This window comes from Pollicipes pollicipes, unplaced genomic scaffold, assembly GCF_011947565.3.
Source record: "Pollicipes pollicipes isolate AB1234 unplaced genomic scaffold, Ppol_2.1 Scaffold_7228;HRSCAF=8575_pilon_pilon_pilon, whole genome shotgun sequence".
Lineage (NCBI taxonomy): Eukaryota > Metazoa > Arthropoda > Thecostraca > Pollicipedomorpha > Pollicipedidae > Pollicipes > Pollicipes pollicipes.
The window spans coordinates 368,882-440,579 of record NW_023597032.1 but is presented as its reverse complement, the minus strand read 5'-3'; the positions used below and the strand labels follow the sequence as shown (position 1 = coordinate 440,579).

At 52.9% G+C, this 71,698-nt stretch overlaps 3 protein-coding genes across 3 annotated transcripts in view; 1 reads left to right on the top strand and 2 right to left on the bottom strand.

The window, feature by feature from the left end:
- The window catches only part of LOC119109053 (afadin), a 35,190-nt gene extending 14,757 nt beyond the window's left edge, over positions 1 to 20,433 (bottom strand). Inside the window, exons 1-11 of the mRNA XM_037232592.1 lie at positions 20,305 to 20,433; positions 19,798 to 19,964; positions 19,044 to 19,153; positions 15,659 to 15,815; positions 14,755 to 14,894; positions 13,459 to 13,602; positions 12,317 to 12,443; positions 4,938 to 5,124; positions 3,999 to 4,209; positions 1,079 to 1,200; positions 422 to 562 (exon numbers count right to left, since the gene is read on the bottom strand). Coding sequence (XP_037088487.1) covers positions 422 to 562; positions 1,079 to 1,200; positions 3,999 to 4,209; positions 4,938 to 5,124; positions 12,317 to 12,443; positions 13,459 to 13,602; positions 14,755 to 14,894; positions 15,659 to 15,815; positions 19,044 to 19,153; positions 19,798 to 19,964; positions 20,305 to 20,432 — 1,634 coding nt within the window. The 5' untranslated portion in view covers position 20,433. The remainder of the gene's footprint in view (positions 1 to 421; positions 563 to 1,078; positions 1,201 to 3,998; positions 4,210 to 4,937; positions 5,125 to 12,316; positions 12,444 to 13,458; positions 13,603 to 14,754; positions 14,895 to 15,658; positions 15,816 to 19,043; positions 19,154 to 19,797; positions 19,965 to 20,304) is intronic.
- Positions 20,434 to 35,723: 15,290 nt separating this feature from the next.
- On the top strand, positions 35,724 to 46,049 carry LOC119109041 (uncharacterized). Its single transcript, XM_037232580.1, has 3 exons — positions 35,724 to 35,875; positions 42,999 to 43,270; positions 44,425 to 46,049. Exons 1-3 carry the CDS (start codon positions 35,858 to 35,860, stop codon positions 45,290 to 45,292), a joined length of 1,158 nt encoding a protein of 385 aa, XP_037088475.1. The 5' UTR covers positions 35,724 to 35,857; the 3' UTR covers positions 45,293 to 46,049.
- LOC119109052 (methyl farnesoate epoxidase) lies at positions 45,365 to 66,481 on the bottom strand. The gene is made up of 3 exons (XM_037232591.1): positions 65,298 to 66,481; positions 64,948 to 65,144; positions 45,365 to 45,437 (listed from the first exon to the last, which is right to left on the bottom strand). The coding sequence occupies exons 1-3, from the start codon at positions 66,360 to 66,362 to the stop codon at positions 45,365 to 45,367; spliced, it is 1,335 nt and encodes a 444-aa protein (XP_037088486.1). The 5' UTR covers positions 66,363 to 66,481.
- Between the last annotated feature and the right edge of the window lie 5,217 nt (positions 66,482 to 71,698).

The following is a 71,698-nucleotide window of genomic DNA, read 5'->3' as shown; positions in this document are numbered from 1 at the left end:
GCGCTACACGGCGCCGGCATGGCAGCTCGACAGCGCCAGCAAGCGCGCGCAACGGCCAGACATGCTACCAGCGGCCGTGCTCGGTGCCCGACATGCTGCCAGCGGCCGTGCTCGGTGGCCAGCGCCGCTCAAATTTGAAGACAGCGACTGGCCATTGGGGCTAAGCGTGGATAGATTGGCAGTCGCGTGACGTGTGTGTCCCAAACGGCCTGGGAGCCACCGTACGCAGCATCGCATGCAGCCGACCAACCACTACCAGCGTGTGGAGGTCGACTCCCCGAGACAACCACGTAATCCCACCGGCACAGCGGACTCGGCCACACCAGGAGCGAGTCCGCTCACAGCTCGGCCTGAAGTCCGCCTCGCCGTGCAGCCTGCCCGCCGGGAGTTCCGCCCCTAGCCCGGCGCTGCGGCGCCGTACCTGCCGTCCGAGCGCTGGCTGGCCGTCTCGTCGCGGTCGCGGTCACGGTCGCGGTGCCGCTGGCTGGCCGTGGAGCGCGTCTCCACGTTACCGGCCACATCGAACGTCGTCTCCATGCTGTCGCGGCGGCTCGGGCCGTGGCTACGGCGGCAGGCGCGGCGGCGTCACACGGGCGCGGCCCCGGCGCCGGACAGGCGGCGAGCGAGCGGGACAGGGCGGCGCGCGGGTCCCGCTGCCGGCGGCTGGGGTCGGGGCGGCGCGGCACTGCCACCGCAGCACAGCCACAACACACAGAGCACGAGATGCAACGTGAAATGTGACAGCAGGGGAACGCGGAGCTACCACGACGTACCGCAACAATCACGCGAGCAGCAAGCAGCAAGCACAGTCACTAAGCGGGTCAGTGACCGTCGTGTACACATCAGTCATTGCGCTGAAACAATCACTGAAGTACACCTTACCAGTTAGTAGAGCCTACACGAACGCGCTGAGTACTAAACAATCAGCTCAAGCCGGTCGAGAAGCAACTCACACACACCCGAATACAAACTTTACGTTGATACAACTACGAGTTGGCACACAGACTAAGTATGACTTAGTACAGCCCACAAAAGCCACACCGAAAGCGCCGCCACGCGGGCGGCAGCGGTGGCTCACCTCTCCATGTAGGGCTCGTGGCTGCGCGCCGCGTCGCGACGACCGCGCATCCGTTGCTCCTCATGCGCCGGGTCCACGAACCGGAACCGGTAGAAGCGGCCGAACTGGACGACACAGCCGTGCTGCGGCAGGAGAGGACGGCCGAGCGGTCTCGTCAGCTGTGACGGGCGAGGGTGAGCAGCAGCAGGATAGGACGGCCGAGCAGTCTCGTCAGCTGTGACGGGCGAGGATGGGCAGCGGCAGGAGAGGACGGCCGAGCGGTCTCGTCAGCTGTGACTGGAGAGGGTGAGCAGTGGCCGCTGGATGGCCATCACCGTCCTGCGTGGATCTGTACATATTGAAACAGTGGGTACTGGGTCGACTTGGAGCACTGGTCTGAGAGAAATGCCACTGACGAGTATTCGTCAAAGTGGCCATAATGTTCAGCACAATTACACGTTAGCCTATGGCCCAAATCGCCTGGCTCAGTTAAGCAGCAACGGGCCTAACCCACGCCCAGTCGTCGCACCAGAGCCGACGACGAGGCGCGGTAACGGCCAAACCCCACTGCAACATATCGCCGTGTGACAGCTGGCGACAGACACGGAGAGCGGCGAGAGCTGACGGGCACGTCCAGCCCTCACGTGCCCTGCTGGGTGACAGGCGCGCACCACGCAGTGCGGCATACCAGCACGGTCAGACACCAGTCACCGGTCGTACCATTTCCATGGTGCTCCGCACTGAGGCGCCGTGGATGTACCGCAGCGCCCCGGAACCAGCGGCGGCGATCGGCGAGCGCGGAATGCCACGGGGCGAGGCGGGCACAGGTCCCAACTGGAGCACCCGCGCACGAGCGGATCACCCCGGCCGATCGGAGGGGAGGCCGTCACGTGTCCCACCGAGCGCGCCTCCCGCCTCAGGCCGGACCGCCAGCTCGCTGTACCCGCTTTCTCCGTGCACGCGGCGCCAGCAGCGGCGACGGTGACCGGCCGGCGGCGCGCCGCCGTCTGCCGGGCAGCGGCGGCGCACGCGATCGAGCAGATCACAGCTGTGGCGCGGTGAGTCACGCGCAGCTGATCCTTTCGACGATAGGTCAGGGGCCGGCGGTCAGTACGGCCCGGCCGTCCACAGCCCCGAGCCCGAACCCGACCCCGGACCCGGACCCGAACCCGGCCCCGGCCCCGGCCCCGGCCCCGGCCCCGGCCCCGGCCCCGGCCCCGGCCCCGGCCCAGCTCGGCTCGGCCATCGACGGGAGGCGATGCTGTCGGACCCAAGGTACATCCGGGCCGGGCCAGCCGTACCGACAGCGATATTGGACACCATGCTCGGCGGATTCAGCCAGCGGTGGCCGTTCCGCCGGCCGCCTAATCATGCCCTGATAGCACGCCCACATGAGCTCACACACGAGTCACGGAGACGCGCCGATACCAACTCGGCTTTGGGGCGCCTTCATTACTGGGCTACGAAATGCCGAGTCGTATCGCACTACACATGTGCGGGAGCGAGTCACAGTATCAGCCGCCGCCACAACAGCTGGCTCTGGTTACGTGTCCGGTGCAAAAACACAACATCCAGCACGAGATGAGGCCCACGTAGAGCCGCAAAACCGACGCTCGTGCCAGCGCACCTGGGGCGCGAGGGTGTCCGGTGAATACCGCACTGAAACCAATCCAATGCGGTGGCAAAAGGAACCGGCTCGAATGCCACCATCCGCTGTCCAGCCACCAGGGGATTCGTTCACCGCAAGGTATGCAGGGATGTCCCACCGACCTAGGACAGGAGAACTCACGGTGCCGGACAGCTGACAAACGACAGCACCGAATTTCAGCACAAGTCAAAGTGAATGAGCTATCAGTGTAGGCAGAGGGGCTAAACGGATATAGCAGAGACGTCAATGTCTCGGCCGTTGTTCAGGGTCTGCGCGGCCTGGACCTATGACTCTGCGTAGTGTGAAAAGGATCAAAGCCGACAGGTGAGCGCCCGTCGCTGGCCAACAGCCTGAAGCTCAATGTCAAGCCATGACCTTGACCGGATCGCGGACATTGGAGGCATCCCATGAAAGAGAAGCCAACAATCCTATGATGACAACGACTTGTGCTTTACGGCGCACCGGCTACTCTGGTGCCATGGCTACCGACATCAGGCACGCCGCCACTCGATGTATCGAGCTTGTAACCTCGCCTGGCCCTGCTGGAACGAATCCATAAGCGTGCGGCCACCGGCCCGCCACGGCCCGAGAAAGATCAGGGCTGATCCACAGGGTCACGGCCCGAGAAAGGTCAGGGGTGATCCACAGGTGTGGGCCGCCCTCCAGCCAGTAACCAAAGACTGCCCGTGCTGCGCCAGTGACGCCGACTGCGCACGAGCGGCCCAGACCGGCACCAGCTGGCCTCTCCGCCGTTGCGAGCACGGCCGCCCGCACCGCGGGCCCCGGCGCCACGCCGGGAGTCTTTACCCGCCCGCCGCAGTGCCTCCGCCCACACCGCGCCGGCGACGCCGCCCGGCCAGCCAGAATTACCGAGCTTGGCTTCGCAGAAGCGCCGCTGATTTAAAGGGCGGCCAGCGGCGGCGGCGGCGGCGGCGGCGGCGGCGGTGGCGGGGTCCCACCAGACCAGTCCCGGAGCGCCCACCAGGCTCGGCTGGGCAGCGACGGCCGTCGCACGGCCACACCGCCGACGGCGGCGGCTCGCTAGCGCGACTCCGAAGCGCCGAGCACCGCTGCACGCTCCTCAGCGGACAGCCGCGGTCCGATGGCGACGGAGCGGTGATGTCATGCTATGCGCCAGACCACGGCATGCCGTGACGAACACGGAGAGCAATCGCCGCCCCACACGCGCACAGCAAAGCCGTCCGATCGCCAATGTCCCTCACATTCCACGGCGCACAATCGGCCGCGTGCATCCGGCAGTGCCGGCGCCGCCCGCCGCCGCCGTCCTCTCACCTGCAGGATGGTGGTCTCGTAGCCGCGCTGTCCGTTGACGTAGATCTCGGCCTCGCGTCCGCACGGCGTCACCGTCACGATGCCCTCCGTGTGCGCGATGACGCAGTGGCGCGGGTGCACGTTGTGGCCGACCAGCTGCAGGCACTGGCCGCCCGCTTGCGGCGACCGCTCGCTCCCCACCTCGGTCACGTTCAGACGCAGGCTGTAGCGCCTGCGGCCCAGCGAGGACGAAGGTCACACGCCAGGAACATCTCAGGCGCTGCGACGGAGACGAGCTGTTTGCCGTGTCGTGTCGGCGTCGGCTGTTTGTGGCTGGCGCTGGGCGACAGGCCGTTTGTGAACGCGCGTGAAACTGTGCCGCCCGGCACACACAACAGACGTGCTGTAAGTCTGAACAGGACCGCACCACTGTAACGATGGGGTTCGAGCGACGGGCACTCCGCATCGGGACACCGAGTACCGGGGCATGGCGCATCGACACGTTCAGATGAACGTCTGGTCAGACCGCCTCCTGTTTTGGAGACGCGGTGTGCGTCACATGCCAGTGATTACCCGCGCGCCGTCTGCCGGTATCTGTGGTTGACAGGACGCTGGACCTGAGCGAACCTCTGGCCGCCGTGGGTCAGATGTCAGTGACTACCCGCGCGCCGTCTGCCCGGTATCTACCGTTGACAGGACGCTGAAGCTGAGCGGATCTCTGACCGCCCATGCCACCTGGGCGCATGTGCCGGGTGTCTGTCGTTACCAGCGTGGCGGACTGTCTGGTTAACTGCATGTCTCAACTCGGCTCATCCCCGCATTCTGTGTCGTATGTCGGCGCCTACTGCACCCCGGCAATTACCTGGGCGCTGTGTGCCGCATGTCGGCGCCTACTGCATCCCGGCGGTTACCTGGGCGCCGTGTGTCGGATGTCGGCGCCTGCTGCACCCCGGCGGTTACCTGGGCGCCGCGTGTCGGATGTCGGTGCCGTCGGCGTTCAGCTCTTCCAGGAAGGGCAGGCTGGCCTCGTCGTGGCCGCGGTAGCTGTGGTCCACGTCGGACGCGACGGCCGGCTGGCTCGGGATCTTCTTCCGTTTGCGCGGCTGGTAGTCGCTCGGCCGACGGCGCACGTGGAACATAATCGAGCCTGGAAACCGACACCCGGGTGTGACGACAGGCGGCGGCGAGCACTCCACACCGGCAGCCGGGCGTGACGACAGGCGGCGGCGAGCACTCCACACCGGCACCCGGGCGTGACGGCAGCGAGCACTCCACACCGGCACCCGGGTGTGACGACAGGCGGCGGCGAGCACTCCACACCGGCAGCCGGGCGTGACGACAGGCGGCGGCGAGCACTCCACACCGGCAGCCGGGCGTGACGACAGGCGGCGGCGAGCACTCCACACCGGCATCCGGGCGTGACGACAGGCAGCGGCGAGCACTCCACTCCGCGGACTCAACCAGGCAGCCTCGACCCAGCGCTGATAGTTGCACTGAAGGACACGACGGCAACCACGCGGGCGCTATTCCAACGGTCGTCACCTGAGCAACCAAGAGACCCTGACTAAAAGAGCTTTGGGTAGCTTACAGCAAGTTCGCTACTACACGAGCAATTAAAGAAGAGTGCTTCGGGCGACTGCAATGGGACACTTACTCATCAAGCCGTGTGCTATTAAATCGCGGCTCTATCGTGCAACGGGTTGCTGATAAACGCCCACGCCGCACGCCGCCAACTTCGGTAGGACTTATTCCGGCCTGACGTATGCCAGGGACGGGCGCACGACCCGCTTTGCATGTGGCGCCCTTATTGCGCTTCCATTAGCATTTCCAGCTGTACTACGCTGCCAGCCATGCGATTGGGAGACGCGTTGGCTGCGCCGGCCAGCTGGCTAATCCATAATGCCGCGCACAACACAGCCACCTCTCCATGGATTCACGCCAGCATGTGACGGGCGAGGCGGTCTGGTGAAAAACTTCACGTGCTGCCAGCCGACAGCCGGAAATACCCGTCGGATACGATCGCGCACCAGACGGTGGCGGGCGTCCACAGAACAGGTGGGAAGCTCCGACAGACTCGGTCCCGACCTGGGCGAGCCTGGGCAAAACCGGCCGGGCTCAGTGCGGGTTCAGTCGCTGCTCAGTCTAAATTCAGCCGGGGCTACGTCTGGGCCCAGTTGCTGCTAGGTCTGGATTCAGTTGCGGCTCTTCCGGGTTCAGTCGCTGCCAGGTCTGGATTCAGTCACGGCTATGTCCGGGTTCAGTCGCTGTTAGGTTTGGATTCAGTTGCGGCTCTTCCCGGTTCAGTAGGTGTTAGGTTGGTCGGGCGCAGCTTTATCAGCGCTGGTTGGTCAGGGCCGGCAAGTCCTCTGCAGGTCCTTGGCCGGGCCCTGCACCCTAACACTGCAAGCAGTAGCCAGCTTCGAGACACTCCCGGGGCCTTTTACCATAGCCGAGAACTAAAGAGATTTCTGACCGGATCGACCAGCACCGAATTACTGAAGGTGGCGACTAGATCTGCCACAGCCGGCCTGTTGCCTTCGCCGGGTATTTGTGGAGCGGAGTCCAGTCTGGGAGCGTGACGGGGCGACAGCCGGGACCTGCGAGCCGTGCCAGAGGCAGCACCAGCGACGATGACCGACCGTCGCATGGACAGCACTGGCAATGGCTGGGAGACGCCCCAGCCACGCCACACTCCCAGCCGAGCGGAACCGAGCCGAACCGAGCCGAACCGAGCCGAGCCGAGCCGAGCCGAGCCGAGCCGAGCCGAGCCGAGCCGAGCCGAGCCAAGCCGAGCCGAGCGGAGCCGAGCGGAGCCGAGCCGAGCCGAGCCGAGCAAAGCCGAGCAAAGCCGAGCGGAGCCGAGCGGAACGGAGCCGAGCGGAACGGAGCCGAGCGGATCGGACCATGTGACATCGCCGCCGTATCCGCCGGCGGCAGGCCCTGCACTCGACCCTGGGGACGGGCGACAGCTGTCCGCGGAATGAGGCATTGCGCAGGATCACACCAGCGGCCTGACATCCCGGACAGGAACACTTAAACCAAGTGATAGATGCTACCTCGCCAGAAACTCGCCAACATGATGGTATAAACGGTGCGAAACTGGACGACACTGCAACAGCATGAAAACCTGATCGAACACGATCTGCTCAAAACTATCAGAGAACATTATCTGGGAAGACGCCACCACCGACAAAAGCGCCCAACAACACACCAACACGATGGGAGTCTCAATGGTAGCGACCGACACAGAGACCACGCACAAGCCGCTGGCTTGAGACGTTGGACATCCAACACCAACCCTGCAGCGGTCCGACCAAAGCGACCGTGTGCTCAGGGGGCCCCGTCCGCGGGCCTCATACTGTTCCACCCACCGCGCCGGCGCCCAGACGCGTTCCACACCGGCTCGACACGGGTCGGGCCCACAGCGCCGCTCCGTGAAAAGTCGTCGGCCGCGACCATTGTGCGCCACATCCGGCCGACCGATGCGGGCGGCGCGGACGGGGCGGGGCGGCGGCCGGCGCAGCCCATAAAGGAGCGTGAGCTGCCGCACACACAGCTCCCGAATCGATGGTCCGATGCCGGCCGGCCCGGAGCTCTCGGCCGCTCTAGCATTCAACCGCTCCCGATAACGGACTCAAAGGGTGGGGTTTCCTGAATGGCCTCCACACCGCGCCGGTGTCATGGTCACTTTTCAGCAGCCGGATTCATGACGCTTTGATACGTCCGGCGAGAGCTGGAAGCCCTGAGTCCAAGCTTATGGAGCGTAGCATGCTCCGGAGAGCTGACCTGTCCCGAGTCATGTCCAGCTGGATTCTGCACTCAACGACGTTCGCTTTTTGTAGAGTGTCAACTGCAAATGGTTTTGCATCAATTGAGATAATTTTCTTTCGCTGCATGATGATTCAATTCCAAAAACACGACTCGCACCTCCGAATGTTAAGCCCAGCTAGGTTTAATGCGGGAAATCAATGAATTATTTACGAATATCCATCGACCGTTGTGGCGTGATCCCACGCTCCTGTTACACCAACACATATCTGATGGCGTGACGTACGCTATTCAAAATTGCTATCCCCCATATCGATCACACTTAAGACTGTGTTCGGAGGGAACCTGTCGGGCCAAGCTAGGCTCATGGGCTACACCAAACTGACAGGGGGACGCGAGAACAAACTCCCAAAACAAGTTTTCCAGCTTTTGCGGAATTTAGCATTTCGACCACGTCGTTGCATGGGGGAAAAGCCTTGAACACCGTTTGTCCGTTCTCAGTTTCTGACCCGTAGCGCGGCTACAGGCCAGGCACACAAAGCCGGACCCGACCCTCAGCAGAGACCGACTAACCGTTTAGAGCGGACCGATGCATTCGCATGTGGCCAGGCAAGGGCGATCGATCTGATAAAGCACGAGACGGTGCGGGGCGACCAAGACGAATGTCAAGCACGAGAATCCGGGGTCAGTTTCGCGTGTTTACGCATGCAGTCGGATAACCGTGCCTGATCGCGGCACACTTCCCCCTCTGGTGCGGCCCGCCGGGGGCGCCAGTGATAAACAACGCCAAACGATGACGATATTAATGGGGCCGGTTAGTCCGTAAAGTCGCAACGCCAAGGCAAACGGCGCGACGATTTACAAAGGAGGCGCTAATGCCGGCTATTCACAGAGCGCTGGTATCTCAATTACTCATTTTAGGTGCGGTCCCTTCTCGTGCATTTTTCCGTTGCAAATCTGCTAACTGACTTTGTTCCCGAACCCCTGTCGACACCACCCTCCTCCTGCACGCCCAGCGGACCTCCAAAGCCCGCCAGCCGCCGCCGCGGCCGGTTCCACGGCTAGCCAGCGGGGCAGGGGAGGGGGGGGGGGGCACTCACCGAACGCCATGGCGCCGCCGGCGTGTTCGGCGCCGTCGCCGGACAGAGGACCGCAGAGGCGAGCCGGCCGCGCCAGACACCGCTCGCCGGCTGCGTGTCCGGCCGGCGGTGCCGCCGGCGCACCACTGCCGCCGGCCGCCGGCGCCGCGCCCAGCCGGCCGACGCGCAGTCTGGGGGGCAAGGGCGCGGCGGGCTCTGAGGCACCGCCGTCCGGCTCGACGGACCCCGGCGACGGCCCGCTCCCAGAGGACCGTGGCTGAGAGGTCCGCTCAGCTCGGCGAGAAGACCTCACTCGTGCGAAAAGTCAGCAGCAGCAGCTCAACAGAGGAAGACCGGACCGCAGGCGTTCGAGCAGACGTCACACAAGTCCGGCCGGCGTCTGACGGAGCCGCGGGGGTCGCAGGGGTGAGCGCCGACGACGACTTTAGCGTACCAACTCGGCGCGCCACTGCGGACCGCCTCTCTGGGTGCCACCGCGCGGCTGCACGGTGGCCACCGTCGACGATTTTAGCGTACCAACCCGGCGCGCCACTGCGGACCGCCTCTCTGGGTGCCACTGCGCGACTGCGCGGTGGCCGCCGTCACCAGACTGCAGTCTGAGGGAACCGGAATTCCATTCTGAGCATGCTACACTCAAAAAAAGCACCAGTAGTCTGATGGAATGAGTCGGCATGCCTGACATAGGACATGGATCCAACCGTCGATGTTACCATGAACAGGGCCGGCCCTAAATTATTTTGCAGGAATGGAATCATATGACCACGGACCATGCTACCCTTTCGCTTGCGATCCGGTTCCGGACGCCGCGGCCGGCCGGCGTTCTGCACCGCCGCCTTAATTCGGAGAGCGACTGCCACCCGCGCCCAGACCCGCGGCACGGGTCGCGTTTGGCTCCCAACAGCATGTCGGCCACCCCACGCCGGCCGACGGCTGCAGGCCCGTGCCTTTGTTAGCACGGCCGCCGGCGCAGTCGACGCTATCCGCTTTGTTCTTCAGGACGGCTCTGTTGTGTCCACCCTGTCAGCGCGACGGTCGATACCCCGGCTGATCACCGAGCGGGCCTGAGACGACCCCCGCCCCGATGCCGTCCACGAGCCTGTTACAGCCGCCCCGGCCGGTCGCAATCAGGTCACGCACGGACGGGGCACGCCAGCGCCGCGGCCGGAGACGGCCGAGCTGATCCCCGGGTCGATCCCGGAATCAGCTCGTCTCTCCCGCGGACCGCCCGGGCTCGGAGACGCGTGACGGCCGGCCGCCAGCACCAGCCGCGCCGCGGCGACGCACCACGCCAGCCCGGCCGCGCCTGGAAAGACGGACTAAGGGCGGGTCTGCCAGAGCGGCGGCGGGCGGCCCACGAGGCGGCTGCGAGTCCCAGAGGCGCAGCCAGACGGTCGGGAGACGACGCTTTGACCGTGGACGTCGGTCGCAGGGCCCACGCGACCGGCGCCAGCTGAATCTGTCCGGCAGGCCGCAGTCCCGTGGCCTACATGCCCGGTGTCACCACCGCTCGAAGTCCGAGACGCGCAGCGACCGACGCCGATTCAGTGTGCGAGCGTCCCTCACCGATAACGCGAGAGGCGTCGGCCGTGTCCAGAGAGCAGCCACGCCCATTGGGGTCGGGCGGCCGCGACCTTTCGCCCGGCCGGCAACAGCTGCGAACGCGCCGTCGGTGGCAGCCGGCGCGCTGGCCGAGGGCAGCGGTGCGGAATTGGACAGGGTTCGCCGACAGACATCCCCAGCGTCGGCGAATCTTGGCGGACGTACGCGGCGGAGCAGCCTGGGCGACCCCACTCCACCGCCGGGCCGTCAGCGACCCAGCGGCTTTCCGTTCGACGGGACAGTGATTGCGCCCGCCTCCGAGCGCCGCTGACTGGAGGTGGACAGTTAAATGGAAACGCTGTCAGCGGCTGCCAGACGCGGCCGGGGCTGCCAGAACCGCCGTGGGCCAGTCGTGGACAGGCCTCTGCTGACCCGGCGTGACCTCAGGTGACCAGGGGTGAGCGGCACGAGGTCAGGGGTCGGCGCCCGCGGCGGGCGGGCGGCGCCGCATCGCTGGGGTCACCACAGCCCAGCGCGCCCAGACGGCTCGACTCCAGTCGATCACAGGCGAGTTTTAAACACCTCGCAGGGAGCAGACGACACAACGGTTCACGTGGGTTCGGCCGATAACGCTGGCGGTGACGACACACGGCCGTTCTCCGACTCTAACGGCATATTAGGCGTGCCAACATACTGAAGCTTGAGGCGGCGATTCGCCGACGGCTGATCGAACCTCCGCACCCCACAAGTCAAGAGACCTCTCAGCCTGAGACGACACCGTGATTAAATCCGACGATCTCATCAGAGCGGCCTGCCAGCGGACGCGATCGAGCGATGCTGATCAGTCCCGCCAATGCACGCGCCAAACCACGTGCAGTATTGGCAGCAGCACCGCTGCTTTTCAGTCCCACGAGACACGGCCTGCTACCACAAACCCCCGGCCAATCTCACAGAGAACGCCGTCCATGAAGTCGCCATCGCGGAACCCCCGTACCCGGTCCAGAAGGTCCCCTAGGACGACTTCCCACCGAGCTGACTCGGCTTACTTCACCGTTCAGAAACCAACGGGCCGATTCGCCTAACAATGCTGCAGACATTGGCGGATCTCTGTATTGGATTTCCCCATCAAAGTCAGCAGATTATATCTCGCAACAGGATGTACTGGGTTGTTGAGTCCCTGGAACACAAACCCAGCTACCGGATAATGTGCGTGCTTGCATCAACCGAGAGCAATCAGCAGAGCTTCAGCGGCACGAAAAGAAAATGTCATCTGTCCTAAGCGCAAAATAGGGCTCAAGTTTGACTGATGACTGAAAAACATGGATAATGCCCGCCTCGGGTGGAATAACTGGAAGGCACCTTGGGCTTTACCCACCTAGTGCGCATCTCGAAAACACCTTACCTGCCACGTCATACCCGGTGAACAATGTTTGACTGAGCTATAACCCTTAACTTGAAATGCGAACGATTCCGCACACTTATTTCATGCGGTAATAACGGGGCGTCGCTAGCACCCCGCAAGACATCGCATGTCACAGGAACACAACCGACAATCAGCTGACGACGAAAGGTAGTTTGCAGGCAAAAATAAGTCATTATTTGTAAACGTCCTCAATCAAATCATACTGAATCTGCGGTATGTCAAGCCGACTGTACAAACACCCATGGACAGGGAAGTCTCCATCCTATACGTGACAAATACAATACTAATGCCATAAACAGACATCCATTTAGCAAACATTGACTACGCCAATATAGTTCTCCCCTTCTATCAGCACATACGCCACCCAGCCCTGTCCCGCCTACGACTACGCCAATATAGTTCTCCCCTTCTATCAGCACATACGCCACCCAGCCCTGTCCCGCCCCGCAGGCGTAGGAGGGGCGCTGGTCGGACCGGCGCGACGGAAAGGCCGGCGCACCGTCACTGACCGGGCGTCGGCGGGTGACTGATGAGGATGGCCAGTGGACACTCGTCGTCCTCCAGGATGTACTCGTTGAAGGGGCCGGTGGGCGCCCGGTACTCGCGGCTCTCCTGCTGCGGCTCCTGCGTCACCACCTGCCGCCCGAACACGCTGCTCATACACTCGGATGATAACACATGGCTGAGACTCGCAGCTGATAACACGTGGCTGATAAGATCAGGTGATAACACAGTTGGTATGGACAGGTAATAATATACCGCTGACATCCTCGGGCGATAACACACGACTCATATCCTCAGGTGATCTTGTGATCTCGGTGATCTGACATCGTCAGGTTGACGAGATCAGGTGACAACACATGACTCATATGATCAGGTGATAACATACGGCTGATATCCTCAGGCGATAGCACGCAACTGATATAATCAGGTGATAACGCATAGCTGATATGATCCGATGATAATCCACAGCTGACATCTTCGGGTGATAACACAAGGCTAGGATCAGGTGATAAAACACCGCTGATATCCTCGGTGATAATATATGGCTGATACCCTCAGGTGATAAAACATGGCTGACAAGATCAAGTGACGCACCCAAGAAATTTTGAGTTTGTTTTCAATACAAGCATTTCATAAATGAAATTCGGTCTCAATGCATGCCTGCGTGCTTTAAATATACTTGATAAGTCACGATGAGTAATCTCAACTTCTCGAATTGTTCGCGCCAAACTAGGAGTTCTGCGGTGCTGGGGGGGGGGGGGGGGGGGGGGGGATGAGGGGCAATACCCGCCGCGTACACACCGTCACGCTTACAAACAGGACGCCACAGTACCGCCCGACGACCAAGTTCAGCATGTTTACACAAAGGTGTCGTAAATCTAACACACCAATCACACATCCAAAAACCAGCAACGATTTGTTCGGCGTGTCCAGTGTGACAACAGCGATACCTTGCCGTCACCCCGCAAAAGACATACCCACGCGACGCAAGTCGCGACTGGCTGCGGGCCATACACGGCTGGACACAGACCAGCCGGGCGCGGACCGGTGCTCCACTGCCGTCTCCGGGAGCAGCGCTCGCGGTCGGCGGCGCCGACAGGCCGCCAGCCGCCGCCGCTGCGCGGCCGGAGGCGGACGGCCGACCCACCTGCACGAGGCAGTAGTCAGCGGGGTCCTCGCGGTACTTGCCGTACTTCTGCAGCATCTCGACCACCACCGAGGCGGCGCTGTCGTTGATCGACAGCAGCAGCGTCTTGTACGGCACGTCGCTGCACAGACTCTCGCCGTATATCTGCCGGGGGTGTGACGGTGAGGGAGCGAGGCGTGCGTTCACACTCTGAACCGCCGCGGCGTGGCACCGCACACGCCCCCCGTCTGGTGTATCACGCCGGCCATACTGTGGTGGTTGAATCGGCAGCCCAGCCTCTCGCCGTACATGTGCCGGACGGCCCACACATCTGTACAGGGACGCGTCATCAGGGCGGTATATATATATATATATATATATATATATATATATATATATACATTTTTTGTCGTCAAACCAACTAGTTCAACATTGTCAGCGCCAAGACTCCTCTGAACGTCATTGTTAGCGCCTGACTGGTGCTAGCAATAGGCAACTAGCCGTTGCGCGCGTCAGGGGGAAGACATCGACTGTCTTCCAACTAGATCTGACGAGCCCGCCAGCATGCCCTCTACAGGTAAAGTCACAACTTCCCCACAGCAAGCTGCCACACAAAAAGGCCGATCACGTGGTAACTTGTGCTGCCCGAAACATTGCTGTTCACGAATAAAGCCGGCGCAGGGTCGAATATATCGGTGAACTACACAAAGCAAACTCGGTGGCTGTTGTTGACAAGGCTTAAATTCCGTGGTTCGGCACCAAGGAGTCAGAGAATCTATAGAGTGTTTTCTCTGTCACTGCCAGAAACATTATATCAACAACAGTAAAAGCCGGTGAAATGCCTTCAGAGAGATCATTAAATGGCGGACTGAACACCTCACTTCCGCAACTGACAAACACAGCCGACAAAAAGCACGGCATCTCCACTTGGCCGACAACGCCAGTCCCGCCCAGCACTCTCCATCAACTACAGCCAATCCGCGAGACACAGCGCAGGCGTAGCTATCTCCAGAGAACGGCGAACGCCGCAGAGCCCACCGTGCGGACGCCCCGGAGCCGAGCGGCCGGAGACGCGCGCACCGCCCCCGGTCGGCGCCAGCCCGCCCAGCGTGAGGACGCCCGGGAGCCGGGCGGCCGGAGACGCGCGCACCGCCCCCGGTCGGCGCCAGCCCGCCCAGCGTGAGGACGCCCGGGAGCCGGGCGGCCAGAGACGCGCGCACCGCCCCCGGTCGGCGCCAGCCCGCCCAGCGTGAGGACGCCCGGGAGCCGGGCGGCCGGAGACGCGCCCGCCGCCCCCGGCCGCGCCAGCCCGCTCACCTTGAGCGTGCCGCCCGTGTCGGGGCCGCCGTCGCGGCTGCGGAACTGCTGCAGCTTCTTCTCCAGCTTCTGCTGCCGGCGGCGCCGCATCACCGCCTCCGGGTTACTGATGGAGCGCGTGAAGCTCGTCTCCGGCAGCTCTGCGGTGGCAGGGCGCGGCGTGAGCGGCGGCGTGAGACCGCGGCCGGCGCGAGCGCGAGTCCGACACGGCACCCACATGATGCAGTGACCGTCGGCGACGGAAGGGTGACGTGGGTGCCCGCTGGTCCCGCAGCCGCGCCCGACACGGCACCCACATGATGCAGTGACCGTCGGCGACGGAAGGGTGACGTGGGCGCCGACGGCAGAACACATGCGCCGGGCGCAGTGCATGTCGGGCACGGGGATGCGATACGACACCAGCAGCGAGCCAACCGAGCACCGCCCCTCGGCAACAGTCGCAGGACGGGGAGAAAAACTGAACAGCTCGGGATCGGTCACGCCATTCAGCCGGATACAACAGGCCCTGAACACGATGTGAATATACATGGTGAGCTGGCGAGAGAGAAAATAACTACGCAGGATGGAAAAGGAATGGTGGATACATGCTAGTTCATCCAAAAAACTTGGATTATGCTTACCAAAGCCAAGACACAACACAAGCAGTCTGCATGATAAAGCATCACACAGTGGCTACATTTGACAAGCATACTTGTAACAAACATGCATAGCCTGGTCCAATGCGTCATGATCATTATCTGGGCACAGTGCCACTCACGCCAGATACACCCCCTCGTCATCTGCAAGAAAAACGTGATTTAGAACTACATGGAACAAAACAGGTGTAAACTGTAATTCAGAACGCAATTGAGAGGTTGCAAATCATATTTCTGTTGTGGAAAAACGCTCGATAACCCAGACGTACCTGTGTACAGTTTTTCAGCGACGCTGGAATCATTTTCATTACTGCTCTTCATCTTATGTAGTTTCCCTTTCTTCTTCATTTCTTTCTTTTCCCGCTTACTAAGTTTCCGCTTAAAATTGCCTTCATCTAGTGTTGATTCACCGGGTGGTCTCAGGGACTAAAGCAAGGAAAATAATATTGGACACATGCAGCTACCATACATTCAGTTCCTTAATGCATGCTCGCATTCACACATCACAAATGGGATGCAACATCATCACAACTTCATATCTGATATATATATATATATATATATATATATATATATATATATATATATAATGTCCGACTATGTGGCCAAACAACAATACGCATAAAAGCATACGCACATCACTTTTTCATCCAGGTGGACACCATGGAAAGTAATTACCCTGCTACCATTGGGTGACTGAATAGGTCCAGTGATGCATGACCTAAGCTGTTTGCTTAAATGCTGCATTCTTTCCTTGATGAGGATAGTTTCGGGAACTTGTAGAGGGCGCTTGTTTGGACCTGATTTTCTAACAAGTGTTTTCAGTCAGGTCAGAGCATGGAAGTTATTGATTGTGGGTTTGGCGCAAATGTCGGCCTGGCGCTCGCTCCTGCAGGCGCACTCACGCGTCGTGACAGGAATGTTTTGGCCATTCCAATATAGGACTGGTTGCGGTACCGGCAGTCCCCGTGTGGACATTTAAATTCATACACTACAGGGCGCCCCGAAATTGATGCGCGGTCGGTGCTGCCTATTATTTCCCCTCTCCAGAACGCTGGGTGGGTGAAATTGTACCGCGCTCGGCCCCAGGGCATCCCACCGTGTCAGGCGATCACATGACCCTAGCGGCTGACCTGACCTCAGCCGGTAGCGGGCGGGAGAGGTCGCTCCCTTCGAGATAGCCAACGCGTCGAGTCCACGTGTCGCCAGTGGTGAAAGAGCACAGCCATCGATCCCCTACCGCGAGGTTGGGATAGTCAAGGGCGGCATGACCCAGGTTCAGGCCGCCAGGGACTTGGGCGTCAACGTAGCGCCGATTAGGCGCTGGCTGGCCCACGACTGCTCAGGAGACGCTCGAAAGTCGCACAGGTTGAGCCGAATGGCGAAGATCGTCACTGCAAAGTCGGCCTTCAAAAGGCGCCACTTAACGAGAACCCTGGCGAGAGAAGTGACGGCAGAGAAGCACCCAGCCTCCCAGTCGGCCGTACACCGGTATCTGAAGACCAGTCTGCAAATGAAGCCGCTCAAGCTCAGGTTGCAGCCAAGGCTTACCGTGGACCAGAAGCGCAAGTGGCTGGAATTCACAAAGGCCCGCAAGAACTGGTCCGTTCAGGACCGGAGACGCGTCCTGTTCAGTGACAAGTCGCCATTCGAGCTCTTCCAAGCCCCGAACAGCCAGAACGACCGGGTCTGAGCCAACAACAGCTCGGAGGTGCCGATCGCCGAGACGGTAAAGCAGCCGCTAAAGATTTTTGTCTGGGGCATGATGAGCTACGGAGGCCTCTCTGAGCTGCACTAGGTCCCGCACGAGAAGACGGTCACCGCCGACGACTACGTCAGAGAGGTGCTGGAGAAGACTGCAGCCTCGGCGGTGCAGCACAGGAAGGAGAATGACCCGCCAACCAAGGCTAAATTCCTGCCAGACATGTCCCGGGCGATGTTCCAGCAGGACGGTGCTGCAGCTCATCACGCCAGGAAAACCCAGCACTGGTGCCGCACCAACTTCCCGAGCTTCTGGGAGAAAAGTACGTGGCCAGGCAACAGCCCCGACATGTCGCCGATCGATTATCTCTGGGCGATTGTCAAGGAGGAACTCAGCAAGATGTCGCCGGCCACTTCACAGAAGATCCTGCTCCAAAACGTGCAAGCGGCGTGGCGGAGGGTCAAAGCAGAGACTCTCGACAACCTCATGTGCGGCATGCCGGAGCGCATGCGGCAGTGTATACGACTGCGTGGGGGATTACAATGACGATACATAATAAACCGGTCTCAATTATTTTCTCTGTTAGTGAGAACGATACAACCGCGCATGAATTTCGGGACGCCCTGTATATTGGTGAGCTTTAGTTGGTTTTGGTCATGTCAGACTGTTTTTCATTGCAAGGCTAGTAGTTATTCTGCTCTTGTAATAGATGGTTAGTCTTATTTTAGTGTCTTCGTCAGTCGGCGCAATATTTGTCCTAATGATGCCCTGCGAAACTTTTTCGTCCACCTTGACGGAGATGGCGGAGACATTTGATTTCGATAAGAAGTTGACGGGCCGGTTTCTTGTCGAGTGGTTTCTGGTTTCGTCGATTTAATGTGAACTCAATCTCCCCGTCAGTTACGCTGTTCGAAGTCATTAACAACGACAAATTGCTTGCATCCCTCAGGGTGATGGACGTGCTGGGCCACCTGGAGCAATATTTCAGGGCACGCCGTACGATTGAACGAGTGCCGGTTGCGCGGTGACGCTCTGGGCGTTCGCTAGTCGTGTTCATGCATTTGCCAGCATCAATAAATTTATGGTGCACTCACGTGACAAAAGCAATCGAATGGCTTCTGTTGATAACATGTCAGTAAATACACATTTGCCATTGAATGACAAAAATTAAATATATTATCTACAACTTTAAGTTCTATACATAAGTTGAACTTGTGCATACATACACATACACATACACACACATACACACACACACATATATATATATATATATATATATATATATATATATATATATATATATATATATATATATATATATATATATAGTGGCCAGGCAGTGATATCCGGCCAGTGCAAATATGAGGCCAGGCACCCTCTACGAACCCTCGAACCCCACGTCTCCTGGACGTTAGGTGAGTCTGTCTCAACGAAGCACTGCTGTAGTGCCCAGACCTATCCACACAGCCCGTCCCGGTCCGTTCCGGTTCGAACGCCACGCCAGCCGCGCCTCGGCCAACTCTTACCCACACAACCGCCGGACCGACGCTACCCGATCCCGGTACAGACCCGGCACCTCTCCACGCCAGCCGCGCCTCGGCCAACTCTTACCGACACGTGCCGCCGGACCGACGCTACCCGATCCCGGTGCCGACCCGGCCCCTCTTCACGGCAGCCGCGCCCCGGCCAACTCTTACCCACACAACCGCCGGACCGACGCTACCCGATCCCGGTACAGACCCGGCACCTCTCCACGCCAGCCGCGCCTCGGCCAACTCTTACCCACACAACCGCCGGACCGACGCTACCCGATCCCGGTGCCGACCCGGCCCCTCTTCACGGCAGCCGCGCCCCGGCCAACTCTTACCCACACAACCGCCGGACCGACGCTACCCGATCCCGGTGCCGACCCGGCCCCTCTCCACGCCCGCCCAGCCGTCGGCACTCACCCAGGGCTTGTCGTTGAGGTTGCGCAGCAGGAAGCGGCCCTCGCGGTCGTCCTGGTGCCAGTTGAGCTGCACGTGCAGCGGCCGCTCGTTCATGGCCAGTTCGCGCTCCTCTGCGGGACGACCGGCACCCGCTCAGTCCCGGCTCGCCACCCGCTCAGTCCCGGCTCGCCACCCGCTCAGTCCCGGCTCGCCACCCTCACCAGCCACGGCCGGCACCCGCTCAGTCCCGGCTCGCCACCCGCTCAGTCCCGGCTCGCACCCGCCCGCTCAGTCCCGGCTCGCCACCCGCTCAGTCCCGGCTCGCCACCCGCTCAGTCCCGGCTCGCCACCCGCTCAGTCCCGGCTCGCCACCCGCTCAGTCCCGGCTCGCCACCCCCACCCTCACCAGCCACGGCCGGCACCCGCTCAGTCCCGGCTCGCCACCCCCACCCTCACCAGCCACGGCCGGCACAACGGTGGGTTGGCGGTTGTCGAAAGTGGGAAAGTGAGAGGAATTCAAAGGAAAGCAAGGGGGCCCCTGTGGACCAGGTGGCTCAGGGGACATTGACACATTAGCGGGCGTGTCCACTTCTGATAGGCCAATATTTACTGAGCTTACTTGAACGCACTAACGACAAGAGGCATGTCAAGTGCCACAATCAGACAAAGAGAGGCTCCATAGATGATGCCTATCAAATATCAACAAACCCGACCCCGCAATGTCCCGATACCCAGCGCCGGCACTGATGACGTCACAGACGTGCGCTCCTCCTACCGCCGCTCTCGTGGATCTCGTAGAGGGCGAAGCGCGGGGTGGAGAGCATGCGCATGTCGGGCCGGAACTTCTCGATCAGGGTGTCGATGACGTCCACCGACGTGGCGTCCGAAGACACGCGGATGCACTTGGTGGACACCTTCTGTCCGGAGTCCTGGTAGTAAAACCTGCAGCCAAGACGAAACTCGTCTCCAAACAGCCACACTGCTCTCGCAAGACCGGCAAAATGGACAAGACGACTCAAAGCGAAGAAGCCTTCCAGCAACACAGTCGGTATAATGAGTTTAACTTGGCCCCTGCATATGCGCGAGGCATCAAGGACACCCTGACTGACTGACGGGAAGACGGGTTCGTGCGCCGGAGAGCGTCGCCGCATTCACCACAGGCCGCAATACCTCGGGAGGCCAAGAAGGGGCCGGCGTTGGCCGCACTCCCTGTCACGAGGCCTACACGACACCCCTCAGCCGTGCTCAGCCATCCGGCCCGGTCGGTCGGCCCTCAGCTCACCGCATGACGCCATGGAAGTTGAGATGCTCGTCGGGCTCGGAGAGCTCGAACAGGTCAAGCCGGTTGTCGTTCCACTGGGCGATGGTGCTGCGGAGCTTCTCCCACTCCTGTGCGCGCGCCCGGTCCATGGCGGGCGGCGGCCGGCTCGTCTGTGTGCGCACGCCGCCGTCCGGTCAGACGCTCCACGGTCAGATCCGTCCCCGCAGCCGCCGCGTGACCACACCTCTACCGGACCGGCTCGGCCAGCACGCATACAGGGCCAACGTCTTCACATGCGGCTCACACCAGTGTTGGAAAGCTTGACGTCTCCTGGTATAATGCAAACCAGGAGATTTTGTACTCCTGGCTTATGACTCAGTAAAATGAAATATTTTGTACTCCATCATGACGTGACAAAACAGCTTCTGGATAAACTCATTGCATCTCTCTGTTTCAGGACAAAATTAAACCAGAAGGTGTCACAGCTTGAGACTTGCTGCTTCCATCATGAGCCATGTATTGCTATCTGTAATAGCACAAATCTTGCACCTACCAGACCAAGATGCCCAATAGCAAGCAGCCTGTGTTGCCCCCTAGGTATATAATAAATCATGCATGGAAATGTGAAAAATAAAGTGTGTGAATGTTGAATGGAATTGCCTTTGAACAATACCGGGAAATGAGAAACGGGTAGCAGAATACCCATCTGAAGATAAGCGAAGCTCTCACTATCACCCCCTACGCAGACAAACTCAAACTTGAACATGACTTAACCTACCATTGACGATGAACCGCATTAATTGCCAAGGATGCAATGAACGGTAACAGAAAACCACACAACAAAGCACCTACCACAGATGGCCGCCTACTCACACGCCACCACTGTGTCATGGCCATGCAAATAAGAGAATCACTCGCAATTCAGCGTCGGAAACGTCTCTATTTTGCGGCTTGCGCACGCCCCCCAGCTCAGGTTGGAGGTTGACCATGGCAAAACTCTCCAATTGGTTTTAATGATTCGCCTCCTCCTGACTGAATTGTCAAGAGCATAGATATTCTGCTCGTGCTCGTGCCTTGAACAGATTGGTAAACATTTGGAGGAAAGCTGTCTGAAGATGGGCATCACGATTATGACAAAGGACTTATTAGTACTCATCCAGAACCACCCCATAGTTGGATTTTTGGCCACTTCCTGGTATCTGGAATACAAAAATGTTATGGCAGCTGAGGATTTCAATCAAATCAAATTTGTCACTTAAGGGTGTGAAATTAAAGATGGTCACCCAGGCTTCACAAAAATTTCCTTTAAAGTCAAAACACATTAATTTAAATAGCCACAAAACTGCTCGGAGACAGCCATCTCGCTCAAGCAGACATCAGGACACCAGAGTAACATGAACCCATGACTTTGGCCTGGCAAATTAAGTGGAAGGGTTTATTAGGAAAAAAACATCAGTGAACTGCAACATTAACTTTCATATTTCTCAATGATATGGGTTAAAGCACATCAAAATCCATAAATATAATACACTATTTGCCAAAGTCAGCAGGGTGACTAACTCTGCTCACTTATGGCCGGCTTACAGGGGTCTGTCAGGCACTGTACTTGCACTGGTTCGGTTCGGTTGAGAGTGCTGCCTGTCTCTTTTATTTGGCTGGGGCGTGCGGGCTTTGTGCGTTGTCCGGGACATAGAGGGCATGAGTGTTTAGCCATTTTTAAAACTAGTTAGCAGGTGGGGCGTGAGTAGCGTGATAGTGGCGGAGCACAAGTAGGTAGCCATCTGTGGCACATTCATTAATATTTTTTGTGTATCATTTTTCCCTGGCTGTGCGTATCGCAGCCACCTTCCATGTTGGAAGGCGCGTAGGCCTGGCGCATAGCCACCTTCCATCTTGGAGTGTGTATAAGCCTGGTGCATAACCAGCCACCATTTTGGAGGGTGAATACACAGTCTTTCATAAACTCAAACCCATATATGTGCACCCGTGCTCTGTAGTACAGAGACTGAGACCGTGTTGTTTCAGTGTGTCATGTTCAATACTGATGTTTCCTTTCACTTTAAGTGTTTTTACATGAATTGCTGTATATGAAAAGTGGCGTTTTTGTTGGGTACCACCCATTGTACTGTATCTCTCAAATATAGCCCAAAAAATCCTAATGACCCACAGCACTTGGATATTTTGTACTCCACTATAGAAAATCTGTACTCCATTACCAAGACATTTTTAGAATTTCCAACGCTGGTCCACACTGCTATCAATAACTGATAATCTTAAAGTAATTATGCCGACCAAAACTCCTCCTGAATTAGTATTTTTCTCAGAAACTAAGTAATATGCCAACTCAAATAGCAGCCTTTCATCTTCAACAAATCTTGAATGATCTTAATAATGGAACTTTTACAATGTGACTTCAGCCCTAGCAGCACTTAAATCATGCAAGCATCAATAATGCATACTTAACTCCTGTAAAGCCTACATTTCGGCTAACACATCACAAAAATGCTTGAGTACACACACAAAATCTGACCAGTTTGACAAGATCATACAATTTTTGTTCAAACTCTTAAGCCCCAGGGTGCCACAAGACATCCCATTTACTTCCTCAGCTCAGTCACTGTACAGGGCCTGTGCCTAATATGATGAGATATTCCAAGAGATGTACCATCACTGAAGCAACATTCTGGCACAAAATGTCTCTGGTCAAGAAAGTGGTATGAGCAAATTCCAGGGAAAAGTTAAACTAACCCACAGGAAAAACTAAATATATGGTCAGATAATATGCATGGCAAATGCAGCACAAAAGAAATGCAATGCAGTTTCTGCACATGTGATGACAGTGCTGGAGTGACCAAATATGTTGCTTGCATCTAAATGGTTAAGTCTGCTGACAAATCAAAATATACCATTAAGGCTTGGCCCCAAAGACAAGACCAGAAATATTACACTCCCAGCAAATCATGCATCAGATCTACATTCACAGTGTGTGCATGTGTGGTGTATTCTGGTGCATTCCTCCAGCCAGTTTGGAATGTTTTATACACTGAACAAGAGCATTCACATTCTGCAGATGTAGGCATATGGGAGTGTTTTATTAGCTCACATTGTATTACAACCTTGCCATGTGTCTCATTTTACCATGGAATGGAATTCTGATGGGAAAGATTTTATGTGACATGAAAGTCTATGCACAACATGCATGACAGTTCTTGTTCCACTCAGTCACTCTAGAGGAAGCTATGGTGGAATATTTTGACATTGTCCCAGTAAAAGATGAATACAGAATTGGTTCAAAATACTGTAAAACACATCACATACTTTAATACTCTCATAATTCTACACATACTTCTATACTAAACACACACAATAAAATAAATGATACCATTCTGCCATTACTTATGCACAGTTCCACCTTATTCAAATTCACCTTGCATTGTATGTCCAGTATCACTGTATCATAACCAATGGCTTTCCAACATATTAATCAAAACATCTCAGACAGTTAGACAAAGGTAATAGTTCTGATACTAATACCCAATGGCCTTTCACAAAATGGTAGATTTTAAGGGAATCTGGTCAACTAAGAGTACTATTTTTTCCACAGTATGCCAAAAATTCTGCTTTGGAAAGCAGATTTTTGATACCAGGAAATCTTGAGACCGGTCACATAGCCACTAGAACTCTGTGTTTTGCTATAACACAATGAATATTACCAGTTACCACCACCATAAGACAGCTTCCATGACCATGTGCTGATTGTAACACACATTAATACTGTATAGTACAAAGACCTACACCAATGAAGAATTTTACAGGGATTTTGAGTGTTTAGTGATAGCTTCTGGCAAAAAAAGATGAAGCCAAACAAATCAGGAGAGCATGCTGCAATGCTCTTTGCACTTCACCACAAGAATTGTTTTTGAAGTCAATCACTTAGCAACAGCAAGGAAAAAGAATGTGGCATGCTGAAAAGAAAAATGTGTAACTGGGAACACACTGAGCACATGTTGTAAATAAAGAACAATGAAACACCAAAGGTGACAGTGGTATGTGACACATGCAGCACTTCACACATCCATCTGTGGCACATGTGGTAGTTAGTGGTAACCTTTTGGAGGCAAGCCCAACACTCACACACAACTAACTGGCACGCACATGCCTTGAGCCTAGGTTGTATGCTCCTAAGAGTTCAGCTAGAGACCTTGCTGATCATCTATATGTTGGGAATAGGCATACTAGTAATATTTGTACTCACAACTCTGCTTTTCCTCAGGGAGAAAATATCATATGGTATCATATTGGAACACTTGGCATCAGCTATCAATGACAAAAGAGATGAGGTCCTATTAGTCAAGTATGCATTAGTATTAATAAGTAAAGAAATCCTAATATTTTTGCCAGGAATAAGCAGTTGCTTGGCAGTGGTGTGAGGAGTTAGTAAAGCTTAGGCTGTTAGGTAATTTAAGAACAGGATTACCAAGAGCAAAGGAGTCAGGAACATAAGCAGGATTAGAAGCATATTTGAACAGGCTATGTGTGATGCAATAGGTAGGCAGGGAAAGCATTGTGGTTTTCCAAGATGTGCTCTCTTGTAATGCTATCAGCAGAGATTATGACAGATAGAAGGCTAATGCTGACAATCAGAGATATAGTTATGTGAAATGAGATTGGGGTGCTGGGCATGGTTATAAAAAATGACAAAACCCATCCTACAATAAGCAGGCACAATGATATCTACCCAGATAGCACCACATCCTTCTGAAATTTGGGAGCTGCAGACCAAGTGTGAGGCACAGGAGGAAAGAATGGAGCACTGAACAGAATGGAAAACTACATCACTGCTGACATTAGATGATGGTTCTCCACAGCCCAACCATAGTAACAGCACCAACATGGTTTTCTTCCAAAATACTGATTCATATGATTGCAAGTAACTTGTCTTGGTATTCCCACAGTCAAACAATAGATAAGCTCACAGGACTGCTTATATGTAAATGTGTATTCAGTTCAAGTTCATATCTGGCTACCTGATCAGTGATACACACTTTCTGCTAGAAGAGCAAGTGACATTGAGACACTAATTTTCAGCTGGATGCATTACAAGACACTAGGGTATGATGCCTATTCAATAATGCACCTCGAATGCCCAACCCTCACCTCTCACATGAACTATTAGTCATATCCCTGAATCATAACATCTGTTAAATATCACCCCAGTTTGGTGAAATCAACAGCACAAGCTGGAATCATTTCAAAACATATGCAGGCTGCAATGCTGTTGGGGTGAATCAAGTGGCATTAAAATATTCCGTGCAACTACTGCCAACACTTCTCAAAAACTTCCCCACACACCTACCTTATAAAATCCGGAAATCGCAAGTTAACAGAAGCTTCATCTGTAAATGTTCCCACAGATCCGCTCAAATAACCTGACTTCGGTTACTAAACAATTCAGCCATAAAAACAAGACCCCGCATAGATACGTGAAAGCTGACACAAGCAAAACGTTATCAACATACGTCACTACCTCCAGAATAACCTAAACAAAAACCTGTTGTACAAAACGAACGACTCCGCCAGCCCCCACTTGTTACTCCAAACAAATAATGGCGCAACAACGCTCATATTTTGACGTAAGTGACGCAGTTTGGACGCGCCCAGTGAGGGACGAGAGTACCAAATTATAAATAGTAGAGGCTAACTGTGAACACCGCCGTTGTGAGTCACCCCTAGAGTGTCCATGATTGGCCCTTGACATCCAGAATTCCGGAAATCCCGTGACGCAGCCAGGGTGAGGTACCCTGGGCAACGACATGTAGATCCCGTTACCCTTAGTTTATTAACAATACCAGGGATGGAACTTTTCATTTTTCGTTTGGGAGGTGGGGCAACCCATATATCTCGTCCATCCTAGTTCTGAGATGCATTTCTTCACGCATTTTGTCCACTTACGTTTGCGGCCAGGGTTCAGATTTAATATAAGGAGGAATGTCCTTCAGCTCCAGTTTTTCGGTATTATAAGCTCAAAAATCTTACTTTAAGTGAACGACCTTCAACATTTTCAGAAGTCCTGGTTAAACGACATTGTAGTGCTTAATAACAAATGATACTCAACATAATGATCTGTGATCATCCTTAAGGGCTCATCTCTTGAGGATGAGCACGGAACAACAGACAGACGTTTGCATTTTAGTAATGTTTCTGCATAGGTGTCTTTTAGCTTCTAAACTGAAAATACCAATTCCACACCCAGTTTTGATAAAACAGGTGTCTAACCTGCTGGAGAACAATCAGAAATCATTTGGCCACAGCGCCTGCCTGTCATAGTAGACACCGCACGTGCCCACAAACGGTGCCGTTTTGTGACCGCTCCAGGAGCGTGCGTGAAGGCAACGAATAAGTGGCTTTTGGGCTCATCCCGAAAGTATCAGTCACTGAGGCTAAAGAGCGTTCAATGACGTGATGACATCGCTCCAGGACTGTCTCAATTTTATGGTCTCATTCTGCTTGTAATCGAACAGTGGAGACGGGCGTATCCTGAGGGTGGGAGGGAGAAGGCATGGATGGGGCCATGCCATACCCCCCGCCCCTTTTGGGCCACTCATGAGCCCCGCTGAGTCGCACCAAAGCTTTGCTTCAAACCCCCCCCCCCCCCCCCATAGCCTTCATTTCCAAGAAGTATCAAATTCCAGGTACACCGTAAAGGGTCACAAATTTTCATGTTCGGGAGGCACCAAATTCCAGACGCACTACAATATGTGTCCGTTCTCTGTTTCACAAAATCCTGGATCGACCCATTCGGCAAAGGAGCACCCAAAGAGTTATTTCTGACATCATTACCATGGAGTTATCATTACCATGCAACTCTATCACTCATAAACGTATTCAAAACATTTTTCATCACACGCCATGTGCATGTACGAAACTTTAAAGCATACGTGAACTGCATCTAAATTATTACAATCACGGCGCTTGTTGCTTTTATGTGGGCTGGCCTGCGGGAATCTCGTGATTGCCATTGTGTGTCCGTGAGGAACCTGCCTGGCGATCATGATCATATTGCGGAAAAATGAGGAGCCAGTGCTCCAAGTTCCCAGACGGCCAGCATGAGGGATGTCGCCACGATTTGAAGTCAAAGCAAGAGCGTATAAGAAAGCACAGAAACAAACGAAGCGGGCGAAACGTTCTTGAAAGAGTGAAATCTCACATATTATAATGGTGGTTGGCATGGTGATGTCGCCCGGGAGTTAAACAAAGCAACAGACGAAAACGAACTAAATACAAGAGCCGTCTTGAAATGGTGAAGTCCCGTTTGCCATATGCATGCTAGAGAGTTACACAATAAAATCAGTCCAGTACAACTAAGCAGATTGAAGGCATGCGATGCTGTTTTACGCTAAGCAAGGAAGCACCCGCGCCTGGCGCGCCAACTTTGGCTTACGGTGAAAGTTTTACAGTAAAACCGGCCCAGCCCGCCCCCAGTGGGCAACCCGCGCACATCTATGAGGAAAAAAATATTGGGAGAGTAAGAGAAACGAATAAACAGAACGTTACAGCCAAGGCGGAAGAACATTCCAGGACGTGGGTTGCCGGAAACAATTTGCGGTCGATTTTTTCAAAGCGTCGCCATAGTCAATGCTCAGTATTCACGGAAAGTGAGGATGTCATGGCACCCAAGGATCTCGTTCCTTCACCTATGGCTGCCACATACCTGTGAAGTGAATGATGATGCTGTCCCCTCCCCCCCCCCCCCCCCCCACCACCAGTTTCAAGGCCTTAAATTTACCCGTCAATCCGCCTCATAGTTCGTTGCCGGCTGCCAACAAAGGTCTTGTTGGCGAGCGAGATCTCTGCCAGCGAGACCTGGGACTTCAACGAGTCCTGTTGAAATCTCCTGCAGTGGACACAGGTGCGCCCGCGTGGAGACGTGCGCGGAGGCGGAGCGCCGCGGTGGCGTGTGGTGGCGGAGGTGGCACCCGGTGGCGGAGGTGGCGCCCCCTCCGCCTCGGACGGCGGCGGCAGCGCTGGTATGACGATGAGCCGATCGTGGTCACGTGCACTAGTACAAAGACAGCTGTCGATTCGAGACCCTCGACACCCTCAACACGCAGCCGATGTTGTTTATTAAACAGCCGACTCGGGACCCTTGACACCATCAACAAGCTGCCGATGTTGTTGATTAAGCAGCCGATTCGAGACCCCCGACACCCTCAACACGCAGCCGATGTTGTTTATTAAGCAGCCGATTCGAGACCCCCGACACCCTCAACACGCTGCCAATGTTGTTTATCAAGCAGCCGACTCGAGACCCTCGACACCCTCAATACGCTGCCGATGTTGTTTATTAAGCGGCCGACTCGAGAGCCTCGACACCCTCAACACGCTGCCGACGTTGTTTAAGCAGCCGATTCGAGACTAGTTACCAGCCGATTTGAGATATTCGACTAATTCCATACATTGGCCACCCACAGTTAACAGCCGATTCGAGAAACTCCAATCAATCGTCACTTTCGGAAATTTGTGCTTGAAATAAGCACGAAAGGTCTTAATCTCTCGGCTTTGTCACCATGAGCTAAGAGTTCATGTGATGATAGTCATCGCTCTTCAATGCGCCGGAACGTACCGACTGAACGACGTTCTCAAACACAATTATATGCGTCCTAGCCGGCGGCTAAGCCGGAACCATGCGATGACCCATACCCGGTACGATACCAGAAAATGACTCATACTGTTGTAAACTGAGATATATAAATTATGCTACCAGAATTGCAAACATATGGCACCACGAGCATGGCGCGTCAGTCACGAATGCTGCGCTTTGTTTGGCCTAGATACAAAATTCCAGGGCCAAGGTCACGAGAGATCTTATGTGCTACATTTTTCCACGTGGATGTTCGCTTCAGCTCGATACCACATGTGTGGCGAATCCCATAAGCTAAAAAAGGCTAAAGGCTAAAACCTTTAGGTTTACGCGGTGGCATGGACCTTTCTGCCCAGCCTGTGATAAAAAACAGAAGCTTCACATACGCACAACTTGCCTGCCTTATCTTTCTACAATTTCCTTGCAAACCTGAAGCAGTGTTAAATCGAGAACGCACGGTACAACCGACAGGCCCGACTTGATGTTTTTGGTTTCATTTTCACGGAAAAGACGAAACACTTTAATTAGACTGCAGCCCACAGAAACAGATCATAAAGTACATAAACCGCTCTCCACAATAGTGATATAAGTATCACTTCCTTAGAAGCGCCATGTGCACGTATACGTGCTCGCTAGCTATCACCCACTCTTCACTGCGGTCATCAGGAGCACTCTGGCCGCCGTGCGTGTTCAGCCAGGCGTTAATGGTCTGACCATCGACGTCCAGGCTGGCGCTGATGGCCTGACCATCGACGTCCAGGCAGGCGCTGATTGTCTGACCATCGACGTCCAGGGTCGCGCTGATGGCCTGGCCATCGACGTCCAGGCTGGCGCTGATGGCCTGGCCATCGACGTCCAGGCAGGCGCTGATTGTCTGACCATCCACGTGGTGGCTTCTGCAACGGCTTCGACAATCAGACCCGGGGCGGACTCGAGGAAGCGTGTCAATGAGGACGCGCTGAAGGACAGGGACCTCTATCTGCTCATCCGGCTCACCCGGTCTGGTTGATCCCAAGATCTCGTCGTGGCTCACCGGATACACTACAAACGCTCTGTCAGGTACGCTTGCAGTGTCTGCTCAAACAACGACGGGTTGTGAGCGGTCGGGTGCTTGTGCCGCCAACGCTGCCGTGTGAGGTGCTTCGCGTGCCCCACATTGTGCCAGGGCACGGGCCGGATATCAAGCTCTGGCCCGGCATCCCCGAGCACATCGAGGACGTGCGCTAAGAACGCGATGCACGTCGGAGGATATCTCGGTCGCAGGTAACCAATCCTCGGGGCAGCCAAGTGGGCCAGCCGGACCCTTCCTTCCAGCCCATTGCGACTGGCATCTGCGTGGCGTGCGGCGCCGAGTTCCTGGTCAGGGTTGCCAAGTCCTGCGGCCGGGCGCACCACCTTGTCTCGTCATCGCCGTGTCTTTGTCAAGCGCGAGAGGACACCGCCAAGCCCCCTTCGGCTTCTTTGCGATCTTCGGCGCATCTGAAAAGCTGAGCATGGACGGTGAACCAGAGCTCACGGTGAAGGGGACTGCGGGCCTTTGTCCGTGTTTGGTGTGAATTATCGACTCTCATCCGCATGCCATCCGCAGTCGAACGGCAGGGCAGCAGCAGCCGTCAGTACAAGGTACTCTTCGGACCAAAGACGTAAGTACATCACCAGCCTTCAGTCCAGCCCAGCCCTGCGGCGCCTTCCTGGGGCGCCTGAGTCCAAAACGCGCCGATGGCGGCTTAGCGGCCCCGGTCCAATACCCGGTCTGGAGGCGGCGGCGCGTGTTGGAGCTCTGTGCCTAAAAGGGACTGGTGGCAGCTTTGGGGGCCTGGGTAGGAGCTTGGCCGATGGCAACGGTGACGTGGGTCCTAGCTGGACCAGTGGAGGTGTCCTGCTGTTAAGAGATGTTTGTGTGCATTGCGTCTCAGTCTAGTTTCAAGCGGTGTCGGAAGAGCAACACTGGGGACCGGCCTCAAAAATTGACCGGGCGTGTACGGACGCATCCAGGAAGACATTTGATGTTCTGAATGCAATGCCGGCTGAGACCATCCGGCATAAAGATTGTTGCAATTTCTAGAGGAATTCCGACAGAAATTCCAGTGGTATAGAGAGGTCGGTCAGTCGGGACCCACTGGACCTCGTCGGAGGCGTTGCAGGCGGCGGTAAGAGCGATGCCAACGTCGTGGTAGTGTAAATCACGGGAAGCCACCCCGCACCTGCATCGCCATGCAGGCTGAAAGCACACTGTCTCTCCGCCCACCAGGCAGAACGGAGCCTAGTCAGCATGCAACATGGTCGGAATGTTATCGCAAATGATGTGGATTCATTGCTGGATATGCCACGATTATCCCAGTTGATATCTGTCCATTAGCTGCGGATTTTTCGGTCCCATTATGAGCTGCTTTCTTCAGGAGTATTGGATGCTATCGCAGCCATCGCCTGGTGACCACTGATGCCATCATTGAGCCCCCCGACTGTTGACCAGATCATCGTCCCCGGCAGGCCGACGGTGATGTGGTCGGTTGTGCTTGTTGATGGCCATACGCGCAGGGGTGTGTCAACTGGTTGGTAAAGCTGCAGTTTGCGAAGGACTTCCTTGACTCCATGCACGTCATGACCAGCAACGTTCATAGCTGCATCATCATGCACGATGACAGCTTTTCCCGGCGATTTCACTTCACGAAGCGCCCGTCTAGATATCCAGAGTGGGTCAGGCGGCCGGTAGATGGCCCCCACGGCCGCCGGCCGCCGAGCCTCGGTAGGCCCTTGACTCAGACAGGCTTCCGACGGCGAGTCACTGTTCGGCAAGAGGCCCGGATCGGCGCTCTGTGTCCTCTTGAGCGTTATATCGGCTCCGCTTCCGCACAACAGCGCACTTACCGCGCTTCTTCTGTGCTAGTTCGACTGGAGAACTAATGCACTGCAGCAGTGCTAGTGATGCCGCTACTGAACTGCCAGCACTGCGTCTCGCGGGGCAAAGCGGGCGAACTGCATAACAGGGCGCTGAAAACATAGGCAATCCCCTTGACAGGCGCTGATCCAGGAATTCGTCATGGGAGGGGCCACGCTTCACTGATGCTTGGAATTTGGTGCAATCGCAATGGTTCACGTGACACCGCACGACGCAGATATTGAAATAGATACAACAGTAGTACTAGCCTTAGTCCACGGAGAAAAAAACAGGGGAGTGGAGATATAGTTGGGATATAGAACCCAACTAAATCTCCATTCTCCTGCATTTTTCTCAGAGGAATAAGGCTTACACTACTGTCTTACCTATGGGAATAATGTTCCTCGCTAACGCACCGAACAAAAAATATTGAAATGCTTGTGAATGCTGTGACGAAGCCAGTGAAATTGGCGGCGGCGATAAAGTGGCGAAGCCAGTGAAATTCGCAGACTTTCGGCACGATTTTCGTTCTGGTGGTAAACAAATGGCCATTTCGGTGGAATGTGTAGCTTGTTTTGTGTCCCTACTATGCGGATCTTGTGCTGCATGCTTTGGACATCACGAAGGAGCACGGAAATTGCTCAAATTTGAACAGAAAAATGTGACCACGACGTTGCATAAGTAGTATGGGCTCCACAGATTGAAAAACCGAGGGTTGTAGGTGTACTGAACCGCTGGCTCGGATGCGAACATCCATCGGAATACACGGCTGCTGTTGTCTGCGGCCAGACTGCCAAGAGTCACCATCGCGTGCTAGCGGCACGAGACGATCTCTCAGACTTCTTGCATCCATGTTTATTTGGTTACGCCAGTAACCAACCAAACATGTCAAGGGAGGGGCACACACAGTTTTGTTGAAGTAATTACAAATTTTCACTGTTGCTGTTCTCAAAGATATTTAGGACGCACCACGTTTCGCACATCTCAAAAAGGTGGCTTAAATTACCGGCTATACATACACATGGGTTGCTTGTTCAGATATGTATCCGCCAGCTATTTAAGTATAAAACATAATTATCAGCCCGTTGAATAAGAATCAGCCCGTTGAATTTTCACCTAAGTGGTGAAAAGGCAGTATGGAATCCTATCCCCAAATGATCCCAAAAGTGTTTCGCTGGATACAGCCCACTTTATTTCGAGATCAGTTCTTTCCCTTTTTATGTTGATTTTCCCTGACTGAACAAAATGCCAGAAGCTATCAAAAGACAAAATTCTGCAAATATTTAGACGCAAATAAAGAAAATCAGCCAGGAAATAAATCACTTTACCGAGTGAAACGCGGGCGCTGTTAACTTTAGTGTTTTATTCGGCCCCATTTATAAAGCAGTCAAGGGCGTTCATGGTTTTCCTCGGCGTTTCACGCACGTTTTGGGGGCCGTGGGTTGAATGCCAGCGTGGATCGAAACAGGGTAAAACATTTGCATTGATATTTCCAACTCGCGTTCACCTAAGGAAGTTCGTTACCTCCTTAGAGCCCAGCAGCGAGAAATGACATGAAATAGTTTAAGCATGCACTCTTGTGTCTCAAATCCTATGCAGTCAAGGATGAATAGCCCGGATGCCCGGCGTTACAGTCTACATGAGCCACACGGCATCGGCCCCGCGGACAACCTGGTCGGGAGCAGAAGGCCCGGATGCCCGGCGTTACAGTCTACATGAGCCACACGGCATCGGCCCCGCGGACAACCTGGTCGGGAGCAGAAGGCCCGGATGCCCGGCGTTACAGTCTACATGAGCCACACGGCATCGGCCCCGCGGACAACCTGGTCGGGAGCAGAAGGCCCCCTCCATCTCAGCCCCGGGGTCCCTAGTGCCGTCATTCTGGCGATCCGGGGACCAGAGCCCCCTGGCCGATGCGGAGGCCCTCGAAGAGATGCATTATACACCTCGCCGGTCCCACTCCTGATGCGGCAGGCCCTCCGACCGAGGTATCTAACACCAGACCAGCGATGGACCCTCCCTGACGCAAAGGAATCTCTTACTGGCGCAAGGAGTCTAATAATGGACACAGAGACACCAATTTGGCTTAGCAGCCCCTGCCTGAAACGGCCCGGAGGGACCTCGTTCGGTACCGGGGCCTCTGAATGAAGTAGGACCTTTCACATCTCATGATGAAGACAACACTTGCATCGTCATTTCTCATATCTCCTTGAATTGTCCAGATAGCTTCCCAACGTAAGAGCCCCTTTGACATTCGTGTTCCCGTAGCTGTCTATGTTCAGGAAATGTGCCCTTGCCCGACTTAGGACCCACTGCAGATGCAGGGTCCCTGTGTGTGCCCCTTGGCAGCATATGAGCTCCTCACTGTTCCAGGGGGCCCGAACAATGCAAGGGGCCTTATGACTGACATTTGCGGGCGCCGGCCTTGCCCTTGCGTGGGAAAGGAGCCTCCAGGTCTCAGACCGACATGTAGACGAATGTTCGACATTGCTGGTCTAAGTCGGCTGGCTGACCGGGCCGGTCAGCCGGATAACGTGGGAACAAAGCCGTAAGCCTGCGAAAAGCGGTATGTAAAGATGGGGCGGGTCGTTCATCAAAATAGAGATCCTTTGATATCCTACTACCTGCAACTTTCCGTTTCCGTACCGTACGTAACAACTACCAACAACAGCGATTCCGTATTTCCAGGACACTAACTACTTTGTTGTTCAGTGATAGACACTTGATGCCATGTAAAAGAGCTATCCCATCCTAAATTGATGGCATCCCATGCTAAGCTCTCGACGTAGCGGAATGATGATTGGTAATGATTTGGCATGCAGTCCGACTGCCGTGATCCAAAGTCTTTAATTCCGATGTAGACACTAAGAGTCTTTTCGCCCTGCGTTTGCTTCTCAAAATAGCGTGACGAGCCTATGTGAGCCTGGCTTAACCCGTATAACCTCATCGCAGGCGTCATCCGCCGATGAAGGGTCAACATGTGGATGACCTGGGAGGCGAAGTGCCAGCGGCTTCCTAACATGGTAAATTGCTTTCTAGTGACGTCATAGTAATGTGGTTTTTTAAATAAACATAGTGTAAAACACCACCTTAAATCCGATGACACGGTTTGACGACTATGTAACATCCGCAACCATGCCCAATTCCTTGCATCCTGTTCGGATTATCGAGGACCATTTCACGCCGCTTTCAGCCCAGCTCCACATAATGTTGTCATTCTGTTTATACCTTAGGTGGCTGGTGAAGTTTAGAGGGTCACGCGTACAATGGATGTGGAAAACGCCGACGATCCCGGCGCCTGATTAGCCAACGTAGACAACACGCACCTCGGGTTCTTTAGGCGAACGCGCAACAGCACACTGCGATGTCATCTCGTCAAGCTATCGAAGTTATAATTTTTCACGCAAAACGTAGAGCAAACTGCGTAGACTCGTAACGTAGACTCAAAATGTTCTTATTAACGAAAACAAGGCTGCATAACATGAAAAATTGTTATTGTGCCTTGGATTAAAACACTGCCACCGATGGAATACTGGCATGCGCTGCCCGCATCCCATGTAAACCCCATGTATGATAAGATGAAAACGGAAAACAGCTAACATGAACACTTTGGGAAATAACTGTAAAGAGAAGAAAGATACCAAATGAACAGGGGGAAGATGGAAAATTTTATGTTTTTTTTCTAAAGATTGAGTTTCTGATTATTTTGACAGTTTATTAAGTTTCTTATTATTAAGTTATTTTGACAATTCTACAACACCGTCGGCAAATGCGCTGGGCTCAGGATTGGGCGCTGAACTCCGTTAGTTGTCGGCTGGCTGGCTCGCCCTAGACCCTGATTTACCGGCACGAACGCTCCTCATGCGAGCGGGCGTTTCCAGGCCGTCTCCACTCGAAAGCGACGCCTGAGGAGTGCTGGGCGTGCCGCCGGACCGTTAGACGGGCCCACGAGCTGCCGGTCGACCGACCGGGACAGTGCGCGGCCGGCCGAGCGGGGGGACGGCGACGCGGAGACTCGCCGGCCTGAGTTGCGGTGCCGGCGGACGCCAGCCGCTATGGCCCTCGTGGCGTGGGTAAGTGCTGGACGCGCTGCGGGGTCCACTCCAAGCTCATTTCCGGATGCTCATTGAGCCCGTAGCCGTCACGACAGCATTTTGCGACAGTCAGAAATGGGATGTTCCACCCGTCTTGTCACATAAATATGTCATATATCCCGTTCGTTAGCGGAGGTTCGATGTCATATATCCCGACCATGCGACGTAAAGATGAGATTTCCTCAAACCATATCCAAAAGCATATACACTCACTGCTGTAGGAACTGCTATAGGTACTCACTGCTACTGCTATAGGAGAGCAGTTGCTCTGTCTAGAAGGTCTCCTGACTTCGCCCTACCAGCATGCCCCCAACCCCAAGTTTTATGTGGTATTTTTCCCCGACCGACCAGAAAATACTGCTTCCAGACAGGAGATATCCCATACAGGTCTAAAACTCCTTTAAAATATTCGGTCTTTCGAAGGTCTAACATGCATTGCTCATGCATTCGGCTACAACGCCCCGGACCAACTGTTGCGGGTATCGCCACCGCCCACCCACCTCTCACTCATGTCCATGTCCATGCTGTGGCCGGAGCTTTACACACCTGCAGGGTAAAAAACTACTAACAAAATGAAGGATGCTAAATCCATCACGAAGGGGAAGAGAGCAGCTTTCCAGGGCTCTCATTCAAACACTGATGCTCTCGCTGCACCCAATCTTTTATCAATCAATCGATCACTCGTTCTCAACATTACGTCTCGCATGAATGGATACGCCTCCTCAGTAATTATGAGGGAACCCAAATGTGTAAAATGAACGTAAGCAAGCTATTGGGACCACGCAGCATTTTAATACAATATCCGTACAATCTATTCAAAAGTTTCGTACCACCGTTTTTGCTCGTGTTAGCTGACACAAGCATTACAGCATTGCTATGTAGTGGTGCTAACTGTGGAGATCATGCAGGACAGCCACGTGCAATGCATTAAAACATTGCCCTGAAATAGTGCGAGTTGTGGAGATCATGTAGGACAGCCACACGCCAGGTCCTGACAGCCAGCACCTACATCACAGCCGTCAATTTACCACAAAAATCTAGCTGTGTGAAGGCAAAATGTTGGTGCGCGTACATTCCAAAGTCGTGTTTTCCATGGATCGACCAATGCAGGGAGCAGCGCCCATATCACATGTAGACATGATATCATATATGCGTCAGAAGTCCACGATGGCAAGAATAGGAAGATCATCATCGGCTTACACATAAATCACTGGCAATTATTTAAAGAAGATGGTACTAAAAATCCCAGCGATGAAGGAATGAGTTGCGATTTCTCGACCGCACGTTAATGGAACATTCATCAGTTAACAGTACCGGAGGTTGAGACCCTCAAGCCATGGGAGGCCATGCAGCTGCAGACAGATCCGCCAGGCGGAGCGATGACCAGCCTTCTGGCAGAGTCAGCACATGGTCAGAGCCGCGGCTGGAGTACACAACCGAGCCCGATCAAGTCACGTTGAGAGCCGCTGCTTCTTTGTCCGAGCGCAACGTGTTGTGCTTCATTGCTCACTGCCCTTACAAAAGCTCCCATTTCGCCCTCGGTCGTTGTGTGCCATCACGTGACCCGTTCCCGACTCAGCCTGCTACCATCCGTTAGGCCGGAATGGTGACCTAGATATGTCGATATTAACACGCGCTCGGATGTGGGTCAATTTACCACCCCGTAGGATTTTCCGCAATGGCTTCCGAACGACGCGGCGTAGCCGCCCCAGATATTGCACATCTGTAGATAATTGAATAGCAAATCGTTTAATGCATTTTTTTGGATGTAACTTATGAGGGCACTAACCTACATTAAGTCCAAGCCAGGCCATGGATTTAGCGAAGTCAATTTCAAGCAAATAGCTCAATCTGATGCAACAATGAAGAGTTAGACGGACCTACACATCTGTGAGATACTTTCTCAGGAAACACAACAATTGAATGAGCAAGTTCCATTGACCTAGCGTCAGGTATAAAAGTCCCACCAAGGCCAAAGTCAACCTGCTTACTTACTCTAGAGCTTGCTGTTTGGGATAGTTCCTGGTGCTCATTTCGAATTTTTTGACAACAGAAACCGCAGTATATGTCTACCAGACTTCTTAAAAGTCGTGATAAGTCACTAACCTAAAACGACCCAGGTCAACGTTTTGCTTCTAGGAGCATACTGCTTAGCGTTATTTTTGTTGGTTATTCAGACACAAAACTCAATGCAGTCCCGTATAATTTTGGTCACCATAACCTCCAGAAGGTCAAAAAAGGTCACTGACCTTGAACAGACATTTTACCTTTTACTTAGAACAGGTATCTAGGTCCTGCGGCACTAAGGAGACCAATCTGCAGTATAGCTTTGACCTTGTTTGACCCGAAGGAAACGATCTAAGGACCTTAAACTTTGTCCTAAGTGAGTTCACATATAGGCCCACGCACCCTGTGAATTTGGTGTTTCTAGCTTTCTTAGTTCCTGAAATCTAAGGAAAGGGGTTCAAATTGGCCCCCGCCCGAGCGAAGGGTGTCCGACCGGTCACCCGGGCCCGCGTTAATGCAACCACCGAATACTTAATCGACCGACCGGTTATAGTGCCGTTATATTGATATCGAGAAACCCAGGGTATGATTCCAACTAGGAGCCGAGAGTTATTAAGCAGCTTCCAACATTTTCCCCATGGTAAGACGACGCTGATTCAAGTGATAACACAGAAGTGATAGCCTTATTCCTCGCAAAAAAAAAAAAACAGGTGAATGGAGGCACAGATGCGTTGATATCTCGACAGCATGCCTTTATCGAAACGGAATAGGTTATAGACTGCGATATATGATTATGCCAAACAGATATATGACAATGACATGTAGATTCGTTTCGATAAAGACATGGTGCCGAAATTACAACACGTCTGCATCTCCATTCTCCTGGTTTTTCTACGAGGAATAAGCCCATTACTACTATGTTATGGGGGGATGTGACAAGGAGCAATTGCAAGCCATTACAACGACATAGTGCATATCTAATTAAGAATTAAAATGCGCAGGAAATACGTGCACATGTGCACGAATTCAAGATAGCAGGCATCACGCATCACGCACCATTCATACATGCAAGCGATTCAATGAAATAGGCATCGCACATCATGCATCACTTCTACATGCCTCAATAAGGCCGAGTATGCAAATGTGATTAGTGCCTCGATGTGCCAGCTCAAAATATTAAAACAGCGTATGGGTGATGCCTGACGCGTGATACGCGACGCATGCTTCATTGAAATCGTTTGCATGTTTAAGTCGCGCGGACATGGCGGATTACGCATCAGGCATCCCCCATACACGTGAGCGATCTTAGGCTGGCACGCATCACACATCGATGCACTTATCACATTCACATAATAGGCCATGACGAGCCCTGTACGTTAAGATCTGGTCGCCAACTGTGGATAAAAATTCACTATGTTCCTGTCTGGGTGGTTCTGTGCTCTGCGGATGGCTTGGAGCTCGAAAGGGGCATAGGGTCCGCACCCCCCTGATTTTCAGTCTGAGCGTGTGTCGTCAAAAAAGGTCGTCGAAAAGAGCATTCTCTGCTTCGTGTTTTGGCGTCTCGCACAAGTTAATCATTTCTCAAACGAATAGGCCTCATGGACTACACGACATAGACTACGCTCCCTGCATGTTTTTCACAAAGGTTACACAAATTTTCGTGAACCACGTTTTTGCATACAAATATATATAGATGAAAGCAATGCTCTTGGGCTATGAAAAGAGGATAGCTGTAGTCTCTTAAAACAGTGGCTCCTGGGTAATGTTTTGTCATTCGGACACGACTACTATCGACAAAAAATTGGACTTAGCAAAAGGGGAACCTATGCGCTCCTTCTGTGGCGACAATAATTTATAACCAATTTGAAACGAAGGCCCTGGCCGTCACCCCGTTACAACCGACTTTCTTAGCTAGATGCATCGGTGCTGGAAAATCGACGCACGGACAGCGTGCCCTTGAAGAAATCTTAGAGTTCATGAACAACCAGCATTGCAATGAAGTCTTTGCGATGGAATATGCGGGAAAGGAAGGGGTCCCATATTTACATACCCTAGTGAGAGGAGGAACAACCGCACAACGTTAGAAACGGAGCTTTTTATCAAGCCCACCAACTCCGGCATGATTCTGCACTGCCAGCTTGCGCATCCAACCTCCACTAAGCACAATGTAACTCGTAGCATGTTACATAAGGCTCTAAACAGCTCATCGATTGGTGGAAAAGGAAGAGAGAGCATAAACAAAATCTGGACTTTGTTGTTGGGCAGCGGCTGTTCTCCACGACTTAAGTTAAAATGCTGTTGGACGGTGAGTATTCTCTACGACTTTAAGGGAGGATATTGAAAGAAGCAAAACAATCTAGTGCGTTTAGGGAGGATGGGTCGTAGGAAAGTGGAACGCACCTTTTTGGACGACGAATTCCTAGCACTACCTTACATGAGCACTTGCTTGGAAAATTCAAACCTATCGTTAGAAAATCAAAACTGCGCGTACTCATAACTGGGAAGAATGAAAACAAGCTAAAAAATCACGTGGAAAAATCTTTTATCTTGTAGCCTAAGTGCCTAAGGGGTCAAATCGGGAAGCAGAATTGAACGACAAAAGGCTGACGGAGATAAAAGTCAACACGGTTAAAGGTCGAATTACAAAAAAATCAATGGACAAAAAGCCGACAAGAATAGTCAAAAGTAAAAGTCAAGATATTAAAGTCGTTAATAAAAGTAAAAAACCCAAAATAAATTCAAAATGACGCAAACTTAAGCGACAAAGATCCGAAATCGGCAAAAACCGCCAGGAATGCAATCCAAACCAAAACACGTCACAGGTAGTCCGGTCAAAAGATAATCGGCCGATGGGGAGCCCTGCTTCGAAGACTGCAGCATAATTGCGCGATTTGATGCCTCAGTGTGTTGCAAGCAATGTGTTGAAAGCAACTTTCCTGACCTTCGAAGCATACGCCCATAGAATACAAGTGATAGATATACATCGCATGGACCGATATACATCGTATGACGCATGATATTGAAACACATTTACTGACGTGGCTTAACCGTCACATGTCTGTCGCGCGAGCAGAAACTTGCCTGGCTCCTAAGATTTCTTCTCGGAAACCAGCTCCTGTTCCGGAACCAAGAAAAACCCAGGGACAAGTCTGAAATCAGTTAAACGATCCATCAAGATCCATGATTCAGCAACGAATTGTGATCATGAAACCAGCAAGAACCAGGTCCAGCATGACACTCAGCTACGGTATCCGGCAAGAACCAAGATCCAGCTTGGATCACGCACATGGATCCGGCAAGAACCAATACCGAGCATGGATTTAGCCGAGAGATTTCGCATAGATTAAGATCCAACCTAGAACATGTCCAGAAATCAAGCAAATACCCGGGACCACGCTGAACTTCCGCCGAAGTTCCAGCAAGAACCCAAGCTCAGTATGAATAAAGCCAAAGAAACCAGTGAGGACCAGTTGTTACCTGGAATTGCAGTCAGGAGCTGGTGGGAATCTACATAGCGCACACATAGCACGCACGCTGCGCTTGTTAATGTTACGCATAAATGTGCAACCATCTTTTATTTCAGACCATTGACCTTGGCTAGTAGATAACAGCAAACTGGTAGCCCCGGGCGGGTGTTAGTTAACAAGGTAATGGGAGGCGAGAACAGGCATCTGGTGTTTTCTAATGGAATGGTTTTAAACCAAAAACCTGAGTATGGTGTTTGTGAAGAATCGGTCGGAACCATAAACCAGAGCTTGGTCTTCGTGAATGAAACAGAGGGAGCCAAGCACCAGGGGCTGGTGTTTGTGAAAGAGCTATTGGAGCCAGAAACCCTGACCAAGGAATTGAGCATTGAAACCAGACTCTGGAACGAAGAACCAGGGGCGGCGTTGGTGATAGAGCTATTGGAACCAAAACCCCTAACCCAGGAACTGAACATTGGAACCAGACGCTGGAACCAGGAACCAGGATGTGGGGTTTGTGGGAAGCCGATTGAACACGGCAACTAAGTTCTGGTGTTGCTTAAGGAACCAGTTGGAACCAGAAACCCAAATTTTTGTGAAAGAACCAGTGATCACCCTAGGCTAAGGTGTGGTATGTCCAAAAGAGCGAACGGGATGCAGGAACCAGGGAGAGGTGTTTATGAATGCACCTCTCGAAACCAGGGTCCAAGATCTCGTCTACAGTAGTGGGGAAGTGGGAAACTAGGAACCAACATTGGGAACCAGGCAAGTGTCTATCCAGAACCAGCACTAACAACAACAAAAAAAACTTGATTTGCGGCTGTACGCCGGCTCCTGCCGCGTGCACTTCTGTTGCTCGTGACCGTCCCAAGATATGGCTAAGTAGGAGAACTTTTAGGGGTGCGAAAAGAGGCTAGCAGGGTGCTCGTAGCAGGTCGGCCACCTGATAATACCTGGGTAAACTAGGCGCTTGATAGCAGATCGGCCACCTGACAGCACCAGGGCCAACTATGTGCCATGGGCATCGTTCGGCCGTGAAGTCGCGAGGGCTGGCTGTCGTCGGGAGTGTTTTTCGGATGAGCGCGGGATGGGTCAGATTGGAGGGTCCAGGGATGTGAAATGATTAAACCCATTAGGGCCACAGGCACATCCGAATGCACCAGAGTGACATTCTCCCACGCCAGGTTTCCGCACCCGATGACTCTCCTGGATTAAATCTTTTTGAATGCCTCTTTACTTACATTTATCCCAATGGACGTTTACCCATGTGGACTTTTTGCCCTTTGACTTGTTTTGCCAACCCGACGTATATCCCTGGCAACTGTTACTCTTTTCGACTTTTTGTCTCTCGACGTTTTTCTAACTGCTGTCATTGTCAACTTTGTGCTCTTTGGCTTTTCGAGATTCCGTTTTCATCCCTGCAGAATCTTAGCTCTTTGGGCTTATTTTCGTTTACGTTTCCTGATTCAGTTTTCGTTGGACTGGTTTGCCATCCAACTTCTCTGCTCCACGTTACCTGACGGTGCGACCCGCGCCGTTCTAACATCCCGTGACCCCACCACTGCCCCCAGGTCAGCGGGCAGTGTCACCCGCGCCGTTCTAACGTCGCATGACCCCGCCACTGCCCCCAGGTCAGTCGGCGGTGTCACCTGGGCCGGTCGGGCATCACGCGTCTGGCACTCGTCGGTGCCATCGTGCTCTGGACGGTCATCTTCAACGTGCTGACCTTCGGCGGCCGGGGGCCGCCGTCGCAGCCACCAAAGGACACCAGCGGCTCGCTGGCGCACGTGCGCCAGATTATAGCTGACACGCTGCGGGCGGCTCCTGTGACCTCTGTGCGGTCGGTCGCCCCGGCGGTCCGCTCGGCTGCGTACGGTGGCCACGAGCCGCTCAGCTGCTTCACGTGAGTGCTGATCTAGGCCCCGCCGAGGGCCCGAGCGTGGCGGCCACTCCAAACACTGGACGAAACGAAGGGAGGAAAGAGGGCCGCGGAGAACGGCACCGTGAGCATGCTGGGGTGTGCGTGACAATGCGGTGTCTAGTCGCCGTGTCCCGACGTTGTAACCTTGTCATCAAGGCAACGTGGCTGCGTCCAGTGGGAGTTCGCAGCATCGGTGTTTAGGTGCAAAGACATCTGCTGGTATTGGTCCAAATGCCGCCTGCATATACCGTGGCGTCTACTCCCTGGGAGCTTCCACCGGCTTTATTTCCAATAAGATATAGCGACGGTATTAATCTAAGTAGCCCATCTGTCCGTAAATAATATCTAAGACCTGCCGACTTAAATTTGTCAGTTCAAAATTAGTACTTTGAGGACTAGTGATGGAAGAAATCTGGAGCGAGGGTAAAATCACGGATAACATTTCAACCCCAACAGCGGTATTTTTCGGCAAGGCAAGACACCTCATTAAATTTTTGCAACGTAGGAAAATCACGATTAGTCCACATCGACGAGATCATGCTGAGCATTAGCGCCATAATAGATAAGAATCATCGGCATTTTTTTCATGGCAAAGTTAGCTCTGGTTACCAACGACCGATCACCTCACAGTTTAATGTAAATCCCTGATGTATGTCATACGCATTAGTTCGGCCGACAGCTTCGTGCGTATAGCTTCTCTAACTCTTACTACGGTCGTCCTATGTAGTGTTTCATGCCATTTAAAGCTTTATTATGGCATTAGTTATTGATTATAAATATCGATTAATCATGCCAGCAAGTGCAACATACTGATTGCGAAATAGATACACCATCAATGGAACTTTCGATTCCTATGTTGTGGACCGACATTGCTGTTTAAGGCATATGTAATTCGCTTACGCTCACATCCTGAACTTTCAGCGGTGAACTTCAGCGTCGAAAGGCTATATTAATTCCGCAATGATTCGTAACGAACGTTCCCTTGTCATGGCACGCATTTGATATCATCTTACAAGTCATCACTTCGTGACTGAACGTCCCAATACACATGTGTTGTGACGGCGCGGTCTCTGACAGTGAGATCATGGATGTGTAACTTCCAGACGTGCGTCATTTCCGGACATGTCTCGTTTCAGGGATGCCTCAACATCGGAGCAGCGCTCGTTCAACGAGTCGGAGCAGGCCATGTTCCGCTACCTGTTTGACTGGCCCGAGGTGCCCACCAGCTCGTGCAAGCGCATGATCAAGTTTGGCGGCATCGCCGGCGGACAGAACTGCCTGGTAGACGGCGACAAATACGCCTGCCTAGACCCGCCCCTGAAGCTGGCAACAGCCACCGACTGCCTCGTCTACTCCTTCGGCATCAACTACGACTGGAGCTTCGACGAGGCCGCGGAGCGGTTCGGCTGCGAGGTGCACTCGTTCGACCCAAGCATCGACTACCCGGAGGGTGCGCGGTCTCCGGGCATCACGTTCCATCACTTTGGCATCGGCCGGAACAACCACTCCAACGTGTACGGCTGGCAGATCTACACGCTGGACGAGATCGTGACGCTTCTCGGCCACGAGAACCGCACTATCCACTACCTGAAGATGGACGCCGAGGGCGGCGAGTTCGACATGATGGCGCAGCAGCTGTTGGACGGCGCCGGCGAGTTCGTGCTGGACAAGGTGGAACAGATCGGCTTCGAGATCCACTATCGCCTCGACCCTCGGCTCCAGATGAGCTACTACCTGGAGGCCAACGAGACGGTGACCTACCTGCGCCAGCTCGGCTTCAACATGGTGCAGTGGGAATACAACAAGGTGGTGTGGCAGCGGTACATGTTCCCGGGCGTGGAGCGACCAGTCAGCCTGCTGTACGAGATCCTGCTGGTTAAGAACGGTGTCGACTCCTGGGACCGGTCGATCCGCGGCCGAAAGGAGGCGGAGGCGGCGGCGGCGGCGGCAGCGGAGGCAGAGGCCGAGGCTGCCGCCCAGGCCGAGTCCGCCAGCAAAACGTGATTGCTGCAGGCTCGGGCTCCCCGCTGTCCAGCCTCAGTCACCGGTCGGGTCGCAGCTCGCTTGGACTGCTGCTCAGTTGCACGGGCCGTACTCGTCAGCGTCCGCCCGTCGGCTGGCGTCGCCGCCGCGGGCGGTGAAGGCGTACCTGTGTGACAGATAGTCGACGTCACAGCCCTGGTGACAGGTGACGAGCGCCACAGGTCCGACGGCACGTGAGAAGCAGATGTCATCACCCGATGACGGATGACAGAACGACCAGATGGTGACGGCCGACGGAATAAGTGCCCTAGTGTAGGGCGTACCACGGGGGAGGGCGTCCTACCCCTTAGTGGGAAAACCGGGGCAGGTATTTTTGCCTGGCATCTGCCTGCAAGCTTGTAGACTGGACAAAATTGAATTCGCATGGTGCACATTCTATCTCCCTCGAAGTTTCCGAAGATATGTGATCAACATCGAGGACTTGATTCATTTTGTCCTGCCCCACGTGCCCTCAGGTAATACAACATTGATTCATCGCAGCGGATGTAGTTGAAAGTTGACGCGGAAGCGGACAACGGGAAAAGAACAGCTTGTTACCCACGCGAACGTACGATTTATTTGTACTATCAGGGGGAAAGCTTTAAGCATCCCAGTGAAGGCTCTGATGTGTTTTTACTATGAAGCCTTGTTGATTTTATAGTGCGTGCATTGGCAGCTGACGTGGTTCCCTAGAAGTGGTTTGTGATAAATTTATCGCGAAATATATTACCGCGACGAACTCGGTATCCCAAGAAAGCGACCTCGCAATTTATAACACGGGTATGCAAAAGGGTGTATTCATTTGTGGGTAAAAACTATGGACAATATGCGCTACATGTTGTAAAGCACGCGATGCCGGCACGTGACCGGCAGCTTGATGATTCCAGACTTGCGAGTACGACCAGTGTAGAATGATCCACCACGCACACCACGACAATAACTTCGCAGGGTTTGGGGAACTCAAGTAGTCGATTTTGAGAAAACATTTGTGCGTGCACTTTGACATGCATCGGTGATTTTGAGCGATAGACGATCACTGCATTTAGGTCGGTTACCGTAATGAAAAATTACCACCAGGACTAAATGCCAGTGATTCTATAAGAGACGCCTCTTTAGCCCTGAATGTTTTTCTTACCAGGGTTGCAGTTTTGCTGCATGACAATCACGACTTACGCGGAAATCCCCATATGCTGCCCTTGTGTCAAAGTGCAGGAACATGCACAGCACAAGTTTTTCACCGAGGCTAGGCGCATGCACTGATCGATGAGAAGAGCCAGCCACCGCTCACTTCCCTTGCGTGACTCGCAATCGAGCACGGTAGGATGGCGGACTGACTCAGCACCAGCTCGCTCTGCCGAAGCCGCCGAGCGCCGCCGGAGCGCCGCACGCCGGCGTGACGCTCCCGTTCGCGCCACAGGAGAGTGGGTCGCACGGTGACGGGGAACAACAGCTACCAGGACAGCCATTGCTGCCAGCAGCTCTCTCTTCCTCTCTCTTCAGCCGCCAGCTGACAGGCGGGCGAGGCCGGGCAGCCAGGCTGAGCCAGCGCCAGCGCCTCCATTCGCAGGTGTTCACAGGCCGAGCCGCCGGCCCCGGGCGTCGTCCTCCATTATGGCCGCGGTAACCCAGTGACACACATCGCGCCTCACACGTGAGCATCCGCTGAACTGCGATGGCCATGGGCAGGTCGACAGGCGTAGTCGAAGCTGCGAGAGGCAGCAGACGAGCGTCGTGGGCTGCCCCACGGCCTTCCTTCTCCTGTTGACGTTGCCCAGCGCGACTGGACCTCACTGCGTTGACTTTATGCTTGTGACAGTTGCTTATGGCAACAGTCTCAAGACTTATCATCGCCGTTGCAGCTTCAAATGTCACTGCCGTCGTGACGATTCGCGGAACAATGCAAAATGTTGGATTGTTCACCAGTGGACTATCAGAAATCTTAACCATGGGCGAAAAAAAAACTAGTCGAACGCGTTGGTTAAATCGTAACGCAAAGCAGCGAGCTCGTTCCTGACAGTAGACTAGCACGCTAAGAAACTGTTGTTTCTATCGTCTGACGGTTCACACGTGATTCTTAGATGTTTCTTTCAGTTCCATTATGTTCGCTTGGCTTACAACCGCCGAAGGCTTCGACGAACGACAATTACCCGTCAGATTGGCTTTCACGGGTAATCCCAACTGATGATCATGCGAATTCAATAGTAGTTACCATGTCGCCATCATTCCTTCAGTGAGGCCAAATATGCCTCTAGGTCACGTAAATACGTAGCAGGCTGTTCGTAACGGGTTCCCGGGCCGGCTTTCAGTCCGTCCGGTCAGCGTTTAACCGACACGGCCGGCTGTATTCACGCCTCCGGGTCACTGACCACGTGACCTGGCCGCTGTCGCGTGTGCGAGCCAGACAGGTCCGAGATTTCGGTCCAAGACGGTCCGGTGCGGCCGGGTGTTATGTTGGTTCAAGGGAGCTGACTGTGAATGCAAGTGACCGAAGTGAACAGGGCTACAAATATATCCCGGGATTCAATGGCTGCTTCCTGGACACCACTTGGTCCGGGAACTAGGACCCAATTTCGCTCTTTATGGAAAGGTCTGGTCCTCTTGGGTCCATGACATACTTCCGAGTTTTTCTGGGGGACTTTTTGGGACCTTAGACCATTTATATTGTTCAGCCAATGCACTTTTTAAAAAAATCTTGGGGATATTCGTGAAACGGTGCCGAAAGATTATTTTATCCCAAATGCATCCGAACTTGTATTAAAAAATCGCCAGGCTAGGGCACGCAAAGTTATGTACTAAAAAAGCATCATAAAGTTAGACCGTGATAGAATGAGCCATCCAATTATCTAAGTTTAAGCTCCTGAGCTTTATTAGACTGACACCATGATATCTGTTACGAATCTGCCATGACATGCCAATCACTACGAAAATCTTGAATAATCATAAAGCTGGATGACTACGGATTAGCACACTGCAAGGCTAAACACATCCCTTTCTGTGAAATTCTACTTTGCTGAAACATCTCCGGAGAAAAACGATTTCCTTCCGCTTAGTTTAATTGGAAATGCACTTCTTCAGTGTTGGACACAAAACGAGCAAAGCATGTGGCGTTTACAGAAAATAGGACACATGATATCCTGCAGCAATAAAAAGCATAGGGTAAAGCTCTTACCCAACGGTTTTCAGTCTCCCCGCTGCACGCCTGCAGATGCCAAATTTCTGGAAAACTAATCAGCAGCCGCCCTTTCACTGGCAAGCCTGAACACAGCGCACCAAATCACGCCACACGACATTCCGTGACGACCCCATGCCATTTTAGCAGCTGAGAAGGTGCATGACAATAGATGAAGCGCCTCCACTCCAAGCATGCTGCACAGGCCAATGCACTTCCCACAATACTAAACCATGGATATTTAACATTAGACACGACTAGCTGAATAGCCACCATCGTTTGCACTCCACTGCACCTAACCTGTTCCCGAAATCATCTAGACGCGATCACCATGGCTAGATATGCAGCGTCGCCATCATGTCCGCACCACGTTGCACACTGCCGCCGCCGGGTCCTATGAAGGCGTCATCCGCACATTACACGGCAACCACAGCAACACCTGCGCCCAGCAACTGTCTTCACGACGCTGTTGCAACGTACCCCGATGTAAAACGCAGTGGGGCGAAAATAGCACGCTAAGACAACGTCGCAGCGACGTAGTCAGTTTACTTTGCTAACAACAGAACGGGTGAATTTAAAGCTACTTACACCTGGGTCACTCCATTTTCCGCCATGCAATCGCATTTACATATCTAGTAGTTGGTATATTTGTGATTACGTATTCACGCATATTTGTACCATCGCATTTACATCGTCTTTATATGAAGTTTGAACAGGTTAAAAGATTACACAACATACTTTCTAAGAGTCACACGGGTCAGTGCATCCATGACCACCACGCGGGTTATTCCAGGTTTTATTTACTCCAGAGTCCATTGCACCTGTTCTGGGTCAGGTTGGGATGAATTCCTCGTAACACTGGTTCTGAGTCGAAATCGGGGCGAGAGCCTATAAAACCAGTCAGTCGAATTGAAAATAAATGTAAGAAAATATCTGCATCAACAGAATGACAGCTGATATATGTACCAAATAGGGGCGCCGGTAGCGTGGTGGTTAACGCGTCTGCGTTATCACTACGCGTCTGGGAAACCAGAGATGCGGGGTATGATTCCCCGCGGTGTCTGCCCTTCCTGCCAGGGTGAAAGGCAGGTGACGCCATATAGCCTAAGCAGCGGACTGCGTCGTAAAGCTCCAATGGCACACCTATGTACCAAATACCTCTCGTTGATAATCAGTATGAAATGCGTGCATCAAATAACCTTTTAATAGTTCGCCAGAGCACTTTGTCATAAGCTGCTGTCTGCAGAACTGACTTCATCTGGCTCGGTTACAGCATCGAGCCTTTTCTTTCGGGTCAGAAATTGAGTCGACTCAAGTTGAAGTTGGGAGTTGGAACTGTTACTCGGAGTCAAAGTTGGAAGTAACTCCAGGGACCGCGGCTCTGAGTTGAAATCTCATGTGCAAGTGCGGAATAAAGCTCGAGTATGGTATTAATATCGGAAACAGTTTCTCCTCTCCGGCCATTCAGAGATTTACAATGTTTTTTTTCTTGTGTCCGTGAATTGGCATTGGCGACATAGCCCCGTCTGCACGTTTGTTTTTTACATGTCTGCACACCTCATTTTTCAGCATCTCGCGCGCAGCGTGAGGAAAAACGAGGGACGGGCACGGCGAGCTTCTCAGCTGGGATTTCGATGAGCCACGCAAATGCTTGTATCCCCCCCCCCCCCCAACACGCACACCATCGCACATCCGACTGCGATTTAGGGTGACACCCACTCGGGCCACACCCGCGCGGAGCCGCACCTCGTCAAGTAGGCCGCACGCGGTCGCCAACGTGCCGGCGTCTAGAGATGGAGCGCGCCTCGCCTGAATACCAGTATGTATTTCGAGCAAAAACGTGCGGCTCATGCCAAAACCATGGGCGCACCAGCTGTGGAGCCGCGCAAGTGCGTTTCGTGGCTCCAAATATTGACGCAGGTTTAAAGCGCACAGGCTCCGAAGTCTTCTGCCGTGTGTGTGACCGTAAGAATGGTCTCGTCTTCGTCTACACATACACGGCACGGAGTGGTATGGAGCTCGACTCCCGTACCTCTCCGCAGGGCGATGACGTCAGGTATCCCGATGATGACTGAGGTGTTTCGCTATGGCACATCAGGTGCGTGACCATCAGAAGCATTGGCACACTCAGCCAGCTACCACAGCCGAGGGTGGCCAAATCAAGTGAGCTGGTGTTAGCACTCGTAAGGGAGGAGGAGGGGGACACTGCGCGTTTTAGCTGGGTCCGCACCTAAAACATTGCTAATTGTGCATCTACTAGGAAGCTCACCTACAAACTAGCGTAAGTGCCGGTTAATCAGGTGTTCCAAATGTTCTATTGCTATACGATTGGTGAGAATAAATAACGTTGTGGCTACTGCATAAATATCTCATCAGTCAGTTTTTTGGGCAACGTAGGGCATCGCTGCTCTGGACGTGGAAAAACACTTTTTATTACCATGAGGCACCAAGTGCCTTATTGTAATACCACATCACTGTCATATAATTTTTGTTTGGAATCTTGATTCAGGGGCCTGGGCACCAGGGGCTTCCCTGCGCCGCTATCAGCACCTGAACACCGTTTCGAGGAGGCTCATGAGGATAGCAGTCGGAAATACAGGCCATCGCGTCTAATATTTCCTTTATACAATCCATCCACTACCGATGGGGCTGTTCCTCTTTCTTTCTCCGCTACCCACTCTCTTTTTTTGTACCCGCCTGCCACCTAACCGTTTGTGTTTTTTTCATTTCAGTTCTAGTCTAGTGCAAGTGTAAGGAACATTTTCACCAAGGCCTACTTTGTGCATAAAGCTTATTGTGACTCATGGAAGTGCAAGCAGCACCAGGGCGTAGCATTTCGTGAAGAATCTACCCATCGCTTTGTAAAAGCCATGTATCTCATCATGATGGGATCTACCCGGATATCTGCCCTGATGCCTGCCCAAATACCTGCCCAGATACCTGCCCCTTTCACCCAGACATTATGACGCGTCCATGGTGAGATTGTGTGGCCAGTAACGAACTGTGCCTCTCTCATCTCAGGCGGCTGCGCGTCTAGCGCGCTGCTGTCAGGCCTCCGCCGCACAGGAACCTGTTTGGACGATCGACCGTCCTCCGACCGTCACTTGACCCGTGACCCGGCGTACCCGGCCTTTCGTCATGACAGCGGCCGTTCGCGGGGAGCTGTGTTCCCCAGCTATGGGAGCGGAGATCAGCCGGAGCGGGGCAGCCAGTCACAGACGATAAAGACCACCGTCAGGAAGCAGGTGGTGCCGGGTCCGGCCGGGTGCCGGCCAGGGACAGAGCTAGTCACGCGCCGGCGTGGGAGGACGGGGGGGGGGGGGGCGGCTGAGAGGGCAAGGACCAGAGGCGAGCTTAGCTGAGAGGAGCAGCAGTGCATACTGGGACCGTTAGAAAGGCAGCGTTGCAAACTTATTGATCCTGTGGACTCCGCAGTATCGCACGGTGCATGCAAGCAGCAAAACCTGTTTTTGTTTACGGTCAGATGCAATCTTGAAGAGGTATGGCTCGCTTTTGTGAATCTGGTGGGACGCTGCTGGCCGTTGAAAGCTGGCAAGAGTTCGATCTTTATATTCAGCACAAATTCACGACGCGTTCGATTTTGTGCAAATCTGACCGTAAGATATAGCTTCCTGACCAAAGGACTGTGCGCATACATGGGTCAGATACAGGGTTACAGGTCAGACGGGTCGTAAACATAACACTGCTGACGCTTGTGCTTACGCTGATGCAAATGGTGATGTAAACGTAGTGCAAGCGGGTCAGAAGTATGCAAACGTGGGAAGTCCTCCTATGTTGGCCAATACGTTGTGACACACTTTTTTCTTATAAGTGGCTTCAAATGCTGCCCAAGATGCAAGATGAGTGAATGATCGATAATTTACTCGTGTGTAACCGCGGCTCCTTGAGGTCGCGCAATATTACGTCGGCATTCGATGCAAACCACTACGGACGCCCAAGGCAATAAATTGCCACGCCTCAAATCCCACAAGTCATACTTTGATAAGGAGCTGGCTTTGAGTCGCGATGCCACGAACACTCGAGACCTTCAAATTTGGATAGCCCAACCAGGCCAGAGATCACGCCCAGTCGAGCTATTGGTAAACTAAGTGGCGCATTCTTCAAACCTCGGCACAGTGTTGGAAGCTCCAAAATTTTCCTTTAAGTTCATTACAAATTTTCCAAAGTCGACTACAAAATTTTCCAAGTGCTGTCAGTTATCACACTTTTCTTCAGCTTGTCACTGGGAAATTACAGTACATTGAGTGGTAGTCAACAGAAGGGCCACATTTCAGTAATTCGTGTTAAATCACTTGAAATGAAATAAAACATCAGTATTCAACAGGACACACTGAAACAGCAGTCTCAGGCTCCATAACATGAAACAAGTGCGCATATACATCAGTGGGTAATCTGTAGAAAATCTTACCATACCATGGGTTCAGGCGAGTTTATTTCTCCCAAAGTGTTGCTGTTAGTAATATGCGGTTCCCCCAAAGTTGCCGACAAGTCGCTTGGTGAGAACGCAGTTTCGCAAAATAAGTTTGGAGCTGACCACGGAGAAATGACGCACAAAAGAATGTCAGTGAATGTGCCACGGACGGCCGACTACGCACACTCCACCACGAGGAGGCTACTCAAGCTTCACCATGGTCACGCTATTCATGTTCCATCACAGTCACGCTTCTCCCACTCCACGTGGTAACTGGCTTTAAAAACGGCAAGAAACACCGCAAAAACCTCTTGCTCCTTTGCCTTTCAACCTCCGGACGCCACACGAGGCTCCGCAGATACCAGCCGAGCAATGCAGACGAGCAGCATTCTCAACCGATTTACCGACACAGCGCAAGTGTAATGCCTGACAGACAAGTTCAGGCCGGCCAAAAGGATCGGAGTCGGTCGCTTCGCTGACTCCGGCGGATAGTACAAGGCATTAATGGGTTTCGGTGCGTCGTAATAGACAAATCCCCTTCCTTGATTTGCGACGCCAAATTAAAGGGCTCGTGTTACTCTGGGCTCCGGGCGTTTTTGCCACAACAAGATCCGGTTGTCCCTGAACAGTTTTTTCTACTTATAGCGACGTTTTTCGACTTCAAAGGATATCTTGAATGACCAGCTTTAATTTCATACCCTTAAATGGCAGGCATCATTTAAGTGCCCAGTTGCTTTCACATTTTGGTACTCCGGATACCTGTAAGTGGTAAGAAATCCAACCAACCGCAGTTCTGAACGAGTACAGGTGAGTCCTGCTTCTTCGTAATCGCGATGCCCATCTCTAGACAGCTTTCCTGGAAAATCTTACAAATCTGTTCAAGACGTGGGCGCGACAAGAAAATTTACGCTCGTGACAAATCAGTCATTATGGGACGAATCTTTGAAACCAATTGGATAGTTTTGCGATGTTCGACCTTCAGGCTGAGCTGGGAGGTGGACGGAAGTCACTGAATAGTTGAGACGTTTCCGACGCTGAATTGCTGGTGATTCTCCCATTTGCACTGCCATGACACATTGGTGAACCGTGTGTAGGTGCCCGCCTGTGGTGGGTGCTTGGGTTTGCGGTTGTTTGTCAATGTTAGTTGCATCCATGGCAGTTAGTGCGGTTCGTCTTTAATGATAGGTTAAGTCGTGTCCGATTTTAAATTGGTCTGCATAGGGCGAAGGAAATGGAAGCTTTGCTCACCCGCAGACCGATGCGATTCTGCTTCTCGTTTCCTATTCTCCGGCATTGCTCAAAAACGACTCCATTCAACATTTACACGCTTCGTTCTCCACATTTTCAACGCGATTTGTCGTGTAGCTGGGCCGCAACACAGGCTGCTTGCTGTTGGGCGTTCAGATCTGGTGGGTGCAGAATTTGTGCTCTTGCAGATACCAAAGCATGACTCTTGATGGAAGCAGCAAGTCCCAAGCTGTTGCACCCTCTGGTTTCATTTCGTCCCGAAACAGAGAGGTAAACATAAACTGTTTTTGTTGTGTCATGGTGGAGCACAAAATATTTCATTTCACCTAGTCACAATCCTGGAATGCAAAATCTCCTGGCATACATTAAAGCCGGAATACGTAACATACATACATACATGCATACATACATACATGCATACATACATACGTAACATACATACATACGTAACATACATACATCGATACATATATCCGTACATACATACATACACTACATACATGCGTAACATACATACATACATACATACATTACATACATACGCAACATACATACATACATTACATAGGTACATAACACGTCTTGTAACGAATTACAATACAAGTGGGAGTGGTAACCAATGTGAAATGCCAAGCCGATATATTGCGACATCCCGAGATCATAATTATTACATGTACGGAAAATACATGGACGAACAAGCTCAACGATTCGCAGATCCGCAACGTCTATAGCAGTTGGAAAAGAATCCAAAGGTGATGGGATCGACGTCCCGTGAGACCCTATGCCGACTGGGTCCCTAAGATCCCTATACTGGGATCTTAAGGTCCTTAGGGACCCTTAGGGACCCTTAACTGGGTCCCTAAGGTCCCGTGAGACCCTATGCCGATAAGGTCCCTAAGATTGCACTGGATTTTAGACGTAGGCCGAAAATACCTTCGCGGTTTTATACAAGCTGCCCAATGGCACGCGAACGGTGGTTATGTATTTACGAAAATGTAACTGACAGACTGGGAGCAACTGTGGGTGTTCGCTGACGTCCAGGCAGCATCTATTTTGGCTTCAAGAAGACTTGACCTGGTATTATTTCGCACCTGAGTTGGACAGAATACACATCAGCCTCCCTCCTGATATAACTCATCTGATAACGCATTAAAACATTGCAATAAGTTGTCACCATAGGCCGTAGTGACGAACATCAAATGCTTTTTTAATACAGCATGACCTTTAGTGGTAACAACTTACAATGAACAGGCTAACGTATTAAGCGGTTCGCGAGTTAACACACGGGAAACGCCGCGAAAGATAATAGCACTGAAGGGTCACGAGCTGCCAATACGTATAGGCATATGTTTGCACAGTGCATACGGGCCAAATAAAACATTCAGTAAAGAGCTGGTGATTTCCCTGTCAATCTGTCACATATCTCAATATCACTGACACAGCATAGAACGGTGATGAAATTAGCAGTATTAAATCATATATAAAAATCACCTTTGAACGACGTGCTTTTGGTATGAGCTTTGGCTTCACAATGACTTCGGTCGTACTCTTCTCGCGTGACTGTAACAACTGTTGCTTGGCTGCGGTTTGTCGGCCACCATTCTACCGGCCGACCCACAGCACTCAGCAGCGTGCGGTCAGGGCGTCACATGAACAGCAGAGGTGTTGTGGGCCGACGGCCGATGTACGCTGCAGGCCAGAAGTGCTCCTTCAGCGCCGTCACGTGCACACGACCGCAACCGACGCCGTCGACAAACAAGTGTTTGAATTGACCGCCGTGACTTTGTGAATCATCGCCTTGGTCAGCCCGCCAGCGTCGAGTGTCAGGTGTCAGGGGAACAAGGAAATAAATGCTGTCAGCCGACACGCATGTTTCAGTGCCAGCTGACAGCCCTAGAGCAGTTCTATCAAATGTACAGGTCGCACTTTCCGCGCTCTCTTATGATATTTTTCCCCGGACTGCCGTGTGCTGTCAGCCACGCTACCGGCTGGAGAGCCGCTTGCAGTGACGCGCCCTCGGCGGATCATATGAATGAAATTGGCGTTGTCGGCCCACGACCGGCTAACACTGCCGACCGACAGTGCCGACAGTGCTGCACTGCCGACCGACAGTGCCCACACAGCGCTACACTGCCGACAGACAGTGCCCACACAGTGCTACACTGCCGACCGACAGCGACCACGCAGTGCTACACTGCCGACCGACAGCGACCACGCAGTGCTACACTGCCGACCGACAGCGACCACGCAGTGCTACACTGCCGACCGACAGCGACCACACGGTGCAGTCATGTGCACCAGGTGCCGTACGTCACGAACGACAGCATGTATTTATAACTGGCCGTCGTAACTCTACAAATCACTGATCGGGCCGGTCAGCAAGCATTGAGTGATGACTTAGGGCTTCAGCCCAACAAAATGGGTGTTTTTCGCCCCTCCACCGACAAATATGTTCCAGCGCCAGCTAATAACCCCACGACATGTAGCCGGGTAAAGGCTGTTTTGCTCACATCACAATAGATTTATCTCTTTTAGGAGATATACATGAGATTCACCAAAGGAGCCACCATTTCCTTTGTAATTATTTTCTCCTCTCCCTGCGTCCGGTCCATGTATTAATTACTGGAAGTTGCCTTTGGGCTTTCGAAAAAGCTTTATGGCAGGCTCTGCGTTGCAGAGATGTCCGCATGCGAACGTGGTCTTCTGGCACCCCATGCAGAATGCGTGTAATGTAACTCCGGCGCATCAGGCAGGCGTCCACACAGTTGGATTCTTACTGTCGGGAATGGTAACTTCCATTTGACGGACATTCTGTGTACATGTTCCCACCGCACGCCGGCGGCACGAAGCAGGATAGAGTGGCACATAGTGGCACTAGGAGTGCCACACGCGTGCACAGTGGTGTAGAGGTGCGTGATTCGCCGTTGCCCGTGCGCGTGTGTCACTGCTCGATGTGTGGTCAGAAAAAGTGCCGCCTGCAGCGATAGCGGGGACTATTAGGCTCACGAGAGTTACGATCGGAGGACAGCGCTCGTGCGACTAGACAAGCCCGGCCACGCTGTCACAGCGCGGCGTGCGCTGTTGAGCGTTTGATTGGCGAGAGAGCCCAGTTACAGGTGGCCTGTCTCCATTTGCACAGCCGCAGCGCAATTTTCAGGATGTACAAGAAGTGTGATAACCGGTACGTGTTTTCCGTTCAGTGAATGCGACATTCGATCCTACCTATCTTGTTATCTGTTCCTTCGCGCATTCCCAGTCCCGGACCACACGCATGACGCTCCACAGTGGCGCCTGTATTTGAACTGCCCCACCGGAGTCCAGCGGAATCGCGTCAAGGTACACGGTGGCGCACAAGGCATAATAGTGATGTGGGGGAACTGGCTCCTAAATTGGGAACGCTAAATTGTGATGCCCCATTTGACATGGGACATCACATGACACTACCAGAGAAATGAAATTTGACCCAGCCATGGCCATGCAAATACCCACGCAAGCTGACGTTATGGGCTACGGAGCCGAGCGGGGGCAGCGCTTGGATCGCCAGCGTCGACCCGGCCCCATGAGACGGGCATGGACGCCACCCGGGTTCCAGCACCAGCCGCTAGGTGGCATGTCTGTGCCGCGTGTGATCCGATGCCGGGCGCGGCGTGGAGATACACCGCACCGCTGCCTTCCCCTCGTGTGGCCAAGTCCGGGTTGTGAGCAGAACCGGGTACACATTATAAAAAAGGCGAGTGATAGGCACTAGAATGCGTGTGGCAGCTGTGGAGTGAGCTTTGCGCAGATGGCTTGGAGCTGGATGGCTGGGCTTAGGTTCTACTCTCTTGCTTCGTTTGCTCTGGATGCCTAAATCATTTCTGCTTAGTTATGCTCATTATTAATGCAATTATCCGTTTAATTTCGGATAATGAAAAAAATTTCGGATATGTCCGTCCCGGTGGCCCAGTTGGTTAGAGTGCCTGCATTCCGACCCACCCATCCGTGGCGGGATGGGTTCGAGTCGCTTTAAGGCGCTCGCTATTTGCCCTTGGCAGGTATGGCCTGCGGCCGGTGGCAGCGGTCGCGCTAAAGGTCAGTTGACGTCAGAGGGCAGGACGGGCCGTGCCGAGCATTGCGGCACGTAAAGCTTTCGCAACTAAATTCTGTCGTTGCCTGGAACTGCGCGATCGGATGGTGGGGGTCAGGGCTCACACAACAATTACTGCTTAGCGTGAGCGCTGATCCCAGAAATCCATCCATTCAAAGGATTCGGACCAAATTTATAAAAAAAAAATTCATTTGCCCCGCTGAACGTTACCGACTCGTTGTCCGTCCTCAGCGCTGTGGAAAGTAGAGGAAGCACCTCTTATGCTAGAAGTAACGAACTACAGCTGTGTGCTGCTTTGAATACCTGGACGTAGCGGACTTTACGGAAATGAGACAGCAGATAATCAGGCGAAAGCAGCCACTCATTCCATCGAAGAGGTGCAGGCTAAGGTTGGTGACCAGGAATATCTGCCATATCTACGCACCTGTTGTCAAACGCCGTTTAGCAACGAGTGAACTGAATATAACCGACGAACCGCCCTAAAAGAAATGAAAGACGTCGCAGAATATTGGGAATCTAGTGAAAGGAGCACCGGTCACGAGGAAATAGCACTGTGTCGACTTCATATAGGTCATACAAGGCTCACTCATTCCTGAATCCTAGACCGAGATTCCAGCCCAAAATGTGATGACTCAGTGAGTATTGACTGCGCGTCACAGTCAGTTCCAATCTGGGTAACATTGGGAAAGCACTGTGTCACCACTGATCTGTGACATCAGCACTGATGTAGTGTAATTTGTAGTACATTTTTGTCACCTGCTGAAAACTATCCTGATTAAAGCTACGACGTTTGGCAGCATCTTACAGCTCAACTTGCTCATAAAGCGAAACGTCAACGCTTCGACATGTACTCTGCACATGCTCACGCTGCAAGCGTTGGCGAGTACAGATTTACATCATTAACGTATTTAGCAGTACGTTTCTGGTTGGCATGAGTCGTTTGCCACGGAATAAAAAAGTCCTTAAACTGTGGCACAAATCACTATTTAGCATATAACAACCGCTTGCACGCTTGCTTCGCTGCGCTAAGTGAAAAATTTGGAAATTTTAAACGTGTATGCTTTGATGTTTAAATCACGGTTTTATGTGCCCTGGTTGCCGAAATATCGCGCAAAGCGCGAATAAGACTCGGCCACGGGCCGCGCGGTGTGGACTACCTGGGGCGGCTGCCGACAGGAGAGAGCGCCTTTCGCCTGCGCTCTATGCAACACGGTCGAACCTGTTCCATGGGATGAGCGAATGATCGTGGGACGTGGCCGGGGATTTATGACCCTTCTACCAACTGCCAGCATTTTTAATGTTGGCGGCACGCACTGCCGTTGTAGTAAACAGCATTGTATTGTATTGAACAGTGAAAAACGGTCGGTAGCAGCCAAATCAGTTTTCCTGGCTCGCGCACACGGGGCGCTACAATCTAGAGCACGTGATTGTCCTTTCGATTCCCCATCAGTGCAAGCTACTCCCGAGTGCGCCCGGTGCCCTGGGTGCAGAGATGTGGCACAAAACGTGTAGAACTATGGAAAGGAGCAAAATCCATCATCCTGAGTAAAAGCCATCCATCATCACGGTGTTGGTGTTCTTGCCAAGATGTAGCACAAAATGGAAAAAGCGGCCGGTAACGGCCAAATTCATCTCGCCGACTCGTGCACGCGCTACACGCAGCACGTGTGACATGGCAATTCACGCAACATTATTGTCTGTTCGATTTCTTATCAATACATGCCACTCCCCAGTGGCTCCGTGCCCTGGGTGCCAAGATGAAATCACGCATACTTTTGACGGTAACGGCTGGTATATAAGGCGCCAGCATCTGGCAATACGTCCTACAATTTGCAGCGCAACGGTGCGTTGCACAAACTCGCGATGCGACTGAAAGTGTACCTACGACAATTGTGAACGTTGGGAAACAAAATGCACACCTGTACGCGCACGGCGACCATTACACATAGCGCGCCGTCAACCACCATGCCTGAGCCGAGACCGCGCCCACTAACGAACTCCCCACCGACTCGATCCACAGCCGGACAGACTGGACGCACGCCAGAATGCCCGTTCTTTAACACGCGCTCGGGTGGGGGGGGGGGACAAATTGACCCACGAAGATTTTTCCAGAATGGTTTCCAAACGGCGCGGCGTAGCCGCAGCAAATGTTACATATCTGTAGACATGTAAATAGCGGTTCGTTTGACAACAAATTATATGCATCCTGTAAGGTCGCTGACCTATGGCAGGTCAAAGTCAGGCCATGGTTTCAGCGAAGGCGATTTCTAGGGAATCGTTTAATCTGATACAACAACGGAGTGTCTGACGAAGCCATACATCTCTGAGATGTTTCTTAGGCACCAAAAATATTGAATGAGCAAATCCCGTTGACCTAAGGTCAGATGTGAGGGTCAGACCAAGGTCAAAACCAACATGATTTATTACTCTAGGGCTTGCTGTATGGGATAGCTTGTGGTGCTCATTTTGAATTTATCGACAGCAGGAACCGCATTACACATCTTCCATTGACTTCTTAGAGGTCAGAACAGGTCATTGACCTAAGATGTCCCCGGTCGACATTTTGTTGCAGTAACGTACTGCCTAGCGTTATCTTTGTCGCTTATTCAAAAGCAAAACTCAGTGCAGTCTTGTGTGACTGGTCACCACGACCTTCGAAAGGTCAAACAAGGTCACTGAACTCAAATGAGCTTGTGACCTTCGCTTAGAAATAGTTGCCTAGGTTCTGGGGGCACTCTGGAGACCACCCTGAAATTTGACCTGGTATGACCTTACTTTACCTGAAGGTCATGTCCTAGGAAGCTCAAAATTTGACCTAAGTGAGTTCACGTACAGGTCAAGACACCCCGTAAATTTGGTGTCTCTAGCGCTCTTAGTTCCCGAGAGCTCCGGAGTTGGGGTCAAACTGACCCTCCCCCCCACCCGAGCGAAGGGTGTCTAGCCGGCCACCCGTTAGCGTGATGACATAAAGGCCGGGAATATGAACAAAGCCGACAGTCCGCTGCGCGAATAGTCACTTCAATCCTTAGTGCGTAGGGTGTACCCCGGGAGTCGGGGCAATAACGTGCCGTCGTCGCGGCGAAAAAGCCGTCATGCAATCCCATAGGCTAGGCTCGTTTGCGAACGACCTTTTCGAATTGGGATCAAACAAAGGGTGTATCAGAGGCAGGATGAATCGGCCGACAAGCTGGTCTAGCTTTCAACACTAAATCACGCATAAGTTTGACGGTAACGGCTTTTATTCAGCGCCGGTTTTTGAAACTCGGCCCGTTGCAAGTTGCATTGCAATTTGCAACGCAACAGTACGTTGCACAAAGTCGCGATGCAACTGAAAGTGAAGCGGCCTCAATTGTTAATGTTGGGAAACAACATTTAGGCCTCTAGGTGCTTTGCGTGCCGAGATACACCGGTAAACGCAAAAACCCGTCAAAAACGGCCGGTTTCTTCTCAACACGTGTACACGTACCACGTACCACGTGGCACAAAAAAACTCACTCAAGTGCGATGACCCATTCCATGCTCTATCGCACTGCGCAAGTCTCGTGTCGCTGCGACCCTTGGTTATTGAGATACGGCTCCGGGAAGCGGGGAGAGTCGGGCCGTCGGCCGGCCATCTTGAAATTGGCGTCGCCTATGTTAAGCTTAGGGGATTTTTTCGCTCCTTTATTGCTCGGCACGCGCCCATTCTTGCGAAATGTGGAATTTTGACGCGACTCTGTTTCGCGCCGCCACCAGACCTCAGTCGTGTGAAAATCTCATGAAAAAATGCCTGACCGTTTAGCCTGCAGGTGATCCCAATGAAATGGCGGACACACACACACACACACACACATTGTTCCTTTAGTAATACAGAGAAGAAGGTTCAGCGTCATGCCTGCCCTGTGTAACTGTATCTGACAACGGAACCGAATTCTGAAATGCAGTCGTCAAACAATTTTTCCGCATTTTTCCTCATTTAACATATTCGCATTTCAGTCTATCATCGTCAGGCAAACGGCAAGCGCGAGCAATTTAACCGAGGATAACAAATATAACGTTTCATTCTATCATCTGTCGCTACCGCTTCGACTCTGTCCATGAGCAGACATTTAAACATTCGCTAATCGTTAACCTCTGCATGCGCGCAGCGACTAACTCTCACCACCAACACATGATTCACACTCCCGCTGCGAGCAGAAGTATTTAAATGCCAGCCGATGTTCGGCCAATGCCTGTGTACAGCGGGAACAATCTACAGTAACCATCTAGTATTGTAATTTACACACGATGCAGACTCAAATGTTCGTCCTCACGATGCAGGCTCAAATGTTCGTTCGTCAGCTGTTCAACTGTGATCAACTGACTCAAATGGAGTGGCCGTAGTGGTCGCCGCTGCAAGCGCAGGTGCTCAGCCAGCACCCGCCCGCCGTGCCGCCCCGCACCGCCCGGCCACCGAGCCGTGCCGCGCCGCGCCATGCCAGCATTCCTCACCGGCTCGCCGCACACCTAGTGAACCCGACTGGACTGTCGTCATAAAAGGTTTGTGCCAGGACATAGCCATGCAGCTCAGGCTGTGCACTGACGCCCGGTCTGTGCTTAAGTGCAAGGGTGCAAACCTGCGATGAAAAGTGTGTCAAGTTGTTACAATGTACCACTCAATGCAACAGTTTCATTATTAGTGAATGTGCTTGATATTTTGTCTCGTTACCATTTGTGCGTTGATTAGTATGCAAATGTATTTCATGTCGGCTTACCGCAGTAGAACAGGAGCTATAGCTTTTTAACTATTTACACTGATACGCCACGCAACCGGCTCCACGGTGTCAAGCGGTCCGCGCTCGCCGCAGCCTGCTATCGCGCGCAACGGGCGTCACCGTCTGCCTAGGAAGTTTGACTGCGAATAAAGATAGTACGAGTTTTACATCGTAATAATGTTATTTAAAGATTAACTACGATGAAAGAATATTCTGTAGTGTTTTATGTGGCCTTCATGAATGGATATCAACTGTGCAGTTGTCATTAGACTGTGTTGCAATTTCCACTCATGTTATGCTTGCATTGAGCAATGAGAACGATGACAATTTAAAACATTCATTAAAAATCTCATCGAAAGGACCTCGCGCTGTGGTGCATCAAAGCTACATCTCACGACAGTGGATTTCCAGATTTCTAAAACCTCCAGTCGTCTGAAGACATAAAGTCTCCGGAATCCTTAAAAATCTCTAGAACGAAAAAGTGCTACAAGACACCTAAACTTGGGAAAGATCTCACTCACCACATACCATCAGTTCCATCAGAGCCTGAACCAGACCCGGTTTCCGTAACGTGATCCGATACCTCCTTTAAAACGCCGCCTTCATAGCCTCACCAGCCTCAGTTGCATTAGATAGTTCTGGGATCGCAACGTGATGCCTACCTTGTGACTGGCTTAGCTGACCATTCTACAATGTCATACTCGCTTCTCACTGGTTATCTAGGACAACATTTCAGGAACCCGTGACCATGAATCGTTTCCCATGTACATAGTATACAAGGGGCGCCGTTGAAGACCGTGCATGCCCATACGCTTTCTGTGCTCGCATGAACAATGCTGCTGCTGATTGTGCACGTGGCCACTGCAGTGCGAGAACAGCGATGTCTACACTAGTCCTTCACGCCAGCAGTGAGAAATCTGCTCCAACATTGATATCCAGTGTTAGATTTCTGGCTGATGGTTCTAGAGTGGATAGCAAATGTTTCCAAGGCGAGGATAAAGACTTATGCGTCTGTATTTTTGAATTTATTGAAGATCATGAAACTCTATTTCACATACCGTGGTTACAGACGGAGGCTATAGCTGTGTCTTTAACAGCACAGCAATTCTTAGATTAAGATGGCTTGGGGTGAAGCGTAAAAAAGAGTGTACAATCCCATAGCAAAGCGGTGTCGTAAGTTTTGTGAATGGACTACGCCCTGTCACCCCGACGTGCTCACCGGCTTTGAAGCCTGAAGGCCTTAAGCCCGCTGTCCCAGTCACTTGGGCACTAAGACCCGCGTCCTGATATCACCGGGACTTTTGGCATGACCAGCAAATGGTACATTTGTGCAAATGAAACTTCCGAACAAAGCTGTGTGGTGGATATTCCGCATTGCATTTCACTTCTCCTTGTCATGTATCGCCTTAGAGCTGTATCGCACCGGTTTCTGATAGATTTACCTTCAGGTGACATTTTAGACTGCTCCAAATTCGTCGGAGACAGAGAAGACACGTTCCGCACCACTGGCACACTCACAGATTGCGGATTACATGACGCCAAGCAGGGATAGCGTGGCATAATGTGGTTGACAATGAAAGCTGATTGTTCAGCACCTCCGCGTGTGCACCGAGGGCCGTGACCGACGAGTGCAACTCGCAGCGTGCAGTGCTGGGGCAGGTTTTGGGTGTTATTCGGTTCGGACCGTGTTATTGCACATAAACTAACCCTGAAGTGGACAAGCCACCTATCACGTTTGACTGCAACAGTAATTGTGACGTCGGCAGAGCGGCAGCATGCAGCTCATCATACAGTTACCCGCCTCCGGGCGCCAAGGAGCCTCGGGAAGCCTTTCAGGTGTCGTCACAGCTCAGATGACCCCCTCTGTCTCTGAGTGTAACTGATCTCCCCTAGGTCGAGGAGTTAGAGCTCTCAGCGCGGGTCCGGTACGTGACGTGGAACGGCTCCGGCTGCAGCAGCGCCGCGTACTGGCCGTCCGACGGCAGCGCCTCTCCCGGCACCGCCTCGAACGAGAAGCGCTGCATCAGGCAGACGAACAGCAGGAAGAGCTCAGCTCGCGCCAGCTGCTCGCCCAGGCACGAGCGGCGGCCGACGCCGAACGGCATGAGCCGCGGGTCGCGGCGCGCCGCGCCCGACTCGTCCAAGAAGCGCTCCGGCCGGAAGCGCTCCGGATCGCCCCAGTAGGCCGCGTCCATGTGCACGTCGTGGAGGCTCATCATGACGACGGCGCCGCGCGGGATCAGGTAGCCGCGGAAGCGCACGTCCCGCGTGGCGGCGTGCGGCACAGCGCGCGGCACGACCGCGGCGCGGCGCGTCACCTCCATCAGCACGGCGTCCGTGTAGGGCAGCGCGAGGCGGTCTGCACCGGCCGGCGCGCGGCCGCCGAGCACGGCGTCGACCTCGCGCTGCACGCGGCGCTGCACCTCTGGGTGCTTCACCATGAAGAGCAGCGCCCAGCTCAGAGAGGTGGACGTCGTCTCCATGCCGGCGAGCAGGAAGTCCATGCCGATAACGACCAGATTGAGCTCGTTGAAGCCGCGCTCAGCGGCGTCCCCCGTCTCCATTTCCAGCAGGAAGCGGTCGATGTAATCGCGCGGATCGCGCGGGTCCAGCGTGGCGCGGTGCTGGCGCACCAGGCGCTGGAACATGGCCAGCGCGGCGTCCCGTTGCTGCACGAGCGCGTTGTACCCGCTGAGGCCGGGCGCCACGTGGCGCAGCCACGGTGCTATCATCAGCAAGTTGCGCGGCCCCAACTCCGCGATTGAGTCATTCACGAGGCGCACGTGTTCCATGGATTGCGGGTCGGCCGGGTCCAGCCGCTCGCTCGCCACCATCTTCCACAGCACGTTCAGAACGGTCAGGTTGAAGCGATTATTTACCAGCATCGGCTTCCCGACGTCGCACTCCATTTCCGCGTGTAGGTGCTCGAACTCGGCCAGGATGCTGTCCTCCATTGAGCTCCTGCCCAGACCCAGGTCTTTCAGATGCCGCAGTGCGAACCTCCTGCTTTCCTGCCACACCACCCCGTCGTTGAAGATTATCCCCAGTTTCTGCATAAAGCTGCGCACCAGAAAGGAGAACGTCTCGGGTCTGCCGCTGAGCTCGGGCATGCTGCACGCCTCCTTGATGTCCTCGAAGGCGCAGATGTTGACGATGAATTGCCCGCCAGGGCTGACGACGCCGTTGATGTCGCCGTACCGTCGCCGGCGGTCGAGCAGCACCTCGCGGACGTCTCCGAACAGCAATTCTAGCGTCGTCCGGATGTCGCCGAAGATGAGGAAGGTGGGAGGACCGGGGGGGAAGCCGGACGGACGGCGCGGTCTCCGCGCCCACAGCCAGCCGAGCGCGGCCGCCAGCAGCAGCAACAGCGGCCAGGAGAGCATGGCCCGCCCCGTTCAAGGACGAATGCTTGTTGCCTGGCGGCGCGGCGCGTCGGCCACCGACGCGAGCGGCTCTGTCGCGGGAGGCCGGACCACTATCTCCGGCACGCGGCGGGCAATATCACGGCTCCGAAGTCCCGACGAGGGGCACCGCTACACGGCGTTCGCGGCAGCACCGGTACGACGACTCGCGGACGGCCGCACCACCGTTTGCACGACTCGCGTGCGGTAAACACTCCCTGCCCAGCCGCCGGCGCCGGTTCCGCGGCGACACTGCGCGAACGTTCACCGCTGCCGGCCAATGACCTTGAACGCGTTCGGGGGGGGGGGGGGCACCGCTGCTGGACACCGGGACCGGTCTCAATCAGAGTAAACTCAGCTGGGTGTGGATTCCGATAAGCCGGGAAGAGCAACATACGCCTTGCCATTCGTGTCATTCGCAAGGCTGGTCAGTTCTCAATAAGATAGTTCTACACGGGCACCCAGAGCCCGGCAGCAGCTCAACTCAAGCAAATGCTCATGTCGTCGAGCCCATATTGCTGTCAGGGATGTTTTCGCCTGCGGCGTGCCGCCGTCCAGGCGCCTGGACTGGCACCGGACGAAAAAGGCAGGAAAAGGCTAGAGGGTGGCCAACCGTTGTGATGACTGCTGCCATGACATAAATGAATGGAGCCAGACACTTTTGGGGACCGACAGCAGTGGGTTTGATCCGCGACTTACGAGACATGAAAGTGAAAATCAGTCATGCAAATTTGGCTAGTGAATTGATTGACGTTCATTGTACACACAACGTTCACTGTTCACATTGCAATGTTACCTCACAAAAACATGGCTCGGAAATATGGTTGTCATTATTATGAGTGGGTTTAGTAATTTTAACGAATGCAGTTCATGCGCTTACACTAACATGGGATTCATGTAATCACTACGGTGACTTATCCTCCAGTCGGGAGGGTCCTATCTGCAGAGACGATTCCAAGATCTTGATAACTCGCGCCGCCGTGCGGTATCAAAATCAGTTGTATCTCGATACATCAGACGTCCGAAAGTTTCAGTGATTGAGTGAAACATGAAACTGGCGCTCTCGCTGATGCACTTTCAATGCATGTTGAAATATAACCTAATGCGCAGTTAAACGCATGCTTGAGGCCGAGATGTACCGGACCCTTGCCATGGCCATTTCAACTGCAGCCCCCTGTGCCTTGTAACGTCGCTGACCTATGGGCAGGTCAATGTCAAGCCATGACTGTCAGTGAGGCCAAGAAAGATACTCACTGGGGGAAAGATACTTTTGCCCCCGCCTTAAAAGATGGGTAGGGCAGTTTGCCTCCGCTGCCCCCTCCCCCTTTCCCCCGGATACGCTGCCACTGCTTGGACGTCAAGCTGAAGTGCACGAGCGTATTCTCCGTGGGCTCGCGGCTCCCGAACACCACGGCGAAGTGTCGCCGGTCAGGCACGGATTAAACGCACCCTGGCGCGCGAGTCCATGCACTGGGTAACGGCGTGGTGGAATCCGCGAGCCACTCATGACCCCAGTGCGGCGGTGACTATCAGTCTGTCCCTCGCCACTTGAGAGTCGTGCACTTCTTGTAAGCCGGCACCGAAAAGGACTTTTCTCGCAGCGGGCGCCCTTTTCATCGAGCGAGCAATAACCCCAGTCTCCGTCCCTCAAAACAAGGACATAAAAGTGTCCATCAACCGACGCTCCGACCGTCAGCACGCATTCCGCTGGTTGTGCTACAGATATTCGCACTGCCAGAGCGTTGGCCGGTAATTGGCCAGCGTAGATCCCATAAATGGCGCGGTTCATTCTGAATCCACATCAAACGTTTCGGAGTTATAACCTCCGGCGGTTCTGTGTCGCATTGCATTAGGTGCAGTTTCAACAGCAATTCACCTACGAACGGAAACCGATGGAAACCAATGGAAACGAGGAGAATATATAGCATAAAAACGATATCGGTACGCTATTACAAATAAAGGCATTTGTGCAAATGTATTGGCTACATTTGCGTAGTTTCATTCGTCACAGTAGATAAGTTTGCTATCGAGAACTCACGCAACGCGACAATGAAATGCCGGAGGCCATGAATCCGACACTTTTGAGCTGAGATGCTTGATTTTACGAAGGCTATTGACCGCTATTGGGCACCCGTGTGACCAAGTTACGTGCAAGTCCAACAGATGAGCGTGTAAGGCACGCTTCGATCTGTCCTGGAACGCGTGGTACCTGCCATCCTGCTTTTGACTTTGCCCCTAGTTCATATTTTCGCAGCTGCGATTCCACGACCAAACTGGATACCACAATAGTCTTTTATGGCTCTCTGTTTGCAGTGAAGTTTTGCATTCCAAGGAAATATAACGTCAAATTACGCCGCCGATAACTGGGCACACCGAGTGTCTACCGGTCAGGGTCACCGAGTATCTACCGGTCAGGGTCACCGAGTATCTACCGGTCAGGGTCACTGAGTATCTACCGGTCAGGGTCACCGAGTATCTGCTTCGGCCACTCCGGATTTGCGTTCATTCCGAACTCTCAAAAAGACGGATAAACCTGCCTCCGCTTGTGTCGGATGAAGGCTGGGAGGGTGAAAGGTTGCACCGCAAGTTAACTAAATCATTTTTGTACGTTTAGAGTTCGGCCCATGCAACGTTCAGAGTCGATTAACACGCACACGAAAGGCCGGCTGAATGCGAGGCGCTCGGGTGGTAGCCCAATTTGACCACACTAAGATCTCCAAAACCAAAAGCTTAAGATACACAGTTCACAGGGCACGTATACCTATATGGAAACTCGCGCGCTTTGAATTTTTATATTTTTGAATTATGAAATTCAGGTAAAATTAGTCTAACAATGCCAAATCCCAGATCGATGCCGCCCCGTCATGCAACTACAGGTACCCTAGATACCTGATCTAAGCAAAAGGTCACTGGCTTGACCATAACAAGGTCAAGATGTTCAAAAATATACGATATTGTTCTGACTTTTCAATACAACTGAGCAAGAAGGATGACGCCATGTGGAATGGCTTAAAAGCAAAAGGTTCATCGGAATAATTTGAGATTAATCACCACCTCTAACCTTCACAAGCCCAAAATAAGATGTCTGTTCACGTCCCTGCGACAAAGGCATTGTCTTAAAAACGGCAATCAATCTGTCTAGTGCAAAAGTGGCTTGGTTATTACCTTGATCTGAGATGTTATGGTATGGTGTGACATGTTGTGGTGCTGGTATGGTCCTAAAATAAGGAGTTCATCTGGAATATTTTGGATAAGTGACCTCTGGCCTTCAAAAGCCAAACAAAGATGCCTGCTGGCGTCCCTGTGGTGGCAAAATTTAAAAAATCCATTAATAAAGTTTTTAAGTGCAAAAGTAGTTTGATTTTTAGCTTGTTCTGACCTTTATATTTGACCCAAGGTCAGGGAAGAAAACGCTCGTTTAAATTCAGTTTTCCGCTTCTATAAGACACTATCTCAGAGGTGTATGGAAGACGTGGTAATAGGGGTGTATTGCAACATCTACTTCGTATACCACTATACGTATATCACTGACTTGTTTGGAAACATTTATGGATGTTTACTCCTATCGCTCAACTGATCGAGAGAGCCTTTTCGTTCGGCGCACGGTCTCGCCAATTTCAGCGCAAAGAGAGCCAATATTTCGATGAGCTGTGATGCTAAGAAATAAATTTACACAAAGTTACCCCCAAATATTTTTGGAGCTCAAGTATTCCGAAAATTCCCTCTTAAGGGTATGTTCCACGTTTTCAGATGTTGGAGGAAGCATCAGATAAGATGAAATAGCTCACGTATAATTATTGTCATACTTTTGAGTGGGAAAGATTGCTCAAGACTACGCGGTTTCGGTATTTAGTAAATGTGCTGCTTAGTACGGAATTTTTGACTGCTTCACCCTACCTTGCACAACATTGGTTGAAAGCCAATCGACAGCCATTGTATCAGGCGCAAGTTCTTGCACACAAAAGCGCGCGCTTACTGTAATTACTTATGGACCCAGACCTCACTTATGGCCTCGTCCATCAATCTCTATCGTGTATTACACATGCAGGACATGCACATCAAATGTCTGTGAATTGCAGGACAGAGAGGCACCAGGGGAAATGAGCAGGCTGACCAATTAACTAAGGTAGCTTTAACAGCCCCTTAACCATGACCAATGGAGATCCTTACATCAAAGGGATTCCTATTGATCATGCATCTACGAAATCTTCGAGTCGCGCACTGACAAAACATTTTGAGCTACGGCAATAGACCGACACAACCGGAGCACAACTTCATAATATCAAGACCCGACATCACCCCTTGGCCAACAACGCGCCGTAAAGGCCGTTTAGAAGGCAAGGTGTTGGCCTGTTTACGAATTGGACGCACTACACTCACACAGTAGCACATGTAACCAACTTTGTCACCCTCGTCCCCACTGTCAGCCATGCGATCAGTCACTTTCGGTTAAACATGTTGCTGAGTGTACCAAACATCAACAACGGCGCAAATATATGTAGGCCTATTGTCGTAAACATAGTATCGATTTCTATTTTTTAAAAAGTCCCTAGCGATGACCGCCCTCAATTGTTAATATTTTCTTCAACTTCCTCAGATTCACTGGTTTGCTTCAAGCGAGGTAAAAGTTAATGGGCGTTTTCGTTACCCACAGAACTACACTAATCTGAAATGACATCTTCCAGACGGGAAATGGCCCGAACACGCCTCAAACAAATATCATGGAAAATGGAAATGGACAGCGCTGCCAGAGGGGCAAGGAGAGATCGCCCCTTCCCATTTGCCAAGAGATGTAGATCTAGCCCCTGGTGGCTATGCTTGCATTTCTCCCTGTCCGTTTTCTGCAGCTTGAGACACAGCGCGCGGAAGCCCATCCCTGAAGTCGTCAAACTTGTTCGTCTTATGACACTGCCCGCCAGTTCAGCTACACCTGAATGCAGTTTCAGCGTGTCACAGGGACTGAAAGATAGCTTTGCTTCATGGTGGCACAGATGAGAATCAACGCAGCTGCAGTGCAATACGTGCCTGCCTTCACCCGGATGAAGTAGATCCAGTTCATGCCGCAGTGGCTTTTGCCAGCCTGAGCACATCACATCAAAGAGGCTAGGTTCGCTCAGGACCGCACCATAAACGGCGTTGGCGCAGACATGGAAGGAGCGAAGGAGTATGAGCTCTGTGATCCTTAAGCAGCGTATCGTTGGGATACCTTATCGACACCGTTATAAATGACCAGATGCTCTCGCTATTGTCATTTTTCGATAAGCAAACAAAAAGCTTTTGGAATCGGGCGTCCAAATCATAATGTGTCTGCGGGATAA

Excerpts from the sequence above, each read along its gene's own strand:
- LOC119109052 (XM_037232591.1), bottom strand. The coding sequence starts at position 66,362 with ATGCTCTCCTGGCCGCTGTTGCTGCTGCTGGCGGCCGCGCTCGGCTGG. Across the intron at positions 65,145-65,297 it reads CGGACGCCGTGCTGATGGAG|CGCTTCCGGCCGGAGCGCTT; the intron begins GTGACGCGCCGC and ends GGCGATCCGGAG. Across the intron at positions 45,438-64,947 it reads GCGCTGCCGTCGGACGGCCA|GTACGCCTTCACCGCCCGCG; the intron begins GTACGCGGCGCT and ends TCTGTCACACAG.
- LOC119109041 (XM_037232580.1), top strand. Across the intron at positions 43,271-44,424 it reads GAGCCGCTCAGCTGCTTCAC|GGATGCCTCAACATCGGAGC; the intron begins GTGAGTGCTGAT and ends GTCTCGTTTCAG.